Source organism: Saccostrea cucullata, unplaced genomic scaffold (genome assembly GCF_032062105.1).
Source record: "Saccostrea cucullata isolate Sc308-1 unplaced genomic scaffold, CSIRO_AGI_Scuc_v1 ctg244, whole genome shotgun sequence".
In the NCBI taxonomy this organism is placed as follows: Eukaryota; Metazoa; Mollusca; class Bivalvia; order Ostreida; family Ostreidae; genus Saccostrea; species Saccostrea cuccullata.
Window position 1 is genome coordinate 113,116 of NW_026925056.1, and position 71,573 is coordinate 184,688.

Sequence of the window (71,573 nt, forward strand, 5' to 3'; positions counted from 1 at the left end):
ATTAGGTATGTTAGATTACAAAAAAAAAAAAAAGGATGGAGAAAAGAAGAGAGAAGAAAAAAAATCTAAAATACTTCCATATAGAGGTCCATGGCTGTTGGTGTTGCTGTTAATAGTTCTCCTTCTGAACTGCCTCAGCATCTCTAAATCCTGTCAAATGAAAATCAAGAGGTCAAAGCAAATATCAAAAGGCAAACAAAGGATTACACAAGGATGCAAAAATCTGAATCTTACCATGTGTTCTGCATGTTTATCATTGCAGTGGAATGGAAGAAGGACTCTTTTCTCAACAGGATCCCGGTCAGCCTAACCTTCCTCCTGTAAACAAAGATAAAACAGAGATATCAGAAGATGAACACATTAATTTGTATAAAAGGAGAAGCTTTACTTAGGAATAAAAATCAGTTTGTGTTGTTTATGGCCAATGTTGGTTGCTGTATACAGCTTGGACAAGGACACTTTTTCTTCTTTTCAACATATTTTGTCCTCCTGGGTTGTTCCTCTTCCAAGCCCCTGAAAATATACAACTGACACAGGATTAGTAAAAACCCAAAACAAAGACACATATCACAGAAATTCAAGTAAAATGAATCATTACAATTTTTTTTAAAAAATGACATATAAATCAGGAAGAGGAACATTGGGAAGAGGGTAGGGGGATTATTAGTTATGTTAGATTACAGAAAATGTTGGAAGAAAGAGAGTAGAAAATAAAAAACACTGCCATATAGAGGTCCATTGCTGTTGATGTGGCTGTTAGTAATGTTCCTTCTGAACTGCCTCAGCATCTCTGAATCCTGTCAAATGAAAATCAAGAGGTCAAATCCTGATAGAGCAGATATCAAACGGCAAACAATGGATCACAAAAGACTGCAAAAATCTTAATCTTACCATGTGTTCTGCATGTTTATCATTGCAGTGGAATGAAAAAAGGACTCTCTTTTCAACAAGATCCTGATCAGCGTCACCTTCCTCCTGTAAACAAAGACAAACTGACACAATATTAGTAAAAAAAAAAAAGATACAAATCACAGAAATTCACTTAAAATGAATCATTACAAAAATTTACAACCAATGACAGATAAATCAGGAAGAGGAACATTGGAAAGAGGGTAGGGGATTATTAGGTATGTTAGATTACAAAAAAAGATGGAGAAAAGGAGAGAGAAGAAAAAATCATAAATACTTCCATACAGAGGTCCATGGCTGTTGGTGTGGCTGTTAGTAAGCTCTTCCTGAACTGCCTCAGCATCTCTAAATCCTGTCAAATGAAAATCAAAAGGTCAAAGCCTGATAGTGCAAATATCAAACGGCAAACAAAGGATTACACAAGACTGCAAAAATCTGAATATTACCATGTGTTCTGCATGTTTACCATTGCAGTGGAATGGAAGAAGGACTCTTTTCTCAACAGGATAATTGTCAGCCTAACCTTCCACCCAGGGGCGTAGCCAGAGTACTTTTGATGTGGACGTCTGAAAAGGCGGGGTTGGGGGAGTTGGGGGAGTTGGGGGCCGCCTTAAGGGCCAAATAGGTCCTGGACGAAGCCCTGGTGGGGACCCATGCAGGGGACGAAGCCCCCGAAAGCTGGTGAATTTTCGACGATTCCGATGTGCATATTTGAGCCTTCTGATAGCATTTTTCTTTCATTTTTTCAGTTTGTTACGCAGCCACAATTGAGGTCTGTTCTTTTCTTGTACAAAATGCGGACAAACACTCAAAATGAAAAAGGAAATGTCCAATAGGGTTGTTTGACGAACCCACTAAAACAATTCTAGACCTTTGAAGCTCGACAAAATACGTATGGTTGCATACGGTAGTTGGTTAGAGTGGTTGACTGGTTTAGACAGATCACGCAATTGACTGATAGTCAGGCTTACATTAATGTTAAAAATACATCTCTAAAGATTGAAAATAACAAAGACAGAAGAATTCTTTTCAACTCATTTTCTTAATTGCAGATTACATATGTATATTGTATACATTTTAAAATGAATGTTCAAAAATATTCACAATTCGGGTATTTAACTTTTGCAACAATAATAAAAACATGTATAAATACTGTTGGTTTTAAGGTACTTTTACTTATATTTTTTAAAGGTTAAACTGAATTTTACCAATTTTTTTTCAATTTTTGATGTTCATAAATAAGGCTGAATTATGATTTTTGAAGTCTCGCATGAATCCGATAGGATAATTATTTTTTTTTAGGGGGGGGGGGTATCGTTACAGAAGTTAAGCATTACGGTTGGAAGTTCATTTCCAGTAATAGAAATTGAAATTCTTGGCATTAAATAAAATCATCGTTTGTTTTAAGGGAGCTCGAGCCGACTTGGGTTTCATTGTGTGAAATACTCAGCAATATTCGACAGTATTATATCGTTAATTCTTAATTGTTTCTTAGTATTTTTTTTTATTTTAAAAAATTATTTTCTAATATTTTGCAAAAATGATGAGTACGCTTACAATATTCTCTTTCTCTCTTTCTTTATGTTCTTTCTTTCTTTTCTTTTCTTTCTTTTTTCCTTTTTTTTCTTTTCTTTTCTTTTTTTTTTGAAAATGATGTGGACGTTTGTGCGTACAAACGTACGCCTGGCTACGCGCCTGCCACCTGTAAACAAAGATAAAACAGAGATATCAAAAGATGAACACATTAGTTTGTATAAAAGGAGAAGCTTTAGAAATGAAACTTGTCGGCGTAAATCGAACGCTTGGATCTGTAGCTCTTTGCTTTATCTGCCCGGATTTTCTCAAGCAGAGAGCTACAGTTCTGCAGCTAGTTATACCGGGGTATGTTAAATCTGTTCTAACTATTACTATAGCAACCGACTTTTGTATTTCTGGTGTCATTAAATTGGTGATTTTGGTAAAATGCATGCCAGATAGGTTTTTAAATAATTATAGATAATATTGTATCTATGCATTGTTTTACAAGATTTCAAGAATAAAAGAAAAGATAAAGAAGAAACAAAAGTAATAAAGCCATGGTTTTGATATTGTGACATGTCAAATATTTACTGGTTGACTACATTTAGGCCTATGTTCTTGCAAGTTTAATGTTTTAAAGCACCTTATACAATAATTAAAAAACTGTTATTCATATCTACATTTAGAGGAAGAAACGTTTAAAGGGGTGGGTTTTGATCAGTGTGACTTTCAGCGGCGGATCCAAGAATTTCATAACGGGGTGTGTGTGTGGGGGGGGGGGGAGGGTTTACAAGGTAGAGGTCTGATTATATGTTAGTAAAAACAAAATTTCAACGACAAAAATTAAAACGGGGGGGGGGGGGGGTGGCACGCCCGAATTTATAACAGGTGAAAGGGAAAAATATGCTATATATTATTATTGTTCTTCCCTCGAGTAATCCATGCATTTGTTCGAATAGATTTGATCTTTCGCCATTACATAAATTATAAATTATATTATAATTGTTCTTCCCTCGAGTAATTCATGCATTTGTTCGAATAGATTTGATCTTTGTTCTTTTTAGCAAATAGGGGTAATAAAGTTCCTCATTTCTCTCTGCCGAAATATTGACAAATCAGTTTTAAGCAATTAACAATCAATCAATTATTCTTCATTTCTCTGATAAAGGAGCAATCCTAGAAAATCAAAGATGGTACATGTAAATGGATCAAACGCACATTGGAGATGAAATTTATGAATATAATTTTTTTCTTTACTGACTCCATTGATACGTTGTTTCAGAAAAAAAATATTTGTTGGGAAAAAGTAGAAATTAGTAGCAGACGAATTAATATCGGTGCGTACAAATAAGTAATTTGTTCGAATTAATGAGGTTTCATTCGGACGAGTGAGTATAAATGGAAATGGATGACAGGACGCCTCGATGCTGTATAAATTTTTTATACGTTCTATCCTACACATGCAGACTATCACTATATGATTAAAGATATTTTAAATCTTTGCAAATACCTATTCTTTTTAACCCCCCTAAAAAAAGAACATTACGTTAAATCAAAAAAAAAAAAATAAATAAATAAAAAGCAAAAATACAAATAAAACTCTATACCTTTCAATAATACTAAAAGATGCTCTGGATAACATATTGAAACTAGTGCTAATTGTAACGGGGACCGTTACAGATGTTCCCCAAACGCTCCCCAACTCTCTTTTTGTGCCATATTACCTGTAAGCTTCATTAAAAAAGACAAACTCTATGTTTTTGAGACTTTAACATTTACCTGGAAGTGTATGAAGTTCATTCAAATTTTAGCATTGCATGCGTGCGCATGCGAATGCCTGTGCGTAATGATCATATCATTTTGTCCAATCCATATATTTTAATAAACTAAAAATTAAAGTATTTAATCCAAAAGTAATAAAAATACGCTCATTCAAGTGTATTTTTGATTTTGTTCATTTCACGTGCACGCACGTGCATACATGAGCACGGTGACCATACCTTCTTGTAGAAGATCATTACATCTATCTATGTTCTAAATCCCACCCCATATGGTTGAAAACCAAGGGCGTTATACCTGTTAAAAGTTTCAGCCAATTAGATTGCAGCGCACGTACACGCACGTGCGCATGTGCATGATGACCATACCTTTCTTGTAGTAGTCCATTATATATATCTATGTTCCAAATCCCATCCTGTTTGGTTGGAAACCAAGGGAGTTATAGCTGTTTAAAGTTTCAGCCAATCAGATTGCAGCGCACGTACATGCACGTGTATCCATGTGCATGGTGACCATACATTCTTGTAGTAGTTCATAATATCTATCTATATTTCAAATCCCATCGTCTTTGGTTGAAATCCAAATGAGTTATAGCTATTTAAAGTTTAAGCCAATCCGATTGCAGCGCACGTGCATGCACGTGTTTTCATGATAATTGCTATATATCATATTGTAGGATATCCTAATGCATGGCTATAATCAAAATTTCAAAACATTTCGTCAAAAGACAAAAAAGATATTGAGATTTTTGTTTCAGCCAATCAGAGTGCAGCGCACGTGCATGCGCGTGAGATCTTGCTATTTTGACCATGTCATATTGTCTATACTTCTAATGTATCCTTATATTATGAGTTCTAAAGCATTTCATCAAAAATTAAAAAAGTTACATCTATGTCAATGTAATCGGTCATTTATCATGTTGCACGTGCGCGCTCTTGCAAGCACGTGCGCGCAAAATGACCTTCGTTCCGCAAATCTACATTACATGTCTACTGACCCTAAAAACATTTCACCTTAGTCTGATGTGTAGTTTACAAGATCACTCGCGGACAAAATTTTCCCAGGAAGAAAAATAAGAATAACTAGTGCTAATTGTAACGGGGACCGTTACAGATGTTCCCCAAACGCTCCCCAACTCCCTTTTGGTGCCATATTCCCTGTAAGCTTCATTAAATAAGACAACCTCTATGCATCTGAGATTTTAACAACATTAACAAAGAAGTGTACAAAAATCATTTAAAATTAAGCATTGCACGCGTGCACATGTGAATGCATTTGCGTCATGACCATATCATCTTGTCTACACAATCTATATTTTTAATATACTGAATATCAAAGTATTTAATCCAAAATTATTTTAAAAAATACGCTCATTCAAGTGTATGTTTGATTTTACTCATTTCACGTGCACGCACGTGCATACATGAGCATGGTGACCATACCTTCTTGTAGAAGTTCATTACATCTATCTATGTTCTAAATTCCACCCCGTTTGGGTGAAAACTAAGGGAGTTATAGCTGTTTAAAGTTTCAGCCAATCAGATTGCAGCACATGTACACGCACTTGTATGCATGTGCATGGTGACCATACCTACTTGTAGAAGTTCATTATATCTATCTATGTTCCAAATTCCATCCTGTTTGGTTGAAAACCTAGGGAGTTATAGCTGTTTAAAGTTTCAGCCAATCAGATTGCAGCACACGTGCATGCACGTGTTTTCATGATAATTGCTTTATTTCATGTTATAGGATATCCTAATGCATGGCTATGTTCAAAATTTCAAAGGATTTCGTCAAAAAACAAGAAAGAAATTGAGACTTTAGTTGCAGCCAATCAGAGCGAAGTGCACGTGCATGCGCGTGAGATCTTGCTATTTTCACCATGTCGTCATGTCTATACTACTAATATATCCTCACATTATGAGTTTCAAAGCATTTCATTTAAAAATAGAACAGTTGTGGCTATATATATTAAATTGGTCATTTCACGTGTTGCACGTGCACGCTCTTGCAAGCACGTGCGCGCAAAATGACCTTGATTCCGCAAATCTACATAACATGTCTACTAACCCTAAAAAGGTTTTACCTACATCGGACGAACAGTTTACGAGATCATTCCCGGACAAAAAAGTTCCAGGAAGAAGAAGAAAAATAATAATAATAATAATAATAATAAGAAACAGAGTAAAAACAATATGTTCCCCAACTTCGTTTGGGGAACATAACTAGTGCTAATTGTAACGGGAACCGTTACAGATGTTCCCCAAACGCTCCCCAACTCCCTTTTGGTGCCACATTCCCTGTAAGCTTCATTAAATAAGACAAACTCTATGCATTTGAGGCTTTAACAACATTTACCCAGAAAGTACCAAGTTAATTCAAATTTTAGAATTCCACGCGTGCGCATGTGAATGCATGTGCGTAAAGACCATATCATCTTGTCTATACAATCTATATATTTTAATATACTAAATATTAAAGTATTTAATCCAAAAGTATAAAAAAAAAAAAATACGCTCATTAAACTGTTTTTTTGATTTTACTCATTTCACGTAGAAGCACGTGCATATATGAGCATGATGGCATACCTTCTTGTAGAGGTCCACTACATCTATCTATGTTCTAATTCCCACCCCGTTTGGTTGAAAACCAAGGGAGTTATAGCTGTTTAAAGTTTCAGCCAATCAGATTGCAGTGCACGTACACGCACGTGTATGCATGTGCATGATGACTATACCATCTTGTAGAAGTCCATTATATCTATCTATGTTCCAAATCCCATCCTGTTTGGTTGAAAACCTAGGGAGTTAAAGCTATTTAAAGCATAAGCCAATCAGATTGCAGCGCATGTGCATGCACGCGTTTTCATGATAATTGCTATACATCTTATTGTAGGATATCCTAATACATGCCTATGTTTAAAATTTCAAAGGATTTCGTCAAAAAACAAGAAAGATATTGAGACTTTAGTTTCAGCCAATCAGAGCGAAGCGCACGTGCATGCGCGTGAGATCTTACTTTTTTGACCATGTCATTTTGTTTATGCTTCTAATATATACTTATAATATGAGTTTCAAAGCATTTCATCAGTAATTTAAATAGTTACGTCTGTATCAATTATATTGGACATTTCTCGTGTTGCACGTGCGAGCTCTTGCAAGCACATGTGCATGCACATGCTTTCAAGATAAATCGTATAATACAGGCTGTAGATCTCCCTAATATATGACTATGTTCAAAATTGCAAATGATTTTATCACAAAACAAAACAGATATTGAGACTTTAGTTTCAGCCAATCAGAGCGAAGCGCACGTGCATGCGCGTGCGATCTTGCTATTTTGACCATGTCATCTTATGCTTACTACTTGTTTATCCTTACATTATAAGTTTCAAAACATTTCGTTATAAAATAGAAAAGTTACGGTTATATTCATATTATATTGGTCATTTTAAGTTTTGCACGTGCGCGCTCTTGCAAGCACGTGCGCGCAAAATGACCTTGATTCCGCAAATCTACATAACTTGCCTACTTACCCTAAAAAGGTTTCACCTAAGTCGGATGTGTAGTTTACAAGATCACTCGCGGACAAAATTTTCCCAGGAAGAAAAATAATAAGAACTAGTGCTAATTGTAACGGGAACCGTTACAGATGTTCCCCAAACGCTCCCCAACTCCCTTTTGGTGCCATATTCCATTTAAGCCTTATTAAATAAGACAACATCTGTGCATTTTTGCCTTTAACAGCGTTTTCCCAGAGGGATACCAATTATATTCAAATTTTAAAATTGCAGGCGTGCGCATGTGAATGCACGTGCGCAATGATCATATCATCTTGTCTACAATTTTCTATATATTTAAATATAGTCCAAAAGTATTAAAAATCACTCATTCAAGTGTATTTTTAATTTCACTCGTTCCAAATGCACGCACGGGCATGCACGTGCATGATGACCATACCTTCTTGTAGGAGGCTCTTTTATCTATCTTTATTCTAAATCCCATCCTGTTTGGTTGAAAACCAAGGGAATTATAGCCATTTCAAGTTTCGGCCAATCAGATTGCAGCACACGTGCATGCGCGTGATTTCATGATTTTTTTCTTAATCATATTGTAGGATATCCCAATGTATGAATATGTTTTAAATTTCAAAGCATTTCGTCAAAAAACAAACGAGATATAGCCATTTAAAGTTTCAGCCAATCAGGTTGCAGCACACGTGCATGCGCGTGATTTGTTGAAATTTTTTGTATATCATATTGCAGGATATCCTAATGAAAAACTATGTTTTAAATTCCAAAGCATTTCGTCAAAAAACAAAGGAGATATAGCCACTTAAAGTTTCAGCCAATCAGATTGCAGCGCACGTGCATGCGCGTGATTTCATGAAATTTTTTCCATACTATATAGTAGGATGTGTTAATTCATGACAAAGTTTAAAATTTCAAAGCATTTCGTCTAAAAACAAAAGAGAAATTGAGATTTTTGTTTCAGCCAATCAGAGCAAGGCGCACGTGCATGCGCGTGAGTTCGTGCTAATTTGACAGTGTCATATTATTAACACTTTTATTATATCCTTAAGTAATGAGTTTCAAAGCATTTCATCAAAAAATGTAAAAGTTATAGCCATATTAAGTATATCAGTCATTTCACTCACTTCACGCGCACGCACGTGCAGGCGTATGCGCGCAAAATGACCTTCGTTCCGCACACCTACACTACACACCTATTAACCCTAAAAAGGTTTTAGCTCAGTTGGGTGAACAGTTTCTGAGAACACTCGCGGACAAAAAAGTACCGGAGAACAAATAAGAAAAAAAATAATAATAATAAGAAACAGAGTAAAAACAATATGTTCCCAAACTCCGTTTGGGGAACATAATAAGAATAATAATAACTAGTGCTAATTGTAACGGGGACCGTTACAGATGTTCCCCAAACGCTCCCCAACTCCCTTTTGGTGCCATATTCCATGTAAGCTTCATTAAATAGGACAAACTCTATGCATTTGAGACTTTAACAACGTTAAACCAGAAGTATACCAAGTTCATTCAAATTTAATCATTGCAAGCGTGCGCATGTGAATGCATGAGCGTAATGACCAAATCATCTTGTCTACACAATGTATATATATTGTGTATTTTTTATTTTACTCTTTTCACGTGCACACACGTGCATACATGAGCATGGTGACCATACTTTCTTGTTGAAGTCCATTACATCTATCTATGTTCCAAATCCCATCCTGTTTGGTTGAAAACCAAGCGAGTTATATCTATTTAAAGTTTCAGCCAATCAGATTGCAGCGCACGTGCATGCACTTGTTTTAATGATAATTGCTATATATCATGTTGTAGGACATCCTAATGCATGGCTATGTTCAAAATTTCAAAGGATTTCGTTAAAAAACAAGAAAGATATAGAGACTTTAGTTTCAGCCAATCAGAGCGAAGCGCACATGCATGCGCGTGAGATCTTGCTTTTTTGATCATGTCATCTTGTTTACGCTATGAATATATCCTTACATTATAAATTTCAAAAGATTTCATCAAAAAATAGAAACGTTACGGCTATATCCATTATATTGGTCATTTCACGTGTTGCACGTGCGCGCTCTTGCAAGCACGTGCGCGCAAAATGGCATGTTGACAATGTCATCTTATCTACATTTATCATATGTCTATATATTCTAAATATCAAAGCATTTCATCAAAAAATGTAAAAGTTACGGCAATTTCAAGTATATTGGTCATTTCACGTGTTGCACGTGCGCGCTCTTGCAAGCACGTGCGCGCAAAATGACCTTCGTTCCGCAAATCTACATAACATGCCTACTTACCCTAAAAAGGTTTCCCCTTAATCGGATGTGTACTTTACAAGATCATTCGCGGACAAAATTTTCCCGAGAAGAAAAATAATACTAATCAGAAACAGAGTAAAAACAATCTGTTCCCCAACTTCGTTTGGGGAACATAATAAGAAACAGAGTAAAAACAATATGTTCCCCAACTTCGTTTGGGGAACATAATAATAATAAAAAACAGAGTAAAAACAATATGTTCCCCAACTTCGTTTGGGGAACATAATGAAGTTAAGCCTTCACACAAGTACTATCATATCATAATTTACTTCGCCATGATTAAAGCATACTTTAAATGTTGGTGGGGGTAACTTGAAAGTTTTTTGGCAAAGTAACAGTTGAAAATTAGTAGAATAGTAGATTATTTTAAGCTTATTTTTAGTCCCTCCTTATAGAAAAATACAAGCTAATTCAGAGAATTCGTGTCCCCCGCTTAGGGAAAAAGTCGGCTTCCCCTGACTGAATTTGTAGAATTATTAAATGTATACATGTATACTGAAGCAAATAAAATACATGTATGTCAATATGCATATAAAGATTTGATTGCTTATTCTTTATTATGTGTGTAGAAGATTTTTTTATATGGAATATTTATCACACTGTAATGATGATTTTATAACCTCATAAATTTTTCATTTCACATGCTGAATACTATCATTTAGTAAAAAAAAAAAAAAAGTATTTAAAAAAGAAAGAAAGGATCGACCGAGATTCGATCCCGAGACCTCTCACATTTGAAGCAAGAGACATAACCACTAGACCACGTAATCGCTTTACAGGGGGTAAAGTATATGCAGAACTGAAGTCACATACATGTATATATTCATGTTTTCATGTTCGATATTCTCAAAATTTTACACAATCCATGGTGTTTGATTTATTTAGCCTTTATTAAACAGTTCTAATAGATGTAATAAGAACATAAAGTCCGCCAAGAACCTGTTTTATACGTAATAACTCTCCTCATGCCCCTGCGCTAAAAATTGCGACATGTAATACTATAAATACTAATAAATCAAACGGGGCGGGGCACCTTGAGAGGGGCGAGAGACGTCCTAGGGAGTTTTGGTATAAAATTACATTGCATAAGCTCAAAATCTTCTTTAAATATCGCCCGGAAATGATAGTGTTACACACAGACAGAATGTATAAATTTACGACCTTGAACTTTGACCTTTTGACCTCAAAATCAATAGGGGTCTTCATTAGGCCACAGGGAGTTGTTATGTAAAATTTCATTGCAATAGCTCAAATGGTTCTAGAGATATCGTGTGGAAACGAAAGTGTTTTAACAGACAGAATTTGCTTATTTATGACCTTGACCTTTGACCTTTTGACCTCAAAATCAATAGGGGTCTTCTTTAGTCCATAGGGAGTTGCTATGCTAAATTTCATTGCAAAAGCTCAAAGGGTTCTCGAGATATCGTGTGGAAACGAAAGCGTTACAGACAGACAGAAAGACGGACGGACGGACGGACGGACGGACAAACCCAAATCATATCCCCCACTTTTCAAGCGGGGGACAAAAAGTAGGGTAGGTTTTTTTGTTGCTTTTTTTTGATAATCGACTTCCTCCTAAATATGTTAGGGGGTGGGGTGGGTATAAGACCTAAAAATATGCTCTGTAAAGTTATGGGCTAGTGTAAAATACACATTCTAATGCAAAAACTATATATGTAGACATAACCTTTTCATTTTTTTTAAAATCTTCTTTATACTGTATCATAATATGAAAAGTTAATTGAAGACCATTTCTTTTTATGTCCCAGTAATCGAAGATTCGGGGGTATATAGTTTTATCGTGTCCGTCTGTATGTCTGTCTGTCTCTTTGTCCGCAAAACTTAAACCTTGACCATTACTTTTCATTTATTGTAGCTATGACTTTCATATTTAATATGTGTATTCCTTGTGACAAGACCTTACTTTGGGTACCTTCAAATTTGACCTTTTGACCTTTACCTTGGAGTTTGTCCCATTTTACACAAAAATGCCAAATTTTTACTTTGGCCATAACTTTAACGGTAGATATTAGTACTCCCATACTTCACATATGTATTTTTTTTGGCATGACCTTTCATTGGATACTATAAACTTTGACCTTTTGACCTTAACCTTGGAGATTTCCGTACTTATGAAAAAAAAAACTTTCACCTTGGCCATAACTTTTGAACGGTAAGGGCTAGGGTTTTCATACTTCACATATGTAATCCTTGTTATATTAAACCTTTCTTAAGAAACCATCAACTTTGACCCTTTGACCTTTGAGTTTTACCTACCTTTCAAAAACTTATCCATAGCCATTACTTTTGAACAAGTGGTGCTAGGGCTTTCTTATTTTGCAATTGTATTTCTTGTGAGAAGACCCTACTTTGGGTACCAATATATTTAAATTGCATTTTAGAAAATTTTAATCTTCGCTATGTTGCCATACAGGGGCATAGCTGTTTCACAAACACATCTTTTTATATATAAGAGGAGTTGCGGATAAGAGATGGATACCCCAAAGCGTAAAGACGGACGGACGGACATCCCGATCACTATATACCCTCCCGCTTTTCAAGCGGAGGATATAATAATATCTAATACTGCTGAATTTTTCTGTCAGTACGATGATTTTCACCATCGAAAAACAATGTTTACCTAACCCTTTAGGCTCGATAATTCTTTTACTGATCCTTTAGATTCTGAATCATCGCATTGACCTTAAAATATAGCTATGATTGTATAATGTTATGAGACCAACATATCATCAATTTATTCCCAATTAGCTCTGGTGAGCATTTTGGCCAATATGCTTCTTTTTCTATTTTTTTGCCCCCTAAAAATTTCAGCTTTAATCCACAGGGAGTCATTTTTCTACGGGGGTCATTTTTCTTCGGGTGGGTTCTGCAAATTTTTAGGGTGGTGGCACTTTTTCTACGGGCAAAAGGGTCATTTTTCGATGTCGAATATTGACTGGGGGTCATTTTTCGCTGTCGAAAAATGACCCCCGGTCATTATTCGATGGGGGTCATTATTCGTCTTTACACCTGCCCTGGATCCGCCTTTGGCCCTGGATCCATCCTATTTTTTGGAAAAGAATAGCAAATAAATCCTGAATATATAGGAGATAGCTCCAAATCCTACTAAAACAAGATTTTCTGATTTTTTGACTTGTCAGATATTTACTTGACCACATTTAGGCTTATTTGATGAGCCTCCTCCCCTCCCCCACTCCTTTGAACTTTGTGAGTGGGCCTTTGCCAGGCTTTAGGCGCTATTAATAATTTCAAATGAAAAACTTGAGCTATAAATGCGAATATAAATTTATTTTATGTTTCCAGAGCGGGCGTAAGCAATCTTTGTAAATCTCAATACATTTTCAAACCAGAAATATAAATTAATACTACGAAATGTGAACTGTAAGTCCGTTATGTGGGCTCGGTTTGCAATGACGGTCTAAATTGGCGAGTGAGACTAATAGACAAGGTACCTACTTTGTATGTCATATATGGTATATAACTATGATCATAATTTAAATGCAGTTCATGTGTTGCAGTGAATCTAGCTCACTGTATGTACATATTTACAAATTTGTAAGGAGGGATATTTATGTTAGGGAGGGAAACTGTAATTGTCACCCCCTTAGTTTGAGAGTGTTCCTCTCTGGCATCTACACGGCGGGTGTGACCGGTAGTCAGGGGCTGTTCCCTCCTCCATGAGGCCATGGCACCTGATCCCACCTCCGAAGTTTTGCAAGTCCCTGTTTGCTCTGCTCCTATTTTGTATTATAATATATATTTCTGATCTTGAATCCTTATCTCCATATGTTAAATTTTAGGGGGGGGGGGGGGGGACAAGATTTCCGTTTGAATCATATTCCTAAAGTGTAAGTTTACATGACATTTTTACAGGAACATCTCATACGTGTAACCAGTGAAATCTTCTGTTTTGCTAATTCTAGTGAAAATAATACTTGATCTTTGATTATTTTGTAGGACTCTCGATGAAGAAAATTAATAGGGTTGTGAATATTTTAAAATTTTACAATTAATGAACCAGTTAACAAAATTATGACCAAGGGAATTACTCAGAACAATAATAATAATGTATGTCTTCTTTTGGCAGTCCTCCCCTTCTTACATTGCTTCCTGTTGGTCTGCATTGAATACCGGCGCCTATAGGAATTTAGGGTTTTATGTCTTTCTTGCGACCATCAAAACCCAAATCTTCCCCCCCCCTTTTAATCATATCTATTATGTTTAAAATCTAAAGTAAACGATATCTTAGGTATTTAATAAGTTAGCCCCCTTTTAAAAACACCTCCTGAACCCTGGCTATATTACTAGAATATTCAGGAAGTCACGTTATCATGTTATTGGGTTCTCCAGGAAGTTTGGCTAAAAATAATAGGAAATTCAGGAAATGTGGGTACGTAGGAATTCTCCAAGAATTTAGCTACATATAAACAAAGGAAGCTTAACTTTAAGACAGAATTCGGGTCGGATAGAATAATAATAGAAAACGTGAATGTACGTGTATTATTTTATGCCCCCGTAATCGAAGATTCGGGAATATATAGTTTTTGTCTTGTTAGTCCGTCTGTTTGTCTGTCCGCAAAATCTTGTACATTGCTCATAAATTAAGGTTTTGTCACAAGGAATACACATGTGAGATATGAAACCTTAGCCCCCACCCACTCAAAAGTTAGGACAAGGTTAAAGTTTTCACAGACAGACAAACAGACAGATAGATAGACAGCTAGACAGACGGACGGACATGGCAAAAACTATTTACCCTCGAATCTTCGATTACAAAAGCATAAAAATACGCCATGTTATTATGAGAAGTATGATGCATTTGTTTATTACTAAACAATGATAGGAATGTGAACTTAGTGCTATAATATTAATGTTACTGTGAAAAGGGTTATTTTCTGTTTAAGAAAATATATTTTGTTCTTTGAAACCACCTTTTTTTTATTCGCCCACCTGAGAGTTGGGAGAAAAAGGCGGGATTAGATAATTTTATAAAAAAAAAATAAAAAAAAAAACACACACACAATAAATTTTGAATGAGAAAATATTTTAAACCCCTCTCTTCATCGAGAAAATTTTCTCCATACTTAGATAATATACAGTATACAGGGAAATTTTCGTCCTCCGTTATATTGATGAAAAACAGGTAATTCAACCAAAGGAGAGATACGTTCAATGATTTATAAAAACAACATATGATTCCAATGTAAACATGGATGTTACTCTGAAGTCTTAAAATCATAATATCTAACAGAAACACCAACAAGGACCAAAATTTGTATCACATCTCATATCAACTGTCAACCACCGATGTGAGTTGTGATACAGATTTACCAAGAATTATTGTCTGTAGATATCGCAATAGTGCCAATGCCCAGCACTTGGTCTCGTATATCGAGAGTAACTTACCTTTTACCATTGTTTTTTTTTTTGGTTTCAACAAGAATATATATAAAACCCTTGTAATATTCATTCGATAAAGGGTACAATTAAAATGAAAGATTTAAAACTGTATTTACAACTTTTAAATGTATTTATTTAGAAAAAAAATAATCAACAAAAATAACATTTGGCGGACGCGTTTTAGCAAGAGTTTAAACACAAACACAGTGTGAGGCGGGGCAATATCCCATCCGACAGTTCGTCTCACACCACTGCTGCATACCCGGGGTCTTCTTCCAGACCGTAGTGGGTCCACACTTCTTTTTGCGGCTCATTCCCCCGGGAACAGGACGAGCACCGCTGCCATTAGAAGCAGCAGTTGTAGAGGAAGGCGGCGTAGGTTTTGTTGTCGTTGCTTTTGGTTTTTGTGTCGTTGTTGTCGTCGTTGAAGTTGTGGTAGTCGTTGGTTTTGTCGTTGTGGCTTTTGTTGTAGTTGTGGTTTTAGTTGTCGTTGTCGGAGTTGTGGTGCTTTTCGTTGTCGTTGTTGGTTGTTTCGTCGTCGTTGTTGTTGTAGGTTGTTTTGTCGTTGTTGTTGTTGTCGGTCGTTTTGTCGTTGTGGTTTTTGCGCTTGTAGCAGCATTCACTGGGTTCCCGCTCTTGCTTTCTATTGCTATATCGGAACAGCCATAAAATTCCTCCTGAGATCCACACCCTATGCATCCTTTTCCCGTTGGATCAACACCCCAACTGTTTCCTTTAATCAAAATTATTTTTATTTTAAAACAGCATAATTTTTCTCAGTTGCATATATGCACTTTTATGAAAAAATCGATATCTGCTTAAATCATCATTTAACATTCAGGCATTTTGTAGAATCAAGTTGTGATAACAAATTAACATCAATCTCTATGAAAAAGAAATTTTTCAGTGTCGTTTCGATTTTCATGACGCGTCGACGTCTTGGTGCAACATTTTTTAAAGATAAAGTATTAGATACTAACAAAAAACTTTGATAACAGAAACCGATAGGCAAATGTTAATTGAAAATCAACTTTTAAATACTTGATGTATAGGATTATAAGCATATTTTAATTAACCTGTGTGGTATTTCCATTGTAAGATGCACTGAGTACACGTCAGACCGGGTGGTAGCCGTAACTGAGCATGGTGCATGCCAACAGCCGTAGATATGTGCATCCTTCAATAAAAACACAGAAGTAGAAATTAATCACAGAATATTTTGCATGAATCAAGCTTTTCTTGGAGAATAAAATAGATCAATATAAACAAAAAATTATAAATAAATATATAAATATATAAATGATAAACCCCAAAAAGTACATAAAAAGAAAATATTAAATCTCGGATGATGCATTTTTATTTTAAAAAATAGGTAAAGAAGAGAACTCATAAATATAACATCAAACATGTTTGCAAGGAACTGGATTTAGTTGTGTATTGGTCTAAATCTATACACTGCCTATACATGTACAAAAATTCTAGTATTTCAATTCTCTATGTATTATGCAGGAAAAGAAGAAAACACTTGCTGTGGCCTTCAACTCGACCTTCAGATATATCGACGACGTATTATCAAAGAACAATGGTATTTTCCATTACTACGTCGATACGATATATCCAGGAGAGCTTGAGATAAAAGATATCACACATCTGTTTCATACTTGGATATTTTACTTGAAAAAAGACGTTAATGGTAAGCTAACAACCAAGTTATATGATAAAAGAGACGACTTTAACTTTTCTATCGTCAACTTCCCTTACTTATGCAGCAATATACCTTCATCACCTACATACGGAGTGTATATATCTCAGTTGATTCGACACGCAAGAGCATGCTCTACGTATGAACAATTTCTAAAACGAGGTAAAATATTGACAAGCAAGTTGATGAAACAACAATATTAGCAGTCTCATTTAAAGGCATCATTTTTCGTAAGTTCTATGGTCGATACAATAACCTTGTCAGCAAATACAATTTATCATTGAGTCAAATGCTGACTGACGTTTTTCATACCAATTGTTAGTCCATTTTTATACACTGAATTGACAACGGATTTTCCCGTTACTCAGTATTTCACAATCATGACAATGAGCACACGGCGGGTGTGACCGGTCAGCAGGGGATGCTCACTCCTCCATGGCACCTGATCCCACCTATGATGTTTCGGAGGTCCGTGTTTGCTCTGCTCCTATTTTGTACATATTGTTTTATGGACTTTGATATTGAATACTGTTCGTTATCTCCATATCTTTATTTTAATTCCTTATTTAATTTAGAACAGGAAGAAGTACCACCGAACAGATATCTAATCTACGAATAATCTGCAAGAAGTACCAACAACACCAGCTAGACCTTTATCATATGTAGCATGCTGCCTTATGGACTACCATGAGGAAATACAACATCAATGCCAACCTTGTTCGAGTGATCGAAGAGTTATACAACAAGGCCACTAGTCCAATTCACTTGAATAATAGCATTGGTGACTGGTTCCACACAACAGTAGGAGTACGCCACGGCTGCCTGCTTTCTCCCACCCTCTTTAACCCCTTAAAAGGATTATGGAAGATGCTCTCGATGATCACAAAGGCACAGTCTCCATCGGAGGAAGAGCCGTCACAAATCTGCCATGTTCGTTGCTGACATAGATGACCTTGCAGGGAAAGAGACTGAGCTAACCAACTTGGTGAATCGCCTTGACCTAGCAGTCTCTGCATATGGCATGGATATCAGTCCAGAAAAAATTAAGCTGAAGACCAACAACGCTCAAGGCATCACCTCAAAAGTCATGGTCAGCGGAACATGTCTGGAAACAGTGAAGACACTTAAGTACCTCGGATCCATCATATCAGATGGATAAGATTCCAAACCAGAAATTATAGCAAGGATTGCACAAACAACTGCAGCATTAGCGAAATTAAAAACCATTTAAAGAGACAGAAATATCACTCCAGCTAATGTGTTCCCTTAGCAAATCAGTCTTCCTGTATACCTGTGAAACATGGACTCTCTCTGCATAGCTCGCGAAGAGGATTGTGAGCACCGAGATGAGATTTATAGGAAAATAGTAGGCATCCAATACACTGACAGTGTGACCAATGAAGATGTCCACAGGACAAAGACAACCTCCTGATCTCCTCACTGTCAAGGGACAATGTAAGTATGACCACATTTCAAACTCAAGTGGCCTTGCAGACACAATCCTGCAAGGGGCAGTTAAAGGTGGTGAAGATAGGGAAGACAAAAGAATAGGTACAGATAGCATTCTTGAGTGGACTGGACTGAGCCTTGCAGAATCCCAGAGAGTGACAGAAAACAGAGAATTATGGATGGCAGTGGTGGATAAGTCTTTGAAGGTGCCCCATCGACATCCATGGATGCTAGGTGAAAGTGATGTATTTTAATGAACAAGAAAAAAATTATATTTTTACCTTGTTGAATTATTGGCAAACATTAGCAGATTTTTATCGAAGCAAGTCTGTGTTGCAATTTTTTTAACGTCGTTATTTGGACAAAGACGGAACTCAAACCACCCCTTATGGTTTGCTGTAATATCTACGTGAACGTCAATTAGCTGCCCCTCAGTATAGTGTCTCGTTATGATACCGGAAGCATACTTTCCCCCTGCCTCGTGATCACGTGGCTGCGGTGCATTGTAGGGGTCGCCACAAATCCCACACTTTCCACCGTTCAGCATCTGTACCTGATTTAAAACAAAATATATATAAATAAAGACGAACTTAAATCAATTGTTTTCAAAAATAAAGAATCATTTATATTGTAAAATATTGAATCATTGTGGAAAATTTTAGCATTCGATTTGCAAAATATTTTGTTTAAGAATAATAGCACTGTGATAAACTGCCAAAAAAGTGACGTATTAGCAATTCTTTGTTTAAACGGCGACCTTGAGTAATCCTGTATTCTGTAATAGTATAAGAGTATCTAAATTTGACAAATATTTACCGATACCTCATCAGAATCAAGCTAATATTTCGCCTAATAATAATATGCAATCGCAACATTTTCAAACAGTTAGATGTTGGGAACCTGTCGGGATTTTACGAGTGGTAAGGTTATGAAGAAGAACCTAATGCTTGCAGCTTTCTCAAATTTTCTGACCCAAATTCGCGTAATTTAGGGGGGTGGTGGTGAAGTCCGATGTTACAACAAAGTAAATAATATGAAAAAGTTTCCAACTTCTATTAAAAATGTTCTCTTTTCCCAATAAAACTATATGGTAGCTAAATAAATTATTATAGAATATAATTTCAAAAAGCATTGAATAGATTTTAAAAAAAAAACAGCATCAATACTTGTAAATTAGACGAATTTTTAAATTAAAACGCAACCCGGAAATCAAAGTCAACTTTTAAAATTGTTAACTTTTTTGTAAAGTTTGACTCTCCCTCTCTCTCTCTTTTTGACACATGGAATTGACACACTTCCATGTTTGGTCAAATAATGGGTGAATTTGGTGCAACAGACGCGAGGATTAATGCCAAAACATGGAAAAACAGAATCATTTCCTGGCCAGTTTCCCCCCTAGGCATCAGTCGGTTGTTACGACACCGTACCTAAATAAAATAGCGTTTACAATATTCACTGTGTTTGCAGAACATGATATGAATCATGTGTGTTGCCCAAATATTTGGTCCGAGAACAAGACTTCGATTAAGAACAAACTTATGCGCGCGATGCACTGGTGCAAACTTCTTTGCATGGTACGCTGTGGGTACTTGATTGGGTCAAAACAAACCTGCATAAACTTGAAGACACGCCTTAAATAATCCTAATCTTGACAAAAAAAAAACAAACATAAACAATATAGACTAAAAAGGTTTTTTTTTTAAAATAAAACAAAAAATTTGAAGTGTACACTTGAACTTGGGTTCGTTGCCGGAGCCTGACAATTGATATCAGGGTTTTATCTCGGTATAGTTCGACAAAGCCTTAAAAACTAGAATTATCTTGTATGAAAGAAAAATTGAAATTTCTATATACTGCGTATAACTCTTTTTTCATTTAAAAAAATATACAAATTATTTAGTTTGACTGTTAAATTTTTTGCAAGCTTTAACGGTTAATATTATCAATTTTTTTTAAAGATATCTTTAAAAAAAAACATTTGTAAGCGCTCAGTTACATTTATTTCTTTTTCACGTTTTTTTCTCCTCCAGAACCTTGATTAATACATTCTAGTATAATGTAAATTCTGGTTGCATCATCTGTTTATTACGTCACGTTCATAGTCCCATAGAGTCCTGTGATCAAAGATTACTCGTATTTTCGATTTTGTACATGTTTCAGTAAATCATTTAGTTTTAATGCTTATTGAATATAATCTCCTTATATTTCTCAGCAACTGAGGCACACTATCTCCAGGCGACATGTGAAAACTTAAGTCAAGACAGTTTTCACAATTTTATTTAATTTAATTTAAAGAGACGGTAGAAAAAATGGCTTAAAACTTATTTTAATAACATGTCAAATATCAGTAAAGAAATTTAATTATTTAGCCTCTTTATAAAATACACCCAGAGAGGATGTTTTTGATTATGTTAACCAAGAAAAACAAGGTTAACATATTTGAAGAGGTATAAATAAAATAAAAGTTAAACTCATTTTCGTTAAATATTCTACTTTTTTTCAAACCAAAATAAACCATAAATAAATCTTTATTTATAATATTTACAACCGTATACTTTATACAATTTCTCTTGGTACGCAATATCACATTTTTCAACAATTAGAATATATTCAAATGGCATGATGGGTTAATTATGAATTTTAAATTTAAAAAAATTTCTTTATTTTCTTCTCGTCTTTCTGTCACAGGAGTTTGCTAACATGTATGTTGCAATTTGAAGTTGCATGCATTGATTTTCAAAATGGAGAAGAAATGTGTTAAAAAAGAGAGAAAAAAAAATTCAAATTAAAAATAAAAGAGCAGACCAAATGTATATGAACTCATCATGAGAACATGGAGCCGTTAAAATTGCCCTGATCAGTTGCAATAATTCTATGCAATATCTTTACTTAAATAATCTATTTTACAAAATATATAATTGGAATTTAATTGTTTTTAAGTGAGATTTCACCCAAATGTATTAGTTATCATTCTTTCAAATTCTGGACATATTACAATTATTTACTTCAAAATTATTTATCTTGCGTCAATTTATATGTTTAAAAAATTAACGGAGATGACTCTAAGAGTATTTAATTATGTATGATTTTACGAATCCATGGTCAATAATTATTTACCGAAAATCCTCCGCAGAATAAAGCATTGTCGTCGTAGTTATGGTTGGTATGAAACCCCCTTCTCCACATGGTACTTCTTGCCGGGGGCTCCCACAGCCTTCCATGCCCTGAAGCGTAATTCACAATATTTAGACAAAAGTAAACGTAAAGTATCATTAGTCTCGCCATGTTGGAGGACAGTTTCCAGAATCAGCTCTCAAATATTGGTTACGTATTGATATACCCGAAACAAGTCCTTCCGGATTGAAAACACGCCCAAATTCCGATGCATTTCTCAATCTAATAACCAGCACTCAAAATATGTTTAACCCCTTTTTAACGCCTTACCCGTAGATAGCAGTTTAGCCAATCTGAGCTTAACTCTGCATAACAATGAAGTTTGTCAAGTCCAAAATAAATAGATCGATTAGTTTTCTCCGCATGAATTTACAGATTGGAAGTTGGTATTTATTCCTAGTTTTGATAAATTCATACCTATCAGTGTTCTACAAATACGGGACTGATATCTTTTGCAGGATTGATTGTTACGACAAATATCGACACGTCACTCCCAGACCCTGGTGAGCAAACACGAGCTAAGACGAAGATCATATACCAAGAACACATAGACCCATCGGTATTTAATTTCAATAATCCGGCAATAAATTAAAGAGGTCTTACGGTTATCGGACGAAATAAAAACAGATCTGAAGTCTGAAAGGGTGTCATCAAATAAAACCTTCCTTCTAGAGTCCGTTGGGTTTCAAAACAAAATATTTACTGGAATGTCAACAAAGGGGCTTATCTTCATAGACTTTATTAAACAATTAATTCCTGATATGATTAGTTATAAGAGGGTAGGTAAGAATCCAAGGAAACATGTCACCCGCAGACATCCATACTAACCACAGTTTTCTAATATTCAGAAATCAGTATAAAAGAAAGTAAATATTAGGTGGTTGTAAAATGTAATCACGTGTTTTATTTTCAACGTTAAAATGTAATTTTCTTTGTACTTATTACATTTTGTTATTTATGGACATGATTATTTTTCACATTCCCATAAAAGTTAAGGCTAGATAAACCTACGAATACCAGTAATGAACTAGAGGTAGCTTAGGATGTTATTAACAAGCATTCTCTTTTGACTTGTCACATCTTTCGAAGATCGTCTTCTTACAAACTGAGGACATCCTGATGGGTACTTTTTGCGCCCCTTTAAGACTCATTAGAGCATACATTTAAATATTCATATAAAGCAGAATTTATGCAAAAACTTAAACGTGAAAAAATGTCCGTTGCCAATGGGTGGGGTCTTCAATTGGTCGATGCAATGAACTTTTCAGCAAATACAATTTATCCGGCATTGAGTAGGGGGTTCAGGTATAAATTTTCGGTGAAATATTTTCAATTAAATATATTCTAGCACAAACATGGAAACATTAAGAAATATAAAAAACTTTACTTGGTGAAAAAATTCCAAGTAGAACAGAAGTTATGAAACAATCAATGTTGTGAGTACTGCTATTTTATGTAAGGAAATTTCTATACATACGAGCATTAAATGATGGCACATGAAAGAAGAAAAATCCGTTAAATCTAGGTATTTTTTAAGAGATAGAGTCTAATTTTATCTAGAAGTAGGGCAAACTATATATTTTCGGAAAGGTCTATGCAAGCCCTAATTTTCTGTTTTCATGTCAGCTAAAAAATATCCAAGATGGCGGCAAAATATCCAATATGGCCGCCAATAGTAAAAATGGCCGATACAGTCTTATTGAAAGCATACTTTCAAAATCAGGTGAGTTAAGAATAAATAATGAAATTTTATGAATTATTTACAATTTATTACTTTTAAAAGACTTATTAAAATAAGGATCGTAATAAAATATGGTCACTAAAGGTAAGTAAAGAAGAAACTTCAAGAAAGATACCAATAATATGAAAATAGCAAAAAAAAAAAAAAAAAAAAAAAAAACAAGAAAAAGAATTTACTACAATTAATTCACAACTTTATTTTTAAATTTACATAGATCTTTAAATACATATCAAATTTTCGGTTTCAATCAATAATTGTGTATTTTATCCATGCTTCCTGGACAAGTTGAGTGTTAAGTTTCTCTCAGACTTCTGCTACTACCGGCCGCGGGCGGGTACCATAATCATGATATGGAACGATTCTATAGCATTTTCCTGAAGTCTAACTGTATTTACACTCACTGAAAAAAAAATTAACCACAAAGTATTATGTGCACAAACAAATCATAAATATTTTATAGTTATAAGTAAAACAATTAATATATATATTTTCTTTTATCACATTTGAACTTCGGGTTATTCATTTATTATACAGACAGTATATATTTCAGAATTCAGAGGAAATCCAGGCTGCAGAATCAAATTTGTACATTTATATCAGGGATCGTTAACTAGCATATATAGGCCCCTGTATATGTTATGTAGTAGGAAATGACCATAGTTTTCGAATTCATAGACTTTATTCCAATAAGTCTAAACTTATTTAATCTCACATTTTCTATTTCACTTGTGGTTTTACGATACAAAAGTGTGCATGAATTTAAAGGTACTAAGAAACTGTTCAAAAGTTGCGTCGGGTTGAGTCTTTTGAATGAAATCCGGGTGAATTATTTTCTGAAATGATTACAGAACCACAATTTTCTGATAGGAAATTTTCTCAGCTTTCTAATAGTGTATGTTGCATAAAAATATTTTGATTACTTACCGTAGTAAAATTGACCTCTTTCCTTTGAAACGAAAATACATAAACGTCTGCACATTGCATCAAGATGCAACAATAACAATCTTAATCTTCAAAATGTAAGCTTTCCTGTGATATGTCAATGTCGTTAATTTCTTAAAAATCGCCTCCCGGAAAGCCAATCAAAATGACGCTATCATGGTCGCCGAGACAAAATGACAGTGCCATGCATCAAAAGGGAAACCCAGTATCCAATTTTAGCACAACTTCGACCCGGTTAATTTTCAATACAGACTTATTAGAATGACATAACACACACATCATACGAAAGTTCAAACAAAGAAGAAAAAATCGTTATATTTAGTTTCTAGATTAATATGAATAATAATGCAAAAAAGACGTTTATAAACACCGATAAATTGCGTGTAATTAGCACAATTACACAGGTAAGTCGGGTTACCTGAACCCCCTACATTGAGTCAAATGCTGTCTGACGTTTTTCGTACTAATTATTACTAGTCTATTATTTATACACTGAATTGACGACGAATCATAAATATTGATTCGATGTATATGTATACCATTTTAAGGCCTTTAAAAACTTGCTATATTAACTCTTTGTAAGAACTCTGATTCATATTCGAAAAGAAATAGATAATCCTATTATTTATAGATAATTCAAAATTTAATTATACATTCATTTAAATATATATTTAAAAAGTTTAATTATTCATTGTAAAATAAAATACATTTCTTCTTTCTAACTCCCCCTTCTAATTTAATTTGTTTTAATATTGGCTATCTATCTATAGCAATCATCAAGTCGAACTGTTTAAGTACACTGTACTTAGTTTATCTTAGTAACAGATTTTTATTGCTCAGTTTTTATCAGGAAATGAGAACTTAAAGGACATGGATAGTACACCTTTATATTGTTATGGATATTGAAAGATGGACAGATATGAATGTATAGCAATTGTTTATTAGTACTTAGATGAAAGATAGATGGATATAGAAACAACCCCTGATTTATTATCAGAAGATGCTTAGATCTGGAAAAACCGCCTAATTTAATTGTTTAGATTCCTATCTTTACATCAACTTCTTTTGAAGAAGAAAGGAAATTACAGATCATCTACAATATGTACTTTGTCACCTTTATCAGGCGATTATTTTGTTGTCTTAGGAAAAAAATAAACTTGTTAACGTTTTCAATTATTTACTTTGCAAGCTGGGATAAAAGTAAACTCCTTCACTTTAATGTGAAGGAATTGGTTTAAAATTTGATAACTCATTGCTGAATATAAAGGTTGAACGTTTTTTATACCCTCCCCCGCTTGAAAAGCATGGGGTATATAGAAACGGGGTGATTGTTCATCTGTATGTACATCCGTCCGTCCGTCTGTTACGCTTTGGGGTACCTCCTATTTTACTTTTTGATCAGATACATTTTTCGGGTTCCCTATACAATGCAGCAAAACATGGTCACTGCCACTCTATGTTTTGCTATGGAAAACCCAAAGTATGTGTCTGATCTAATAGTAATATAAGAGATTCATAGTGACAATATGTAACAAAGATTCTGTGAAAGTCTCATAAAATTTCATTCATTGGTATAAGAGAAGTTGCGGATAAAAGATGGGTAACCCCCTATGTTTTGCTATGGGAAACCCAAAATATGTGTCTGATGAAAAAATAAAATAAGAGGTTCACAATGGCAATATGTAACAAAGATTCTGTGAAAGTCTCAAAATTTCATTCATTGGTATAAGAAAGGTTGCGGACTGGAGATGGGTAACCCAAAGCGGAACGGTCGGACAGACGGAATACAAACGGAAGAAGACTCCTATCATTTAAATAACCCCTGCTTTTAAAGCGGGGCCTGGGGTATGATGATAAACCTTTTTTGAATAAAGAAACATATGGGGCATTTTTCAGAAATAACATCACATATTCTGTTTGGAAAAAAACATGAACGTGACAAGAATCATTGTAACACGTTCGTCATTATAAGTCATTAAAATGCTTCCTTAAAGAATTCCTAAGACACCTGTTTTTACCCAGCTGTTCGATAACCAGGAACAAACTTGAGAATTAAACAGTCAGATGAGTTGAAATAAATTAGGAATAAGACATACCTACAAGATTATAACATAGTAACACTCGACTTTTCAGAAATGCATGTAGAGGTTTCACAAAACGACAACATGCAATAAAATTAAATAACTTGTATATCAGGAAAGTTTATATGAAAAATCACGGCGTTTCCCTAAAAGTGACTAAGAAGATGAGTGAACAAACTGAAAAAGTTCTGACTTATGGTCTTGGACAAAAAAGCGAACATTTTTATCACATTAGTTAATACTTTTTTAAAAATCTCCAAACTGTTACGCTTTGGGGTACCCGTCTCTTATCCGCAACTCCTCCTATATCTCTGAATAAAATTTAATGAGACTTTCACAGAATGTTTGTTATTGTTACTATTGCCACTGTACACCTCCTTTTTTATTTTTTTCTAATCTGACACATATTTCGGGATTCCCATAGCGAAACATTGACCTGTTATTCTTTCTATGATATTGAAGGGTACCATCTCTTATCTGCAACTCGTCCTATACTACTGAATAAAATTTTATGATACTTTCACAGATTCTTTGTTACATAATGCCATCGTGCAGCTCCTGTTTTACTTTTTGATCGGACACATATTTGGGGTTTCCCATAGCGAAACATTGACCTGTCATTCTTTCTATGATATTGAAGGGTACCATCTCTTATCCGCAACTCCTCCTATACTACTGAATAAATTTTTTGATACTTTCACAGATTCTTTTTTACATAATGCCATCGTGCAGCTCCTGTTTTAATTTTTGATTTGACATTTCGGGTTTCTAAGAGGAAAACATGTATTTTGCTATTATAATCATATGGGAAGCGGGGGGAATCATTACCTCTAGTTTGTTTTTTAACGTCCTACTTGAGAACTTTTCACTCATAGGGAGACGCCACCACTTGCCGTTGGAGAGCTGCAATTTTTGTCGTATACACTTACGGCCATTGAACAGAAGGGATCTTTTACGTACCGGCACCTACTGAGACACGGGACTTCGGTTTATACAATCTCATCTGAAGGTCCAGTCATCACATACCATACAGTTGTATTCGAACCCGTGACGTTAGGATCAACTTCTTACTTCGCGACTCTGAACAGACACTCTAGCCACTGCTTCACGCAGGCAACTAAAAAAATTCCTATATGAACTAGTCGTGTATGAAATCATGATAGTGTAAACACAAAATAGGGTTTAAATGATCATTTTACTCCCGCTTTAAAGTGAGAGGGATATTGTGATCGGGATGTTCGTCTGTCTGTCAGTACTTCCATCCACCTGCCACGCTTTGGTGTACCCATCTCTTATCCACAACTCCTCTTATACCAAACTTCTGTTTAATTATTTTATCAAGTACTTAAGTATTTTAGAATTTTAGTAATTTTAGTAATTCTCTAAGTAGGCTTCCGATCCTTTCCTTTCTGAAGACGGTTACAGATAGTAATGTGATGAGAATCATGATGACGTAATCGGTAAAGGGAACAGTATTCATATTTCATTCATACATCTAAAAGTGAACAAGATTGGACAGAAAATTGTTAAGCTTAATACATAATAAATTAATAATAGTAGCAAAAAAGTAAGAATGTACAAAAGAAGAAAACAATGAAAAAAGTAACAAAGGAAAAATACAGAAAAAATATTCATATGTACAAAGTACTACCGGATAGGAAAAAATCAAAAATATTACAATATCCTAAATATTTTTATATGACAGAGCTTGTACGAGGGTTGTTCGAAAAGTTCGTGGACAACTGTCATATCTTTTTTATTTGACGTCATATGTTATCCAAATTTGGTAGAAATATTTTAACAATAAATCCAAATGATTTGTATTAATTTTTTTCATAATATTACGATTTATTAAAAACTTATCAGGATTTTAAAAATGCAAAAATCTGATCGCGGAGCAGGTCAAAATTTAGTAAGTTACAGACAGTGCTCTAAATAATGTCTATAGTCATATTCTCTGTAAAATGGAGCAAAAACGAAAAAACAACCTAAAAATTCAAATTAAGAATTGGTACATCTATTTATGTTCCAAACTACGGTTTTATATTTTGCTTTGTTGGAAAGAAATCAACGTGGAAATATAGGTAGACCTTATTGAAAACGACGAAAAGATGACGTTTTAGAACGTCACGGAGCAGCGGATAACAATTCAATTTTGTGTTTTACTCGGGAAAAATCCTGAATAAACTTTAAAAACGTTTGAGGAATCAAAAAAATATGTCTCGAACAAATTATGCATGTGTACCATTAGTACAGGCAGTATTTGAGTGACAGAGACTCTGTATCGGATGAGGATGATCTGTGAAGAAACGGTTTAACAGTAAAGATCTTAACAAAACTTTAAAAAGTTGGAACGTCAAGGAAAGATATAGGCGCTTCAGAGTTGCTTATCATGTGAAAACAGAGTTAAGTTATAAAAGAAATTAAAACCTTAACAAAGGAAATTATACAACGAGAGGAAATTCTTAAAAAATAAATGTCAAGTATTAGAAAAAGGATTTAATGAATGGGTACTATATTATACTGTGTGAAATGTATAAAAAAATCAAAATGTGTGCTCCGCGGGCACAAAACATGTTGATTCTAAAATGAAGTAATTTGATTTTTGTTAAATCGAATGAAATGAAACTTCACACATCAACAAAACAAATATTTTTACATATTATGATGTGCTTATTTTAAATTTCTAGTGAGTAATATAAAGATGATTAACATCGTCCCCGAACTTTTCGAACAACCCTCGTATTTATCGTTTTGCTGATTTAATAATTATATGTACAGCTTCAAATATTTGTATATTAATATCAAGTCCATGATTAGGACTACCATTTAACATTAAATCAAATTCAGAGAATTCATCATAATTTTTAATCAGGATACATAATGATAACTATATTAAACAGAAACAATAAAACTGCTCTTTAATTCAAGGCAGCTTCAAAAACTAGAACTGTGTTTAAAAATATGAATTATTTACTGAATAAAAAAAAAATGGTTTTGTTGAAGATGATTCAAATTTTAGTAAAAAAGATAAATGTGATCCCAGTGAAAAAAATATTCATAATAAAATTAGTTAGTGTTATTTGAGATGATGGAAATATTACTAAAATAACTACGGTCTTACCGTAGAACCATCTTTGATAAATAAATTATTTGGCAGGTATGCTAATAACAGAAACAGATTTACAATTCGAATTTTTCACCTTTTCATCCCCTGTTCTGTAAAAGGCTAAATGCACATCAAACAATGATACATGTGCATGCAATTTGCCAATTTCAAACCCAAAGTCTAGTTATTTAGGATATATTTTGCTTTCATTTTCCCATCTTTAATATCAATGTTGAAAAGCTTGACGAGAATTTCTTTCTGCCAGATCCTCACCAGTCTATGGAGCATCATGTGACTTGCTTGCTTGTATGCGACGGACAGCTTAAAACATCCCAAACTCACCGACTGCCTCACTTCCCCAGCTTTGATGGTGGTGCGCACACAGCCAGACACACTGTTTCCGCTGACATTGACATGGCGGAAATGGAAACATACTTTTGTTTTGTTGCTTCCGATTTGAACTTCCTTGCATACTGGTTGTGAACTGTTCACTGAAAAACAATCAAAAACACGAAGAAATGAAACTTCAATGTTTCAGTTCGTAGTCAAGAGCAAAGAGTATCTTTGGTACTTTTCTATCTGCATTACCTGGCACATCTTGTTCTATTGCAGTTTTAGCATCAATTTCTAATTTGGTTGCAAACATTTGCTTCGTTTTGTCGTACTGGAATTTGCTGCAAACTGTGAGCATTCAAAATAAAAAAAAGTGTGTTTTGATTTGTTCCAAATACAACGCACTTAAATCTTAAATGACATTGTATAATTTCCTACAAGACATTAATAACATACCATAATGGTTCGTTTGGAAGGCCCTAAGGGTCACATTTCGACAACAATTGCAAGATCCTCCTGAACACACACAATGTTCTCCGACATCGTAGGGACTTTCAGCGCTGTTGTCTTAGTATAAAGAATATATATATTTAAGGAGGCTAGGGGGTCAACAGATTATTTTTTTTTATCAACCACCAGATATAATTTTTTTTTAGATATGATATCTTGATCTGTCAACTATCATTTGGCAAAGAAAAATTTCAAAAATTTTAGTTTTAAAATTTGATCATTTTATTACATCTTTATATGGAGCCCTTCTTCTAAAGGAGATCAAAAAAGTTTAAAAATGGCCACGACCACCCAGCCTCTTTAAATACATGTACTGCATATTTTCATGAATTCAAAAAGAAACGAAGAAAACATTCTCAAATAAATTTAAGATATGATATAGCCTTGCCACCTACAGTGATATCAGAATTAAAAAGTTGCTTTCCATTTAAAATTTGGTTTTTTCCCCATAAAGTTTCAAAGATGGTAAAGATTACCTATTGCTGAAATACTGTTTTCAGCTTTAGTAAGCACAATAATGAAAATTGCCAAAGTAGCTGCTGCTCCTGCCATTTTCAGCACCAGACTAAAATTTAAAACCAGAGATGATGAGTAATAAATAAAAAATCATGTGATCAATGAAGGAAATTCTAGTATATGATGTAAAATACTTCCAGCTTAACCTTGCTCAGCATTAGCAAAAATTGGATTGAAAAGATATTTAGATATAATTAATATATAATTTTAAAGACTTTTAATTTGTTTGAACGCAGTATAAATAAATAAAATTGAGTCCTTTGTGTCCATTATAATCTTTTAATGTGCTTTTTTTTATGTTAAAAAAAAAGACCTTGACTTTATTCAAATTATTCTGGATCAGGCTTAGGAAATACCTTCAGTTTGATTTATCAGCAACCTTTGTGTCAAATGGTAAAGTTCTAGATCTGCTTTTTCAAATTTCAGAGTTGTTGGTTAAGCGCAATGTAATAATTTTTACCTTATTTAAATTGATTCTGTCGTCAACGTGGCGCAGTGGTTAGAGCGTTTGCTTTAGAATCACGGAGTAAGGATTGTTCCTTACATCGCAAGTTCGAATCCCAATGCAGGACGCAGAGACTTTGTCCTTCGGATGAAACCGTATAAAACGAGGCAAGGAATCTTACTTCCTCTCTAACTAATATATACAGTGTATGTTTAAATTGAATAGTTTTCATTTTTAAGTTGTTTACACTTTTCTTCATTAAGAATTTCCGCTTAAAACCACAATTAGGAAAAAGTATTATTATTGATATTACAAGTACTTATCATCGCGTTCACTTTCCTGTTTACTCTAATTAGAAAAATTTCACGTGATTGTATAATTGTAATTAAAGTGTGCAATTGATTACGAATATGTATATTGTGCATACTTATAGTTATATCAATATCCTGCATCGCCGTACCCTTTAAGTGTTAGAATAATTAATTCCCTTTATACCAAACCTCAAATATCCCTAGTCTTGAAATTTCATTAGTATCATGATCAATATTTGATCTAATGAAACATATGGAGATAACGAACAGTATACAAGATCATAAGTCCATTTAAAACAATACAAAATAGGAGCAGAGCAAACACGGACCTCCAGAACATCAGAGGTTGAATCAGGTGCCATGGAGGAGTGAGAATTCTCCTTTTATTCACGTAGTTACTATTTTGAAATTTTAGAATTATCATTTAAATCATTTCCATCGTTGAACTAAGAAGATGACAAGGTATCATATGAGCTACATGCTGAGAAACAAGCCACTTAAAAGAACTGCGTTTCCCCGATTTTCGGATCTAATTGGTTTGGGGTGGAATGATCGAAAACAAAGGCAGTAAGCACTGAAAACATGTCTAGATTAGCAATCCCCTTCCGACAAGTAGTTGCGTCTCAATATGAGTGAAAAAAAAAAATCGAAAGGAAAACAAAAAACGATAACAATTTCCTGCTTATTGTCAATTTATTCACGACACTATTCTATTCTTTAACTTTTGAATGGGCCCACACCTCGTATCTTAATCTAAATCACAATTGCATTAGTATGTGGATGTGGCTATGTTTATAATATCACAATTTCGATTTGAAATCTTTGCAATAGAAGACTTGTTCTACAAAGAATAAAGAGGGAGATGGGGTGGGAGATAGCTCATTTTTTTCCAATACCTACGATTATCATTATTTATGATAGTCTAAATATAGGCCTAGACTCATTCTCACATTGTTAGCTCCACCTCTCACGGATATTTTTATCATCTTAAAAACCAATCAATGGCATGCAGGTATACAAGACTATTTTTTCTATATACGCCGAGGAGAACAGTAAGGAAAAAAGTAGAAATATTTTTTTGCATCACAAAGTCTTAGATCATTTTCACATTTCATTCATTTTGGCTCCAATGTGACAAGCAATATAATAATTAAATATAAATGCTAGTAAACCAAAGCGAAATTAGGGTAAGATATAAAAGCAACAAAAGCGTCCAAAAAAATCAGGACCTAGTATCGAGTGCAATCCTCCTATGTCTTCGAAATGTCCCGTATACCTGATCAGATCAGCTGGTTAAGACCCTCGACTAGTTTGATCTCACCTCTGAAATAAGTGAAGGTCGTCTTTAAAGCCATTTTCACAGATTTGTGTATTTTTTCTTTAGATCCGTTCTGATTTCAATATTGTGCTCAAAGATCTAAACCTCATCGATCTTTCTTTGATGAACTGACGGCATTTTTAAAGCAACCCATTGTTGCTACACGATGGCAGTGGCATTGATATTGACGCAGCCATGAAATCAAGTAGTGTCCATTTTGATGTCTGAGCTTCCAATGCATACGTATATCATGGATTTCTGGAGAAGAATGGTGTCCCACCAGGGTCTTGGGTTCATCTCTAGGATGTAAACAAACCATCTTAATTTTATGATAAACAAAACATTAAAGCAACTATTGAAAAATTTATATTGCAGACAAAAGAATACTTTTAGGTTCTCCACAAAGATTATCTCCATCAAGCATAAATGTGATGTCAAATGCTTTTTCAGAGTTTTTGAACAACAGTCTAATGCAAACTGCAAATTGTGTGGAATTTGAGTGAATGACAAACTCAGCGTTTCACAGCAGCTGCATTAGTAAAGCTAACGTTGACAACCTTCATCCTCTATTATGTTACCTTCAAGAAAATCCTCAAAGAATTTCGTCATAAAGTTGAGGCAAATTACAAAGTCATTAATAAACACTCTTAAATTTAAGAAAAGAAAACTGTTTTGATGAACAATGCAAAAGGCTCAGTTTATCAAGAAATAGTATATTACTAGTCCGGAAAATAGAAAAGACCATGATAAAATCATGATGCTGTAACCTCCCTTATATTTTCGCGCTGAAATATGCAAGAGCAAGGCAAACAAAAATCAGCTTCATTATAAAATGTATGTTACAAGCTACATGAAAAAAATTTGCCTTTGCAAAAATGGCCCTCAGAAGAAGAACATTATTTTCATGAACAAGATTCCTGAAATGGAAATAAGGAAACTATACAAATGCTCGCAAATTAAAACAAATGATGTCATTTAAGGTAGAAGTACATCCCCTTAAACCAAAAAAAGAGAACATAATAAAAACAGGAAACTCTTATAAAAGTTTTAATGATATAAACTATACATCTGTTGTGTGGAAGTATCGTTCAATCATTCATTAATTGATACTTGAAATACATGTCATGTGTAATCATAATCAAGTTTTCTGAATGACCTGGTACCCAGTACTCTTTAAGTGTTAGCATAATTTTAAAGTTATACTTTTTTGGTATTATAATCCCCCTAACCTTGAAATGAAATACAACGATAATGACAGTATTTAAACTCAAAAGTCCATTCAAACAAAACAAATACGAAGCAGAGCAAAAATCGCTAAAACATCATGTGTGGGATCAAGTGCCATGGAGGAATGAGCATTCCTTGCCGACCGGTCACACCCGCAGTGTGTTCCTTGTCTTGATCGGGAAATAACGGTAAAATCCGCAGACAATTAAGTGTGTAAATAATGGTCTAACATTTAATATGAAAATGCCAGTCAGCTTTACACTTAATCATTTTGTATTTGCTGACAAGGTCTTTGTATCTACCATAGAACTTACGAAATGATGACTTTGAAGGAGACTGTTGAAATTTGTGTTTTTTCAACTTGTTTGTCAGAAACATCGATTTAATAGACATTTTTCATACGTAGAACATGCTATTGTTTTTGTGTATGAAATCAAATGAGAGATATAAAACCCGTATGCAGGTGATAAGAAATTATAATATGAAATTATTTATATATTGCTAAATGAGAAAGGGAAGTTAACAATCGTAAAGTTTAAGTCATCACGTTCATCATAAAGTTTTGTTTGTTAGTTTACCATCAACGGCTTTTTTCGTGTAAAATATTCAGAAAACTTTCTAGTAATATATGAAACAGATGTGTCAGATTCTGTGAAATCTTTAATTCAAGCTCACTGGGATATCGTGTTGAGTCTGTCGACATATAAATTAAAATCACTATTGTTTATTGATAATGTATCGTCGATATCTAAGCGTCAAATTGAAGGCCATAACAATTTTTTTCTTCTCACAATATAAAATTTTGAATAAAGTCTGCTTCATATGAATACAAAATAAGTGTGCTAATAACTAGGCGCAATTGGTACCCATGAGATTTTTAACATATTGTTGGACGACCTGGTCTTCCAAAACCACATAGATGTTGTAATCAGAAACACAAGCCTCTTTTTAAAAAGAATCAACTTCATAGTACTTGTGTGTACATTTCAAACTGTTTATTAAAAATACATTTGCAAATAATCAAAATAATTAAAACGAGTTCCATTTCTATTGAACAAGTACAGTTGTACTTGTCAATGATGTCAAAAAACCATGATTATAATTCATCGTGGGGAATACAATTTCGTTTAATTATTTTGGTAATTTTAAATTTTCAAAAAAGGTTCCTTGGAATTTTTAAGTAATAACATCTTACTTTAACCACTTTTCGAATATTGTTACGCAGTCCTCATGAGGTTTCTTGAAATAATCATTGCAAAAGACAACGTTGTTATCTGCTCTGTCAGCTTAGACCCGTACATATAGATCATATTATCTATCCTATTCTGTTTTAACTTCTGAATTATTGAACTCAGAAGGATAGAGGGGTTTCATATTGCCCCTCAGTCGCTTGCCCGTCAATAGCAATTACTCTATTGGCATATTCCCTGATGCGTGTCAGCAGAGTTATTGCTCTTCATAAGAATAACGTTGTTAATTTCTCAAATATACTTTGTTAGGTAATATTTTTATTTGGTTAAAATATAAAAGTATCCCCAAGCTTTCAAAAGAAAGCGGAAAATGAAAAATATTTTTTTTTTAATTGTCTAACTAATCTATAATCCCACACCAATTGCCATCCATTCTAAACACAACAGATGTATACAAATGTTGGAAAGATGTCTTTTTAAGAATTTTTATTAGTAATTTAAAACGAAAATTATCAACAAAAACTAAGCCTGTAAAATTTATATACATATACACGTGTTCAATGAAATAGAAAACACATTTTAATATTCAATTAAATTGCACGTTTTTATTAGATATACAGTAGTATGAATTATTTTTATGCGCCCGGATCGATAGATCCGGAGCGTATTATATTATTGGTTTTGCTCTATCTGTCAGTTTCTCTATTTATCTGTTTGTCTCTCTGTTGTCAACATTAACCTTTACCATAACTTTTTAACCTTGAGAGATACAGATTTCATATTTGGTATGCATGATCCACTTATTATGCTCTTTCAAATTACACCAAGGTCAATGACCTTGTGACCTTGACTGTGACCTATATGCTATAAATAGCTTTTTCGAACTTTTGCCATAACGTTTGAACTACATATTATATGCATACTTCACTATTTAAGTTCTATCGGTGATCAAGGTCAATGACCTTGTGACCTTGACTTTGACCCTAGTGCTAGAAATAGCTTTTTCGAACTTTGTTGCCGCCGGGAACAAAGTGTTTCAAAAACACATCTTGATCATTTTTGACATATTAAAAACTTTATAACAAAATAATAAATATGAACATATGCAATGAGAAGTGTAATATATTTACAATGTACGAGCATTAAAAGTTCAACTGACTTTCCATATTTCTTTAAAAAAATGATGTGATTATCTTTAAAAAAAGGAAAAAAAGTCATTTCGATCTCACAATGTGATATATCAGTTACATAAAATTCAGCACTTAAATACTTTCCTGGATGAAATTTGTGTAAATGTACTAACCAGACGTATTATTTATGTACATTGATTACATTGAAAAAAAAATCAAGGTTTCATATTTACAGTGTTTTCTAGATCTTCGTCCAAGTTTATCTTTAAATTTGTTTGCAAATGCACTTTTGAAACAATGTATCGCAACATTTTGTCTTGAAATTAAAATTAGTTTCTGATCATGATTTCGCGTTCAAAGATCAAAATTTCAGCATGATTTTTTAGAAAAGCTGTCGGCATTTTGAAGCAGCCGATTTGGAACTTGTGTTCCTGAATGGCGGTGGCAACAAGATTAACGCAGCCTTTGAGTCCAGTGGCGTCCATTTTGATATCCGACAGCTCAATACAGATACTGACCATATGTTTCATGAGGGGTAAACTTGCACAGAGAGGTCTGGGATTCTTTCCTACATTCAACAAATTTAAATATTGAAAACAGATAAATAAACTATCAAACTTTTATGTGTTACGATTTTTTTTTTCCAAATCATTTTCAAAACAAAGTTTATTTTACCTTGAACAGGTTTGTCGAAGATCTCTCTTCCATCAAGCGAAAACTTGACGTGAAAAGCTTGTTCGGTGTTGTTGAACTCCAGCGCAATACAAGCTGCAAACAGTAAGCATAACTTTCTTTAAATCGGTCCATATCAATTCGATATCCAGAGAACTGTATAGTTATCTATCATACCTGTTTTAGAGAACTGAATTCTGGGTAAGCTGAGCGTTTTACAGCAGCTGCACTTGTCCTCCTCACATTTACAGCCGTCTCCCCCGAAGATGTCCTCCACAAAGCTGCCCTCCAGAGGATCGTCAAGGGAGAATTCTATCCCTTGTAAAGAAATAAATGTTGTATAAAAAATCAATCAACTGAGAGGTCATTATGTGTGTAGATGAGCAGAGCCTCACTCTAAAACCCCAGTTGGTATACAAATTTGCAGAAAGACATGCATGAATAAAAAACATTGGATGTCATCAACATAAGCTTTGTTTAAATTTGAGGTAATTAATAACGAATTAAGTTCGTTATTATTTCTTTTCTTGAATTTGTTTTAACGAATTCAAAGAAACTGTTATAACGAATTAAATTCGTTATAAATTCGACCAATTGTTATATTGAATTTAAAAATATTTTTAATAGGTCCTTAATGGACTTTTGTGGTAATCGGTGTTTTCGCAACTTACCAGATGTTTTATCATACAACAAAGCAACAGCAAGAAAAAGAAAGATTAACTTCATCGCAAAATTCTGTAGTTGACCAACCGGGATTGAATGTTTCTCATCGAATGATCCTTTGAATTGAGGAAAGTCTTATTTATGAAATCGTACTTGAAATAAGGAAACCTATAAAATTTATGAAATTTTAATTGTTCAGGAAGGTATTGGTAATTTCACAGTTCATGTCCCTAAATCATGAGAACAGTCATTAGGAAATTCGAAAAGAAAAGTGCCAATGTGATCCTTTCTCACGTATACCCAAAATGCAGCACGAATTTATGACTAGGGACAAAATGAAATCAAACTAATTGGATTGTTACGACTTTAAGAGAGATGCATTAAATGTAAACACTTTAAATACTTCTGTTAATTTTGAAGTCCTTATAACACTTTAGTCTCAAAAACATGTACATGTACGACTAGTACTAAATAAGCTTTAAAGTTTATTGATGTTTTTTTAATGGAGTAGAATTTTTTTTTTTTTAGAAAATAACTTATAAAGAAGATATGTTAAGAGGTATATCAAGAATAAATACGTCAGTTTTATAAAAATTAAAAATGAAAATGATTTTAATATTTCGACGAAAACATCTCACTTGAATTTCGTTAAGAAGGCATTTAAATGCAACAGTCATTGTGCACGAATTTCACCCTTCCTGAGAATGTCGAATATATTGTCGCGCAATCTTAGTTCTTCAATACGTGTCAGCTATGGCAGAGAGAACACCCAAAATAAACTTGACCTCAACTTTCGCGAAAACTGAACTAAAAACGCTATGTCCAGTATATGCAAACATTGTTCTAACTAAGAAATTGTTATATTTAATGCAAAATTCAATTTATACTCAGTATTTAGTAAATTTTATTACTTACGGATTACTTTTCATTTGGTTATTCTGCAAAGCCACTATACTTTTACAGATACTGAAAATTTAAGATAACTCAACTAGGCTTTCATGGAATTTTTAATTTAAGCTGACAGATGTTTACTACCAAGGCATTCAGTTCATGTCCAAGTTTTCAACAATGCAGCCCTACAGTGGGTAATATAGTCAAAGGATATATCAGTTTATGTCTTTATTTTATTTAACCAACTGGTTCTCTCATTGCAATAACGACACATAAAATGTTCTCTACAAATTCAATTTAAAGATTGGGATGACAGAACCGTAGTCCCTTTTCAGCGCACATTTCAAAGCATAAAGTTACTGTATACAGGGAAATTTTCGACCCCGTTTTATTTTCGCCCCTTTCGCCCTAACCTAGGTTGGGCGAATTTAAAAAGGGGCGAATTCAAATGATACAATTTCTTTTAAAAAACTGTGACTTTGCGAATATAAAACGGGGCAAAATTGTGTGCAAGAGTGAAAGGGCGAAAATAAAACGGGGCGAAAATAACCCTGTATACAGTAATGTATTTGTAGAAAACGACTTATGATTTCAAAACACTGTAAAGGGTTTAATAAAAAAAATGTATACTTTTTTTGTTTTTAGTCATTAAATAATATTGTAAGAAACTAGGATATAGTCTAAACACGGTTTTTAGACTAAACTCAGTCAATACTTTTTGGAATATAACCAATGATTGTAGCTACATGTACCATCGAGTACGTGTTATCATTTTTCATAGAGAATATTTGTTGTTTTAAAAAATGTTTCTCGACGAATCAGATTCAACTTTTTTACAGAAAAGCATAATATTGTTCAACAATGACAGCAATTATGGAAGCATTAATTTCTGATCTTAATTTTTCTCTCAAAGACCAAAACTTCAGCACTGTCCATTGTATGAGCGGTCGGCATTTTAAAACAGCCGATGCGAAACTTTTTCTCCACAAAAGCAGACGCAACAAGATTTACACATCCTTGTAGTCCAGTTGTGTCCATCTTGATGTCTGCGAGTTCAATACATACATTGACAAGATGCTTCAGAACAGGAATGTTCACACAGAGTGGTTTTGGATCCTTTCCTAGGGTATTAAAAATATCATCAGAATTATTCATAAAAATATCACCAGGCTTTCCATTTAAAGAAATTTAAAAAAAAATATTATACAACAAAAATTTCTACCTTGAACTTTTCTGTCAAAGATGTTACTCCCATCAAGCGTAAACTTGACGTGAAACGCCTGCTCCGCATTGTTGAACGCCAATCCAATACAAGCTGCAATATTTACATGTAAACACTGGTTTGCTTCAGGAAGATTTCTTTAAAGGAGAAAAAAACTGTTAATATTTATATCAACAATACCTTCCTTGGAGATATGAACCATTGGTAAAGTCAGGGTTTTACAACAGTTGCATTCGTTCATCTCACAGTGGCAACCATCGTCTCCAAGATCGCCCCCCATTGCACTGCCCTCAAGAGGATTATCCAAGAAGAATTCTTTACCTTTTAAAAAGGCAAATTGTAGTTATTTATGAATATTCTACAAATTATTTTGATAAATAATATGCAAAGGATATGGAATGGTACAATAGTATAATATTCTATGCCAATATGAAATCAAACTCTTCATAACTTACCAGATGTTTTGTTAAAAAACACAACAACGAGACAAACGAAGATCAGCTTCATCGTTAAAAGTCGGTTTGCCCAACCGATGTCAATGTTCTCCCTATGGATATATGGTCCTTGACAATAAGGATATTTTATACACTAGTGTATATATCAAAGATACTTGATTGGAAATAAGGAAAATTTCAAAAATCTAGAAAATATTGGATTATTGTTTGAAATGCCAAGGATGATATTAGTGGTGCCTCAATTCATTCCCTCTTGAAACAAATTAATAATTGATATAAAGGAAAGTAAAAATAAATTGGTCAAATGATAGAATATTTAGCATTCTCTACATGATTCAACCATACATTAATGCATATCCAAATTGCAACGTTAGTTATGAAAGCTGAGGACACAATGTCATCAGAATGGAACAGCGTTTTAACTTTATCATAAACCAATTCAATCATAACCTGTGTTGTACAATAAATATTCATTTACAACAAAATTAAAGTGTAAAAGTTATCTAAGCTTTGTGTTTAATTTAACTTTTAAAATTTCGACATTTTCAAAAACACTTTGTTTATCTTGTTCAGTAAAAATCTAAATTTATTGATAAAATCTTGCTTTCGATAAAGTTTTACCATAAGCTTAAACTTTCTCTGATTTTATTCTTCAACAACACGCTAAGAAAAACACTATATATAAAAATGTATTTAATTACCGTTTACTAGGGTTTCTGAGATAAAAGTTTTAGAAAAAAATGTAGGTAGAGTAAATTAAAGTATTTTATCTATGGTCTTCAGATTGTGTTATCTTTATAATTCTCCAATTTGCAATTGTTATTTATGCACTAATTCATCACCTGCATACGGATTTTATGCATCTTAGTTGATTCGATACGCAAATACAAGAGAGAAACGGAATTAAAATGTGAATAAACCTTACCAGTCGTATCAATTTGAAATTATGTTGTTTTTTTTTTTATCAATTTTAGTTGCCATGAAAAAAATAATATAATGTCAGTCTTTTTATAGGATATATTTTGAAAGGAAGGAGTATTATCAGGGAAAACTGACTGCCAAAAAGTAAAAAAAAAAAACACGTTGTTCAGTAAAAGTGTTGGAGGGGGGTCCCTGCATCCCCTCTTACCACCCTCACCCTAAAATATATATTCGCTAATGTTTTTTTTCACATGAAAAAAAAATTCACGGTCGTTTAAATAGCTTTCCAAGACAATTTGTATCAATTTGGAATTTCCCAATCTATTTTTAGATCAATGTAAAGGAAATAAATCCTTGTATTGACCTGGAACGTCACGTGCAGGTCAATACAACGTAGTATTTTTCTAACATAGTTGGATCTCAGCCAATCAGAGAGATAGAAATTATTCAATCATATAATAAAAAATATTATTTAAAAAAAAAATTTCTTTAAAAATTAAAAAAAGAGTAAAAAAGATCTGTTTATGAAACGCTGTCCCTTGTATGACAGCTTTTGGCGAGGATTGGAGTTTCTGAAATGCAACTCAAACTCCAAGGTCAAGGGGTGAAAAGTGTTGTTGCCCAGAGAAAGGACTTGTTCTTAATGATATATATCAATACCTGTGGAATATGAAAGCCCAAACACTAACCCTGAAAACCCAAGATTAAAGTTTTTCAAATGTGGTTAAAACTTCAAGGTCAACTTAAATTGTTAAATTTAAGGTACTCATGGAAATACTCGTGTGTCTGTCCAAAAGTCACGGACAAGGCAAAAGTGTTTTTAAAAAGAGGTCAAACTCCTAGTTCAAAGATCAAATTGAATACACCTGTGAAATATGATGGCTCTAGTTCTTATTGATCAAAAGTTATATCCAAGGTAAAATTTTTCTAAAAGGGGATCAAGCTCACGAGTCAAGGTAAAAATATTTATACCCGTAAAAGGCTTTAGCACAATGAATATGTGAAGAAAAAACACCTGAAATCAACCGTTCAAAAATTTTAGCCGAGGTTTAAGAAGTGTAAATTCTTGCAAAATTCAGCAAAACTCTGAGGTCAGGATCAAGAAGTCAAAAATTTCGTACGTGAGGAAGGTCTTGTCACAATGAATACACATATGAAATATGAAAGCTATAGCTCAATCAATTAAAAATTATGGACAATGTTAACGATTTTGCGGACGTATTTCATGGTCATTGTATCGATCATAGAACTTACGAATGATGAATGATTTATTCAAACGAGACTGCTGAAATTCTTGTTTCATAATAGCAAAATGCTTACTGACATTTCCATACTATTTCTTAGACTATTATTTAAAAATTGATTAATCGACTAGTTTTCTGTTTTTACGATCATATCGAGGAACACACATGGGATACTTACTTTTCCATAGCACCTGATTCTATTTCCGCTATTTAAGAGGTCCATGTATAGTCTGCTCCCAATTTGTATTGTTTACATGAACTTTTGAGCTCAATTACTATAATTCGTTATCCATGTTTTTCTTACAAAACTTCAAAGAGGCTAGATAGAAATTGACATACATGAAATGAAAATTGTTGCATTTAAAATTTAAAGCGATATGGGCTGCAATGATGTCAAATTTTTCTGTTGCAAAATTGACATTAGCTATTTCAAGGACAAAGAACAGATCCTTAATAAACTTCTGTTGTTCATATTTGTAATAGATGAACTATTTACAAGGTTTTTATGATGCAAATTTACAATATTGTCGTCCGTCCATATTTTTTTCTTAAATAATACTAAATATTTGATTATGCATAGGTCTCTCTTTTGAAACAGTTTAATACTTCATTTTATTCTAATTGATCAAAATGGTTTAAAATTTTTTTTATCATTATGAGACATTTTAATAGGAGAATAAAATTATCAAAAATGCATTTTGAATTTTTAAAGCTTCATTTTCCAGCTTTTTGTAATTACATTATGAAAATGATTTTAAAAGTTATCTTTCCTGGCCCATTACCATACATCCCTTAGTGATTTTAGAACTGATATTATTATTATATATTTCTAAAATTCCAATTACCAGAAAGCTTAGGAAATTTATACCATACGTTTGTAGAGACATAGATTACAAAAAGGTTCTTAACTCTTACACTGATGACGAGAAGCTTACAGAAAGTAGGACACAAAGACGGTATAGGAAAGCTTATGTGGAACGTGACAAAAAAGTCAACACCACAATTAGAACTAGTTTTTATGCCCCTGTAAAAAAAGTTTCGGGGTGTATAGTTTTGTCCTTCCGTCCATCCAGCTGTCTCTTAGGTCAAAAAGCCTGATCCTCAATTTATTGTGGAAAAGGATTGTATTAAGTGTTTAAAACTTGTTAATGATGTGGGTAGAGGGCTTTCTAACTAATTATTACACATTTCCACCTTTGATTTAGTTTAAATATTCCTAACAGGAAATATGATTTATCGATTATCTCTGGATGCAGAATTGAGGTACCACAAAAAGGAAGTTTACTAGATTCGACTTGAAACATGTTCATATCTGGTTATCCCGCTTGGTACTTCCGCGCAGTATAGACTTTGATACCTTAGGCACTGGCATAAAATCACACCAAATAAGGAAGAAAATGCAGTTTTATTGGGGAAAAAATACAATAAAATATTTTCTACAGTTTGTTCAGATATGGTTATCTTTATAGACAGTTAAAGAAAAGGAATTGTTCTTTAAAAAATCACGATCTCTTTGTGGACATCTTTTTTGAAAGAAAAACATTCAGTGAGTATTTTTTGGAAACAGAACAAAGCAGGTGGTAAAGAACTTGATATTTTGAAGTTTAATCTTCCCAGTCTCTTTTAATAACCAATTTTTTCCTTTATTTTCGATTGTTTCCCCAGAATAAGAGTTTTCTGTCCATAGAATAAGGCATCTTGAAGCAGCCGAGGTCTACGTTGACTGTCTGCATCATAGTGACAGCCAAGTTCAGGCAGCCGCTGATCTCTGAAGGTTCGCTCTTAATATTGGCGATTTCTGCACAAACCTTGATGCTATGGCCTTGTACAGTCACGTCTTTACATGCTTTGGGATTCTCAACTATACCAAAACAAAAATTGATTTTAATAAAAAGAAAATGTTTCCATTTTGAACAACAGTCGGTCAGTACACGAAAGAGATAACTCGATCATTTTATCTTGCACAATCGTACTACTAACTCCACAATAAATATGCTTAACAGTGTCAAAATTGGTATGTTGTCATACAATTGTACGTTCACAATACCTGTTACTTGCAGGTTCATTAACGGTGCTTTGTCCGCACTGAGATCGATGGAAAATTCCTTTGACTGAGAGGTGAATTTTATATCACCACAGACTAAAATTATAACAATAATTCAACATTAGAATTTTGGATTGATATATTCAAACAAATAAGACTGAAAACTTGGCTCGAAGAATTTAAGTAAAAAGAAGAAAAGATCACAAGAACTCATTTTTTTTTTATTTTACAAGTCCATTTCCTTAATATTCTAAACTTCAACGATTGTGATCATTAAAATTATTTCTGAAGAGAGGTATGAATGGATTTTAATGTATTCAAATACTCACCTGTGGACTGCCATGTTACAGCCTTGCAACAAGAGCATGAATTTTGTGTACAAGTACACCCATCACCAACAAAGTTACCCTCCAGCAAATCTTTTAAAAGACGTCCTTCCTTTACGAAATCAACTTGACCTAAAATAAAATATAAAAAATGGAAATTAACAAATTCAAAAAATTAAAGTGGCTGTCATCTCATTTTTTCTTACAAGTGTAATATAAATAAAATGTAGCTTGAAAAAAGTAATTTCAATGTAAATATAGCTTACTAGTTTATTGATGAACTTGCGTAAGTTTATATGATTGGTAGATGTATAAACACAAAACGACATGAAAAGATTATTTACTTAACTTACATATTCTTTTAAGAATTTGAGAAGAACACCTAACGTCCTTCATAGAACATATTTTGACAAATTCTGTTTAACACTTTTTACCATGTTCATACTAAGTAGATAAATTCTCAGGAAATTTTGTCTTTTTTTGTAAAAAAAAATATAGCCTAATTTTTTTGAATATTGATTAAAAATCTTACCAACTGCTTTTATTTGTCCAGCATAGCATAGAAACGCAAGGGCAAGCAACACGATTACTTTCATTTTCCTTGTCTACAAAGATTGGCGAAGGCAACTGATATGTGGGCAGGTAGTTATGGTCTCTTCTTATATCTGTATGATTAGCATCAACGTGGATGGTGATTTTGCTTCTACAGGAAATAATTCAAGCTTTTTAAATTTAATTTGCTAAGAAACAAACCAATCCAGTCCTTAAACAGAACCACGTGTTTAAAACTCTTAGATGGTATCAGATGTAAAATAAGCATAAACTTAATAGTCGCGTGAAACTTTTCTCGTATATATTTATTTTGAAATTGTCGAATTTCAGCTCAAAGGCTTTCATTAAAATGAATTTCATGAGTAAGAAAGGAAATGTTTTAGCTATTGTAGTTTTGTTTAAAAGTGAAAGCTTAAAGGAGATAAGATGTTTTGTGAAACACTGATATAACAGCTTCCCAGCAGGCACACAACATTGAAAAAACTTTGAATCAACGTTGTTTTTCTATATTGATTCAACATTGATTTTATGTTAGATTTTGAAAATTTGTATCAACGTTGAAGTCTTATCATTGAATCAACATTGATAATCAACGTTGATTATATATTATATTATTTATTTTGGAAAGGGGGTGTCATATAGTAATAATATACTTACTTAAAATTTCAACCATTTTATTGCACGGTTGCTAAGATGCCTTCATAATTGTTGAAGGGATAGCGACCCTCTGATAAGACAGATAAATTTCAAAGTACAAAATAGTAATACTACCCACAGTTTTCTTAATCAGGTACCTGAGACTTCTGAGTAGTCAGTTTGATGAGATTAAACATATGATGGAAACATTACTTTCTATTTCTTTTGCAAATTTCTTTGTAATTGTTTTATTATATTTAACAATAAAACATTTAAATCCAACATCATACACCTTATAAATTGAATAAGTTGTATCTTTTAAGTACCATTTTAAAAATATTTTAATATTTCAAGTACTTATAATACAGTATTTTAATTAGAATGACTTTTTTTTACATGAAGAAATATTTAGAAGAAAGATAACTCCTCATCACAAATATATTTTTTCTTACAATTGCAACCACATACAACATTGTGATTTTCTGACTTGAAACAGTCCACTTTGAACATGATTTAAATAGGTATAATAGTAAGTATTATTTTCATATGTACCTCATTATCTATCTAATTATCTATCAGCGTAAAATAGGATTGGCCCGCTCATCAGCGTAGATCCGACGTTGAATCAATGTTGGCAATTCAACTCAATTTGAATTCAATGTTGATTCAACGTTGAATCAATATTGTATCTGGATTTATCAACGTCTAAACCCAACTTTAACTAGTATTCAACGTTTAAACAACGTTGTGTGCCTGCTGGGTTATGACTGCCCTCATATGACAGCTTAGGACAACGGTTGAGATTTCTTAAATGCAAATCAAACTTCGAGTGGTCAAATTTTTCGGTACCAAGAGAAAGATCTTTTCACAAGAAATATACCTGTGATAGGACCGTTCTCTATAAGGCCGTTTTGCGGCCTACAATGACTTCAAATTTCCAAATAGTATTTTTTCTCATAAAAATTGCATGAATCAGTAGACTAATGTTCCAATTTAATGGTAAATATTGATTGGGTAATAATACAATAGTATTTGTTATGGTACTAGGGTCTCAAAGTAAGCACTATCGGTTCGTATTAGCATTAGAGTAATGGGAAAACTCAAGAGGGTTGCTGTATTATAGAACTCCTGTGCATGTCTTAACCACCTTTAACCAACATCAAAAGTTGCATGTAAAGTTCTTGTAAATCAAAACACTGACTACCAAATTATGAACTTGGTTAAGGGTGGTTATTACATCTAAATAAAAACTTTTCGCTTCATTTTGAAGATATTTGCAAGAAAAGCAAATACTCACAATAAAGGGTATCAGCTTATGTAGATTATTTCTCTTTATAAACTTTTGGTTAGAGTACAATTTTCTGTTGATTTGTTAAGAATTTATATAAGCCATGCATGTTGACTCAAAAATGTCAAATTTCTACTTTAAAAAATCAAAGGACTGAAAAGACTTGGAGTCATGAAACTAAACATGGAGAAGTCTCATTGAAATATCGCTAAAACAATAAAGAAAAACTGTTTTTACATGTATAGGCTTTAAGGCGTGAATATTGTATTTAGCATAATTATTAATATGATAATGATAGTTTAGTTTATCTATATATGCTAGCTACGTCTTTGTATTTCCTTATGAGTATTGCATATATTCTTTGTATTTCTTTTTCAGTACTGCATATTTGTTCTAGAAATGATAAAAGCTATCTTTGGTGTAGCGGGAAAATGCATTTCCCATTTGTGTTATAGATTTATTTTCTATGGGTTTACATGTAACTTTCATAGATAGGGAGTTTCTGATGTGATGGTTTTATAAATTCTCGCCTCGAACTTTTAAAAGAACACTTTTCCGTACGAATGGCATAGGAGTCCATATATTTTGTTAACTGGGTCTTCATGTGAGGACTCAATCTATTCATCACACTTCTTTGACAACATCAATACATTATAAGTTACTAGCATAGCAGCCCTGTCTTAGAAAATAAACTAGCAAGAAGGACAGGGGTTTCTTTATGTTATATGTACATATACTTGATAATTAAATGTTGCTGTACCCCATTTTAGGATTTTTCACCCAGATAGAGAGATCATCCACTGAAAGTCAAATGTCACAATTTTGAGTTATGCATAGTGCATTAATGACGAACGCCTAACGTGAGATGGGACCTCTTTTTAGAAATAATATCCAAACGACCCACGGCATGCTAAAGACCCAGTATACGAATTGTCACTACCCGTGTTAAACCATAGTTTTTGATGCTGCACTAGGAAAGAGACTGAATTTAACCTTCAAGTTTCAAGAGTGCAAAAGGAGCATCAAACCCTTTGGACCCTATGGATATACTTAATATTCGTATATGCATAATGGAAAGAACTGTTAAAAATCTACTCCATTTTATGTAGTGCCTTTAGAAATATATATCAACTTTTATACATGTGTAAACATATAGCTTATATGGCATTTTTAATTATACCGTATAACAGGTAATTTTTACTGCTGTAAATTTTTACGAATTTTGGTTAAAAAAAAGGGTGATTTAAACTTTTACGCGTTAATCTTTTACGAATTGAACATGTCCGTAAAAAATAAAATCGTCAAATGTAAAATTCCAGATCAGTAATTGTAAGCACTTTGAGTTGTAAGCACTTAACGTACAAATAATGTGTCCGATGTGAGAGAAAAAGAGAGAAAGAAAGACATTACGAGACATTTTAATGGCAGAATAAAATTATCAAAAGTGCATTTTAAATTTTTTAAGCTCAATTTTGCAGCTTTTCGTAATTACATTATGAAAATGATTTTAAAAGTTATCTTTCCTTGCCCATTACCATACATCCCTTAGTGATTTTAGAACTGATATCATTATATATTTTTACAATTCCAATTACCAGAAAGCTTAGGGAAATTTATAACATATGTTTGTAGAGACATAGATTACAAAAGGTTCTTAACTCTTGCAATGATGTTGAGAAGCTTACAGAAAGTAGGACACAAAGACGATATAGGAAAGCGTATGTGGAACGTGACAAAAAGGTCAACACCACAATTAAAAAACTAGTTTTTATGCACCTGTAAAAGAAAGTTTGGGGTGTATAGTTTTGTCCTTCCGTCTGTCTGTCTATTTGTCTCTCTGTTTTTGTTTGCAAAAACTTTAACCTTGTCCATAACTTTTGAGTGGTTGGGGATATTGCTTTCATATTTCAGAGGTGTATTACCTTTGAGAAGACCTTTCTTTAGATACCTACAATAGTGACTTTTGATCCGTGACCTTGGAATTTGTCCTACCGTAAAAAAAAACTTTTAAATTTGACCACTTTTGAATGGTTAGTACTAGGGCTTTAATATAACACAGGTGTATTCTTTGTGACACGACCCAACTTTGGATACCAACAATTTTGACCTTTTGACATTGAATTCGTAGGTTATCTTGAATTTGAGAAAATTCAACCCTCGCCATAAGCTGCTATAAGGAGCCATCGGGGTTTCACAAACATATCTTGTTGTAGGATTCATGTTTTTATCTGTACTGTGTATGTGTCTAGACAAAACAAAAAAGTGATTCGTAGACAAAAGAGAATTTCAAGAATTGTGCATTGCAGGAAAGGAAAGAAATCACTAAAACAATTTTGAAAAGGTTACAGGATGCGTATTATATCAACCAAGAGCTAGTAGTAAATTAAGTTTTACAAATTATCATTTATGAATTTTGTTTGAGATAGTGAAATAAAATTCAAAATTAGTTAAAAAATCACTTGTAAAATATATTTGTTCCCATATTACACAATATCATGTTGTAACAATGTAACTGACTTATTTTGTGCTAAAAAAAAAAGCAGGCATGTTTTTAAAATGTGCAAATTTGTAAAAGTGCAAAATGAAAGTAACGATACTGCATGATTTTTTCTATTCAAAGTAACTTACTTTATCTTATTATCAGTTTGTTTTTAGGTATTTAATATATATCTCAATAGTTGCACACATTAAAGAAGTGACGAAGGAAAAAAAACTTCATGGATGAGTGAGCATTCCTGGACGGCCGGTTACAACCGCCCTGTGCTCCTTGTCACCTGCTTCTTGTACGCCAAAATCCGCAGACAAGATAGGTTGTAATTGCTAACAAGATCACTGTATCGACCGTAAAACATGCGAAATGATGATTTTGAAAGAGATAGTTTATATTCTTACTTCAACAACTTGTTTATCAATAGCTTGCATTGTTTTAGAGCCTGGTCGTGCATATGGAATCAACAGAGACCTGAGATACACTCCACAAGCAGTTGATAAGGTATTTTGCTACAGTGTTTATAACTAAGGAAAGTTTATGATTGAAAAATTAAAGTCGTCGTGTTCATCATACAAGGTTGTTTGTTGTTATGTTATATTTAACATCGTTTCGTTGCTTAATAAAAATCAAATAAACGAATATAAAACAGTCTTGTCATACTTTCTGGTATCTTCTATTTCAAGCAGGTGTAAAGACGAATAATGACCCCCATCGAATAATGACCGGGGGGTCATTTTTCAACGACAAAAAATGACCCCCACCCGTAGAAAAAAATCATTTTTTGTAGAAAAAGGGTCCTAGGGGGTCATTATTTTATGTTAGTCCTATAAAATAATGACCCCCATTGAAAAATGACCCCCTTTAAAGTGATACAAAATATACACTCTTTGATATCTTTTTTACAGCGAAACTTATATTTACATTTTCTGTAACCAGAAAAATACAAAAAGTCGTATGAAATAATTAAGAGATTCACGTTGTCTTTCAATGCTAAAATTGTGTTTGAAAAGAGATTCTTTATTTGTCAAGTAAATAAAATTTCTTTTTAATATTCCTCCTTATAATGTTTGCTTAAAGAATGATATTCCACTTGTTTTTAGAAATCAAACCATGCAAAAATCAGGTATAAATACTCTTTAATAAGAAAATTAAATTTTCCGTCATTTCAACTTTTAGTTTGTTTAAGTTTGGCAAATCCTATTTGACAATGAAAGAGGAGGGAATTTTTATCCCCCCCCCCAAAAAAAAGAACATTACGTAAAATCAAAACAAAAAACTAATAATAATAAATGAAAAGCAAAAATATAAATAAAACTCTATACCTTTCAATAATTCTGAAAGAGGCTCTAGAAGAAATATTGAAATGAAGTTAAGCCTTCACACAAGTACTATCATATCATAATTTACTTCGCCATAATTAAAGCATACTAGTACTTTAAATGTTGGAAGGGGTATACTTGAAAGTATTGTGGCAAAGTAACAGTTAAAAATTAGTAGAATAGTAGATTATTTTAAGATTATTTTTAATTCCTTCTTATAGAAAAATAAAGGTATGGTGTTTTTTTTTTTTTGTTTTTGTTCAATATCGACTTCCTCCTAAGTAAGAAAGGGGGTGGGGTAAGTATAAGACCTAAAAATATGCTCTGTAAAGCTATGGGCTAGTGTAAAATACAGTCATTCTAATGCAAAAACTATACATGTAGACATAAACATTGATTTAGCACATAGTATTCATTACATTTCTTTTAACGTAGAGCCTACTTCGTATGACATCATAACTGGTAAATGTGTTAAACCTGTGCTAACCCATTAAGACGTCATAATTAATTCAATACCACTTTTTCCCGTACTTGACAGCTTCAATAAAAATGGTAGAAAATACTGCATTTTGAAATTCACAGAATTCAATCATACCAACATAATCTTAATTCAATTCATATATTTTTTGGTTTATAATGCTTAATGGCAATATATTTCTGGAATAAGAGAAAATATGTAGGCACCTTTTATTCACTAGATCTAGACCTGAAGTTGATAAACCCAAGACTATATAGTGTAATGAAATTACAATGTACATACAACTTTCGTAATAATTTGAATGGTATGTAACAATTTTGAAGGAATGCATAAATCGTAAGAAATCTTTAGTTGCCAGCTATATAGTGTAATATCTTGATGAAATGTGTCTAAGTCAAAGATGTACGTGTTGTAGATCGTTTGATCGTGTGTACATTTTTGTGATATCTATATGAAATGATGTGCATTCCTTCTAACAATTATTTGTTACCTATTCATATTCTTGGTGTTTTATTGCAATTTTTCTATTAAATATGATCTTTTTCAAGTAAAAGTACAATTTCTGATAAATATTTAATCTGAAAGTAACCCCAAACAGTCATTTAATTATTAAATCCCGTGTAAGTGCAAAAAGGTCAAGAATATGAGTATCGGTAAATAGCCTATCTTTCATTAGTTAGAGGGGAAAGGTATATATTTTAATCATTTTTTGTAATCATTTGGCTATGTTCTTTATCATATTGAAGAATGAAAACATTGTGACAAAGACTTCTAAAAAATATTTACAAATATAGGGTGCATAATTGACTAAAAATAATAGAGTTCATTTGACTATTTTTTTTTTAATGGTGGACTTATCTTTTATGTTAATTGAATAAAAAAGAAATTATTCTTGATAAAATATTGTTTAATATTATTCAGTTTAAAAAGTTTATAAACGACGATGTTTGAAGAAGTATTTTTGTGATTTTTCATATTCCTTTTATGACAAGTACCCCTAAAAATATTTGAAAATGTGAAGTCACAGTATGTAAATACCATACCAAGTTTCACAGCCTGTTCTAGATTAAAAAACAAGGAAACATATCATGATATCTTAACTGATTGATAAGCAAGTACTAATTTATCATTTTGAAAAGTTTGAAAATCCTGTGACAAAGACTTTTCCGACATAGGTTCTACTTTAATTCTTGTTTTACTCCACCCTTTTACTCAGTTCTGAGTATATTTTTCAGAGAATTTAATATGAAAATCAGAACAAACATTTTCATCGTTGTAACGTCTTTTTTATAATGTATATTAATATGAAAAGTTAATTGAAGACCATTTCTTTTTATGTCCCCGTAATCGAAGATTCGGGGGTATATAGTTTTATCGTGTCCGTCTGTATGTCCGTCTGTCTATCTGGCGGTTTGTTTGTCCGCAAAAACCTTAACCTTTACCATAACTTTTCATTTATTGGAGCTATGACTTTCATATTTAATATGTATATTCCTTGAGACAAGACCTTACTTTGAGTACCACCAAATTTGACCTTTTGACCTTTACCTTGGAGTTTGTCCCCTTTTTACACAAAAATGCCAAATTTTTACTTTGGCCATAATTTTAAACGGTAGATACTAGTACTCTCATACTTCAAATATGTAGTTTTTTGCCATTAACTTTCATTGGATACTAAAAACCTTGACCTTTTGACCTTGACCTTGGAGTTTTCCGTACTTATGAATTTTTTTACCTTGGCCATAACTTTTGAACGGTAAGGGCTAGGGTATTCATACTTCACATATGTTATCCTTGTTACATTAAACATTTTCTTAAGAAATCATCAACTTTGACCTTTGAGTTTGACCTACCTTTCAAAAACTTATCCTCAGCCATTACTTTTGAACAAGTGGTGCTAGGGCTTTCTTATTTTGCAGTTGTATTTCTTGTGAGAAGACCCTACTTTGTAACAATATATTTAAATTGCATTTAAGAAAAGTTTAATCTTCGCTATGTTGCCATACAGGGGATAGCTGTTTCACAAACACATCTTTTTATAGATGAGGATTTGCGGATAAGAGATGGATATCTAAAAGCGTAACAGACGGACGGACGGACATCCCGATCACTATATACCCTCCCGCTTTTCAAGCGGAGGATATAATAATATATAATACAACAACTGATTTTTTCTGTCAGTTCGATGATTTCCACCATCAAAAAACAATGTTTACCTAACCCTTAAGGCTTGATAAATCTTTTACTCCTTTAGATTCTGAATCGTTGCATTTACCTTAAAATATAGCTATAATTGTATAATGTTATGAGATCAGCATATCATCAGTTTATTCCCAATAAGCTCAGGTGAGCATTTTGGCCAATATGCTTCTTTATCCATTTTTTTTTGCCCCCTAAAAATTTTAGCTTTAATCTACAGGGGGTCATTTTTCTACGGGGGTCATTTTTCTTCACGTGGGTTCTGCAAATTTTTAGTGAAGTGACACTTTTTCTACGGGCAAAAGGGTCATTTTTCTACGTCGAATAATGACCGGGGGTCATAGCTTTCGCTGTCGAAAAATGACCCCCGGTCATTATTCGATGGGGGTCATTATTCGCCTTTACACCGGCTTGGATATATCGAGTCGACATAACTGGATGAACGTAACTATTGTAAATAGATTAAATGTCATCAATATATCGAAATGTTGAGTTGAAGGGCGCATCAAGTGTTTTAGTCTTCTCATGCTGAAGTTTGTTTTGAAATAAATTCATCTTTATGTGGATAGCAATAGCTAGATCTTGGGTCTGCTAATAACAGGGCGCAATTGGTACCCAGGGAATGGGTGAAGATTGTTGGATTACCTGATCTCCAAAAACTACTATGAAATTGTACAACAAAAACTCAAGCACATTTTTAAGATCGACTTTAGAATATTTGTGTGTGTAATCAGAATGTTTTTAGCAAAATAATTTTGCAAATGTTAAGTACATTTTAAATTTAAAAGTTCCATAATTTTGAAAAAGCAGCTGTCTTTCAGGTCAAAAAGCCTCATCCTCAATTTATCGTGGAAAAGGATTGTATTAAGTGTTTAAAACTTATTAATTATGTGGGTAGAGTGTTTTAATCTAAATAACATTTTGCATTTCCACCTATGATTTATCTAAAATATTCCTAACAGAAAATATAAACGATAAGTTTATATTTCCTATTAGGAATATTTTTTTGCTTGTCAAGAAATTTCTGGGTTGGATTTTTTTTTTGGACCGGGGTGGAAAAAAAAATTCTGGATCCGCGCCTGTTATCGAACATCGCAGGATGCAGAACTGAGGTACAACAAAGAGGAAGTTAAGTATATTCGACTTGAAACTTTTTTTTATATCTGGTTATCCCATCCCATACTTCCTGCTGAATAGACTTTGATACCTTAGGTACCAGTTGGCATAAAATCACACCAAATAAGGAAGAAAAAAGCAGTTTTAATGGGAAAAACTTTACAATGACTTAAATTCTACAAGGTAATAAAGGTTGTTCAGAAATGTTACCTGAATAGACAGTTAAAGAAAATGAGCTGCTCTTAAAAAAACAGGATATCAATTTGGACAATTTTTTGAACGAAAAACATTTAATGAGCATTTTTGAAAACAGATGGCAAAGAACTCTTGTATATATGGAGGTTGAACCTTCCTAGCTTTGTTTTAATAATTGGTTTTCCTCCTTTATTTTCGATTGTTTCCCCAGAACAAAAGTTTCCTGTCCGCAGTATAAGGCATCTTGAAGCAGCCTAGGTCTACGTTGACTGTCTGCATCATAGTGACTGCCAGATTAAGGCAGCCGCTGATCTCTGCGGGCTCTGTCTTGATATTGGCGATTTCTGCACAAACCTTGATGCTATGACCTTGTACAGTCACGTCTTTACATGCTTTGGGATTCTCAACTAAACCAAAACAAAAACTGATTTTATATAAAAGATGTTTATATTTCGGACAGCAGTCGGTCAGTACACGAAAGAGATAACTCGATCATTATATCCTGCTCAATCTTACCACTTACTCCACAATAAATATGCTTAACAGTGTCAGAAATTGATATGTCATACGTTTACAATACCTGTTACTTGCAGGCTCATTAACGGGGCTTTGTCCGCACTGAGATCGATGGAAAATTCCTTTGACTGAGAGGTGAATTTCATATCACCACAGACTAAAATTAAACCAATAATTCAACATTAAGATTTTTGATAGATATATTCCAACAAATAAGACTGAAAACTTGGCCCGGAGAATTTGAATTTAAAAAAAAGAAAAGAGGAAACTAATATTTTTTTTTACAAACCCATTTCCTTAATATTCTAAACATCAACGATTGTGATCAATAATTTTTCCTAAAGAGAGGTATAAATGGATTTTAATGTATCCAAATACTCACCTGTTTTTGTCATAGACTGCCATGTTACAGCCTTGCAACAAGAGCATGAATTTTGTGTACAAGTACACCCATCACCAACAAAGTTACCCTCTAGCAAATCTTTTAAAAGACGTCCTTCCTTTACGAGATCAACTTGACCTAAAATAAAATATAAAAAAAAGGAAATTAACAAATTCAAAAGATTAAAGTGGCTGTCATCTCATTTTTTCTTACAAGTGTAATATAAATAAAATGTAGCTTGAAAAAAGTAATTTCAATGTAAATATAGCTTACTAGTTTATTGAGGAACTTTCGTAAATTTATCTGACTGGTGGATGTATAAACATAAAACGATAGGAAATGATTATTAACTCAACTTACATATTCTTTTAAGAATTTGATAAGAACACCTAACGTCCTTCATGGAACATATTTTGACAAATTCTGTTTTACACTTTTTATGATGTTGATACTAAGTAGATAAATTCCCAGGGAATTGTTTTGTCTTTTTTTTTTGGTAAAAAAATAAAGCCTAATTTTTTTTTTAGAATATTGATTTTAAATCTTACCAACTGCTTTAATTTGTCCAGCATAGCACAGAAACGCAAAGGCAAGCAACACGATTACTTTCATTTTCCTTGTCTACAAAGATTGGCGAAGGCAACTGATATGTGGGCAAGTAATGGTCTCTTTTATATCTGCATGATTAGCATCAACGTGGTTGATGATTTTGCTTCTAAAGGAAATAATTCAAGCTTTTTAAATTTAATTAGCTAAGAAACAAACCAATCCAGTCCTTAAACAGAACCACGTGACACGTTTAAAACTTTTAGATCGTACCAGATGTAAAATAAGCATAAACTTAAGAGTCGCGTGAAACTTTTATTATATATTTATCTTGAAATTGTCGAACCTCAGCCCAAAGGCTTTCATTGGGATGAATTTCATGGGTAAGAGAGGAAATGTTTTAGCTATTGTAGTATTGTTTAAAAGTGAAAGCATAAAAGAGATAAGATGTTTTGTGAAACACTGATATGACTGCTTATGACTGCCCTCATATGACAGCTTAGGGCAACGGTTGAGATTTCTTAAATGCAAATCAAACTTCAAGTGGTTAAATTTTTCGGTACCAAGAAAAAAAAAGATCTTTTCACAAGGAAAATACCTGTGAAATTTGAACCCCCTAAGCACTAATTGTTCAAAAGTTATGACCATGGTTAGAGTTTTTTTTAAACAAAGTGATTCAAACTTAGGGTTACGCTAAGAAATACCAATTAAAAGGTACTGTATCAATAAATATACTCAGGTAAAATTTGAAAGCTCGAGCACCAAACCTTCTAAAAATTATGGTTATGGCTAAAGTCTGGTATTATTTTGTAAAAGTGGGTCAAACTCCAAGGCCAGGAGGTCCAATTCGGTGCTACCCGAAGAGAGCCTTGTCACAAGGAATACGCCTGTGAAATATGAAAGTCAAAGTTCCACGCAGTTAAAATTTATGGGCAAGATAAAGGTTTTTGCGGACAAACAGACAGATAAACAGACGGACGGGCGGACAGGATAAACTCTCTATACATCCGAATCTTTGATTACGGGGACATAACACAGAACATTTTAGTAGAACTACATGTTTTACAACCGTTTTAGAAACGAATGTCATGCTCTGTTCTGTGTTTTACAAGAGGACTTGAAAATCAAAACTAAAAACAAAACAAAAACAAACAAAAATCATTAAAATGTCCATTTTAGTTATTTTCCATAACCCTTAAAAGACCACTTAGATTTGGTTATTATATTATAATTTTAAACAACAGACTGATATACTTTATTTTATGTACTAATGTACTATTTACTATAAGACTCATATGGCAAGCCAAATTCACAAAAATGAGATAAACCTAGTTTCACAATTGATAAACTAGGTTATCGACTGTAAACTATAGTTTACAAACCGTAAACTATAGTTAACGATTCGTTAAGTATAGTTTTCATCTGTAAAACTATATTTAACGGTCGTTAACTATAGTTTACGAATGCTAATCTAAGTTTATCTGTCTGAATAAAGCGTTAACAATAGATTTTGTTGATAAACATAGATTCACGTCTGTAAACTATAGTTTACAATCGTAAACTATAGTTAAGAATTGTTAATCATAGTTTCACAAATCGTACAACTATATTTATCAGATCGTTAACTATAGTTAACGGTTTGTAAACTATAGTTTACAAATCGTGAAACTGTATTTATCAGATAATCTATGTTTTGCAATCGCAAATGATTGTTTTCGATGTTAAGTATAGTTTACGGTTGTGAAACATAGATTTTCGCGTTAACTATGGTTTACAGATGTAAAATATAGATTAACGTTGTTAACTATAGTTTACAGTCCGTAAACTATGGTTTACAACCGATAAACCTAAGTTATCGATTGTGAAACTATGTTTTGCTCATTTTTGTGGATTTGGCGTGCCATAGACTCATATTCTAGAGCTTAATTTTGGATGAAAGAAATAAATATCTTTGAAATTAAAAACAAAACATTTCTTTTTTAATCTTATAAAATATTTTTCTTTTGAGTAAAAAAAAATGAAGTTGCGATTAAATGCCTAACAACAAAATGTCTCCATCTAAAACGTAGTGTTTTATTGGGAAAAATGCACTCGTAGACAGATATATAGTTTCATACAAAAAGCATTTTATTTTCAATATTGCATAGTGACTACGTTATAAACATTTTAGTCAACTTGATTCAGTCTGCTTTATGACGCTGTCTCAACTCTCAAGCTTGATAATTTAGACTGTGTGACATAGATAAAATAACCGAGAGAAAAATTAGAAGAGATGAAAGTCTCTATCCCCTCTCTTCTTAATATTTAGAGTCCTCTTCCATGATCTCTCGCATGAGGACCTCATACAATTCATTTTCTTGATTCTGTATGTGCTTCGTCATAAATCGAAAGTAGTTTAGCAAAGGGCTGCCCACTTCATTGGATTTCATCAGTTCTTTTTTCCAAGGAGCTCCTTCGAATTCGATTTCGTCATCAGCAACAGGAATTTTGAAGCATCCAAGGTCAAGCTTGATGACTTTGACAAAAGCAATTTTGAGGGTTATTCTTGAGCATCCAGAGAGCCCATCCCCTCCAGCATGCAGGTTGTACAGCTGGATGCAAAGTTTGCCAACCTTTCCCAGGAATGGCACTTTCAAACAAACAGGTGGTGGGTTTTTAACTAAATGAAAAAAATTAAAAACTATAAACGGTTACCATTGTTATTAAGTAATTTCTTTTTTATTTTTGAAATGAATAAGTACATTTGTATTTAAATTTTATGACCAATACTTAATTTTTTAATTTCCTTTTGCGAGATTAAACTATTGTCTACATGTCTGAAATTAATTATTTCCGATTGTTAAGCAAAAATATCACCAACAGGAAATTGAAGGTTAGGACGTACTTCTCTCGATACACAATCCATGTTAAACAAATAAGGAAGTAACCGGTACATGTATATAATGATGAATAACAAACTTTCCCACCTGAGACTTCCTTGCTGTAAACGACTTTTCCACCCCATGTCACCGTCAAAAGCACTCCTATGTTTTTCTTTAGATACTTCACTTTGATACACACTGCAAATATAATGTATTTAACGTAAGCAAGTATGCCTTGAATTTCCAACAGTGACACACTCACCTGCGAACCAGGAGACTTTATTTTATTTTATTACAAATAAATGTATTGTTATATCTCTGTTCAGTCTTTAGAAATAAAACAGACTAAATAAAAAAAGGAATGCGCATCTATTTAAGGTAAGTCACTCCCGAAATTTGTTAAATCAAGGAGTTTTTGAGAAGTATATTTTGGATAAGTACTCATAAAGTATAACTCAAAATCGCAAAGAAAATAGGGAGTCAGTGTGCATCCCACTGATCTACGGTACATTTAAGTTGACCTTTTTTCACTTAAATTTCATCTCTTTGGTTAATTACTTTAACCCTTATTATATTTGATCAGATGTAAGCATGGCAATAAATATAATCTTATTTTACGTAAAATAGTTTGAATAATATTTAACATTAAACAAATCTTGCAAATTAATGCGCGTAAATTATTGTGTGACCTTTATGTACTAAAAATTAACATATTTGGGGTATTAAAAAACTTAATAGGCAATAAAAAATTTTCTTATATCAAACTTTTTACGACTTAAGTGCTGATCAGTCACAAGTATCGAGTTGTTTAAAATAATGAAAGAAAAAGGTGGGGTCAGTGATGTTAATTTTGAAATATTGGTCAAAATATGTGATTTTCAGGCAAAAAATGGTGTAAATTTTATCTTGACTTCTTTAATATATTTTCATTTTTTGGAAAAGTTTGTTGAGGGAAGGTGTAAAACTTAGTCTAAAAATATAAATTAAGACCTATATTAAATATTTTTAACAATATCAAAACGGAAAATATTCTCTGAGAAAAAGTATGTGAGGCTAAATTTCCATTACATTAAATTTTATAAATGTGCAGATTTGCAGAATTTTCTGCTTAATATCCTTCCACCAAAAGAAATAGTCCCTCATAAATCTTGCCTTTTGAAGATTTTTGAGCAGTTTTTTCATTTAATGTCAAAAGATTTACATTGTTGAATTTAAATATGTTATAAAAATTGAATTTTAATACGTAGTTTTGGAGTAAAAGCTTCTGCGTGAACTTTTCTAAAAAGCTGAGGAGTGACTTACCTTAAGGAGAAACTACTTTTAAAGGATGATATATTTTTCTCAAGGAGTTAATGCTGTCATTTATCATTCTGCTCCCAGTAATTAAAGGTACAATTAAATATTGTGTTAAACAATCGATTTGTTCATTTTTAAAATATTTTTTATTCACTTGCATATGTACTCGTTTTAATGTTTGTTACAATGCCGAGACATCACCTTCCTTCCTCTCGTGTAGGACGGACACCGTCTGACAACATCCACACGTGGTGCCGGAACACTTACAGCTACCCTTTACAGAGTCATGTATGAACCTCAGGGCCTCGTCCTCCGGTGCCTGCTCAAGTTCTGTGGTGAATGCCTCCCCTTAGAATGTATGAAATATTGAGCGTTTATGAAGGGTAAAATCTATTCTGAATTTATATAATTTTTATACATTTTTTTTATGTCAAAAATTCAGACTATCGTGTTATAAAGAAAATAAAGAGTCAATATATTACGAGTAATGTACCTGTCAGCAACTTCCTGCATGTAAATAAGGTACCCCCTGAAAGCTACATAAAGGGACCCCTGAATTGTGTTCATATATAAGGAAAGGCTAGAATCATATCTTTTTTACTCTAAAGGAGCCCACTTAAAACAATCACAATGCACAACAAAGAAATATTTCCCACAACATAATGCTCAAATGCTCGAATTGACTAAAATTCAGGATCAGTTAAGAAATCTACAAAGAAGGTGCAGAAGACATAGAAAAAGTGTGTGTGTGTGTTGTTTTTTTTTTGGTGTTTTTTTTTTGTGTTTTTTTTTTTTAAATTTAAATAAATATTAATTATTCTTAATTATTTTAAATAACGTACCTGTTCCGCCAATGATCTGGAAAAGCAAAATCCATGAGGAAACCACACAGGCAATACCCAGGGCCCTAGACATTTTGAACAGGAAGCTTATATTTTGTGATTGTGAATTATCAAGGACGATCTTCTCGTTTTCCCATTGTTAATCCGAACGCATGTACCTTATATATGCCGGACTTACATCCTGGTATTGTGGTGTCCTAAAAAAAGACTACTTTCGATTTATGACCAATGACTTATCAAATATTTTCTGAAAATTGTGAATATTCGTTTTTGAGGATATTGATCGATATCAATTAAATACTTTTTATTGTAGATAAGGAGACTTACACATAAAAATAATAAAATATCTCCGACCACTTATTCTAGAGTTTTAAAAAATGGTTTATCGTGTGTATTGTCCATTACATGTTAGGGGACAGCTTATATACCTCATGGTCTATTGGAAACCCAATTATCTAAAGCTATATATATCAAAGACATTTGGAATTTTTGCATAACAAACAATGTAAAATTTTCAATGGTTTTCAAATGCTTATTGCTTTTAATTCAGGATGAGTTTGTGAAACACTGATGCCCCCGTATGGCAGCTTGTGACAAGTGTTGAACTTCCTCAAATTAAATTCAAACTCCAATGTCAAGGTAAAAAAGTCAAAATTTTTGGTTTCAAAGGCAAGGTCTTGTCATAAAGAATAATCCTGTGAAATATGAAAGGCATAGTACTAACTGTTCAAAAGGTTATGGCTAAGGTTAAAGTTTTTAAGTGGTTCTAACTCTAAGGCCGAGGTCAAAAGGTCAAAAATATTTATATCCATGGAAAGGTCTTGTCACAGTGAATACACATGTCAAATATGAAAGCACTAACACCAACTGTTCAAAAGTTATGGCAAAGATTAAGTTTGTTAAATTTGGGTAAAAGTGGGTCAAACACCAAGGTCAAGAGCTCAAATTTGATGGTACCCACAGAAAGGTCTTGTCACACCTATTAAATGTGAAAACCATAGCCCCACCCACTTAAAAGTAATAGGCAAGGTTAAAGTTTTTGCGAACAAACAGACAGGCGGACGGACAAGACCAAAATATAAAAAATTTCCCCGAATCTTCCATTATCCAGGCATAAAAAGTTGCCATACACATAGCAAAGAGTTTCTTTAGAATTACTTTAGGGATTCAAAATTTGAATATGCATTTTTATGCCCCCGTAATTGAAGATTTGAGGGGTAAAAATTTTGTCATTACGCCCGGCTTTCTGTTTGTCCGTAAAACTTAAACATTGCCCATAATTTTTGATTGGTTGAAGCTACATGTATGACTCCCATATTTTAAGTGTATTCCTTGTAACATAGACTTTCTTTCGGTACCAATACATTTGACCTCTTGATCTTGGAGTTTGACCAAATGTGCAAGAATTTAACCAACAAAATTAACAAACGCAGAGGAGTAAACACTACTCTTAAAGGACCTATCGATTATCCACTTTATGATTGTCAAATTACCGCATAATCTAAAGTTCAAGTGTTTACACTTTATTTACATGTAATTTTATGAAAACAAGATGACGAATTTTTCATGTATGATTCACATTTAACTCCATAAGAAGAAGAAGGGGCAAAAATGTTATTTGTTAAATTCTTTTTATACACATTTACATATGGGTTTGACGGCCGTAGAAGAACCACTAACAATGTGACATTTTGTAAATTAAAACGGATTTTGTAATGAAGCCAACACTTATAAAATTTCTATTGTATGTCTATTTTAATTTATTAATTGAATTTAAAATCAGTGAGTTTTAGAAGTCATTAACTAATTCCACTAGTTTTACAGATAATGAGCAGTTCGGCAGCTTAAAAAATCACACAGCAAATATAGTTTTGCACAAAGCAACGGTTGCAATCAAAACTGTAAATAATGTCTAGTCTATATGATATTTAATGTATCCTTATAATATTTTTCAATTAAAAATAAAATATTACCCTTTCCTTATAGATTAGCATCCACAGAACTATTTTGCTTCGCATCATTCTGTTTCGATTATTCTGTCATCTTATGATCAAACAAAATAGTTTGCAAAGACGGGGCACAGTATGTAGTACCAATTCTTTCAGATACTAAGAAATCATGTTATATACAGCTATTGTTCATGAGAAACCCAACCTGGGAGAACTTGTCGTTAGGTTCAGAGTGTCTTGAAATAGAATATGACTGCAGATGGCCATTGGTAGAGGCCTGTTCAACAGAGCGAACGTACGCGAACACTCGCCAAAATTTCTTATACCTTCAATAGAAATTTTCCCGAGTGTTTGCTCTGTTGAACAGGTCTAAGGTATGAACATGTAAGTTAATGTGTTCCATTTATCTTGAAAAAAAAGTTAAAATTAACATTATCTGTAATACCTACTGGTCTGAAAATGTTATTTTACGACAATAATTAAGAAAAAACGCTGAAACGATCTCACTTTTTCGATTTTGTAAGCAATGCAAGACGCTGAAGAATGACACATGAATCGCTTATATGTTTGTAGACGTCCATGGATATTATACTACAAACTGATGACAGAACATCTAAAGAAACATACTAGCAATCTCAATATTGCTACATGTATTTTTCACCAAAACAATTATCTGTGCCGAAATTTAATCTGCACCGATATATATTTATACTGCAATATGGCATTTTAGAGGTATTGGGCATCGAAAAAATAAACTTTGTAATTAGGACCGAAACCAACCTAAATGGTCAATTTTTTTTTTGAAATTTCACTATTTGGTGACTTTTTACAATAACTTTCATCTACTTGACTGAATAAGAAATCTCTAGGGCAGAAATACAAAAAATATTGGAAAAAATGTGCCAATAAGGTCCTATAGTAAAATTTGACAACTTTTGAGATGGTCCCCAAAGAAATTGGGGTGGTTAACATTCGATTTTTTAGTATTAAAACAATAAATATAACAGTAGAAACCATTTAACGAAAATAAATTTATTAAAATCCCTAAGGTAAAGTAATTAGACGCGGTCTCTAAAAAAGAATCCATGAAATTGAAAGTGTGACGAACGGACAGACAGAAAGTCGGGAGACAGGGGAAGAAAGTGAATGAAGAAGTGAAATCAGACTTGATTATGTACATATACATGCCACAACCATGCAGATAGGTTTGTAAAGATCTAGAGTAATATGATATTACTAATATCATTCTTACTCTTCCCTTGTCAATCTTGCAGCAATATTTCTTGTATTCCAAAAAAAAAAAAAAAAAAAAAAAAAAAAAAAAAAAAAAATCTGCATTTATTCCATCTTCAAAAAGTTGTCCTCTCCCGACAGACTGGCTTAAAATGACCCGACACTACACTTTTTTTTTTACACGTACGATGCTATCATGCTATTATCAAAAAATATTTTATGATACAATCATTTAAGTTTATCTGATATATCATATTTCTTTTGCAAACTGAACAAGGCAGGTGGTAAAAATCATATTAAATATACGTTGATCATTAAATGGTTCTTATTCTTCGTTTTTAATTCCAATTGTTTCCCCAAAACAGAAGCTTCTTTTCAGCAAAATAGGGCATCCTGAAGCAACCAAGACGAAAGTTGATTTTCTGTAGCATAAATAATGTCAATTTCAGGCACCCACTGATGTCAGTTGACTCAATCTTGATTTCGGCCACTTCTAAACAAACTCGGATGTACGCGGACAGGTCTTTACATGCTTTTGGATTCTGAACTAAACAAAAAAAAAAGCAAAACAAAACAAAACTAGTGCTAATTGTAACGGGGACCGTTACAGATGTTCCCCAAACGCTCCCCAACTCCCTTTTGGTGCCATATTCCCTGTAAGCTTCATTAAATAAGACAACCTCTATGCATCTGAGATTTTAACAACATTTACAAAGAAGTGTACAAAAATCATTTAAACTTTAGCATTGCACGCGTGCACATGTGAATGCATATGCGTCATGACCATATCATATTGTCTACACGATCTATATATTTTAATATGCTAAATATCAAAGTATTTAATCCAAAAGTATAAAAGAAAAATTCGCTCATTCAAGTGTATGTTTGATTTTTCTCATTTCACGTGCACGCACGTGCATACATGAGCATGGTGACCATACCTTCTTGTAGAAGTCCATTACATCTATCTATGTTCCAAATCCCATCCTGTTTGGTTGAAAACCAAGGGAGTTATAGCTGTTTAAAGTTTCAGCCAATCAGATTGCAGCACATGTACACGCACGTGTATGCATGTGCATGGTGACCATACCTACTTGTAGAAGTCCATTATATCTTTCTATGTTCCAAATCCCATCCTGTTTGGTTGAAAACCAAGGGAGTTATAGCTGTTTAAAGTTTCAGCCAATCAGATTGCAGCGCACGTGCATGCACGTGTTTTCATGATAATTGCTTTATTTCATGTTGTAGGATATCCTGATGCATGGCTATGTTCAAAATTTCAAAGGATTTCGTCAAAAAACAAGAAAGATATTGAGACTTTAGTTGCAGCCAATCAGAGCGAAGTGCACGTGCATGCGCGTGAGATCTTGCTATTTTCACCATGTCGTCATGTCTATACTACTAATATATCCTCACATTATGAGTTTCAAAGCATTTCATTTAAAAATAGAACAGTTGTGGCTATATCTATTATATTGGTCATTTCACGTATTGCACGTGCACGCTCTTGCAAGCACGTGTGCGCAAAATGACCTTGATTCCGCAAATCTACATAACATGTCTACTAACCCTAAAAAGGTTTTACCTACATCGGACGAACAGTTTACAAGATCATTCCCGGACAAAAAAGTTCCAGGAAGAAGAAGAAAAATAATAATAACTAGTGCTAATTGTAACGGGAACCGTTACAGATGTTCCCCAAACGCTCCCCAACTCCCTTTTTTTGCCATTTTTCCTGTAAGTTTCATTAAAGAAGGCAATTATGCATTTAAAGCGTAAACAACGTTTTCCCAAAAGTATACCAAGTATTTAGAATTTAAGCAATGCAGGCGTGCGCATGTGATTGCATGAGCGTAATGACGATATCATCTTGTCTACACTATCTTACTCATTTGCACGTGTACGCACGTGCATGAAGACCATACCTTCTTGTAGGAGTCCATTATGTCTGTCTATGTTCTTAATTCCATCCTGTTTGGTTGAAAAACAAGGGAGTTATAGCCATTTAAAGTTTAAGCCAATCAGATTGCAGCGCACGTGCATGCGCGTATTTTCACGACAATTATTATATATCATATTGTAGGACATCTTAAAGTATGCTTATGTTTTGAATTTCAAAGCATTTTGTAAAAAAACAGAAAAGATATTGAGATTTTTGTTTCAGCCAATCAGAGCAAAGCACACGTGCACGCACTTGCATGCATGTGAATGGTGACCATGCCATCCTGCAGGAGTCCTTTACAGTACAGGCAACGCGGATCCCGTATTAGACCGCGTCCCCTCCGCGGTGTATTAATCCTTTCCGCGTTACACCGTCGCGGGTTTTGATCGCGTTGCTACCAGAGACCGTGTTTACACCGCGGCGGGGCCAGCTGCCGTTATTCTTCAGCTAAGATGTTCTTACCTGTAAAGTTTTGTCGATTTTTAATCGTGTCGAGATGAGGGGAGGGGGGGGGGGGGGGTTACGAGCACATTGATATTATAGATTTCTACCATTACATGGATTCTTTAAAGATTCATTTTTTAAGTTTCATCAAATTGTTTAATAAAAAACATCTTTTTTTTTCTTTTTTTTTTTTGTACCAATAGTCACTCAAAATTAATTAATTCTCAAACACGCCTGTTAACAGTAATACATGTACAGTATAGGATGAAATAAAGTCGAATAATTTATAGAATATATTAACTTAAAGTTTATTTTCAAAATCAATAAATCCACCCCAAATGATCTTCAAATTGCTAAAAAGGTATAATTAAAATTTAAAGAATGCCATGAAATCGCTTCCCTTTATATGCACTGGTGTAATGCGGTGTTCACAATTAGCCCGTGCAGTTGCAGTTACATATAGCTATGTGTTTATTTATCTGTGAGATTATATCAGTCATTTGGTTTCATTTAGATAACTACCGTTACTTCTGTATACATATCTGTTATAAATAATAACATGAAAAACGATGATTAGATAGTGATAAATTACAATTAAATTTTAACAAAACACGCGTAAGTGTAGGAATACCGTTGTTCCATTATTATGCGCTACACTGTAAGACTATGAACTAAATATCGACGATTTTTATTTGGTTTTTTTTTTGGTGGGGGGGGGGGTTATTGTTAATAAAATAATCACAGGTCATTTTATTCAGAATATCAATAATATCATAGCTAGTATTTGAATGTATTTCTATTTTCTGCTCTTTTCGAAAAATACTAAAATCATGTCAATGAACATATTAACAAATTTCAGATTTCTCCGGTTCAAATAAAACACAAACACAAATATGGGCCCTTAAAATATTTGAACACACAACACAGAAATTAACTTATTTTAATCAGCAAGTTGCCAAGCTTCAAGTTTTCAGATGTCTGTGTTACCGTTCGGTTTTCCTCAGGTAAGTTTGGTGTGGAGTGGAGCTTCCTCGAAGCGGATGAGAAGCCCCGAGGGAACGACGCTGTCTAGTGTACATACTACCTATATACACAGGATGTTACCTGAGTGTATTACCTGTATGCGTTTTCCTACGACATTGTAAAACGAAGCCGTTTTTTTTTTCATGTGTAGCTCATGGATTGAAATGCATGAAATAAAGAATTCAATGTTTTTGTTGCAGACAGAATCCTTTTTAATTTTTTTGTTTCAAATAAATATTTTCAATAATTCGACAATTTTAATATACTGTGTTTTTCTTACTCAAATTTTATAACAAAAATACTTCTTTTTTTACCACCAGAATCTGTCGTCGTAATCTGGCGACAAGAAGGGAAGTAATTCAAATTACATGTCATGTACATATGCTAAACGAAAGAAGAAAGTGGATCATAAACAAGTCTCTCGATAAATAACAATAAAACTAAGACAAAATCCACAAATGGTCAATAAACTGATAAATCAGAGGTAGTTTTATTCGCTAGACTTAAGAAATTGATACTGATCAAAAAGGAGGAAAAACGATCATGCACGTGCCTTAATATTGTGATATTTTTCTTCTCTCTCTCTCTCTCTCTCTACTAACTGGTACAGATATAAACAGACACGAAATAACATAGCAATGGATCATTATTTGATTTAATTAATATCAAATACTTCATTAATTTGTTTTAAAAGTTGTTTTTTTTTACTTTTATTCTTTTTATACACTCCGTTTAAAAAAAGCAACAATAATTTGACACAAGTTCCAAGGCTAATATCGCATCTGAAAATGATATCGATGAAATAATAATGAAACAATGAATCAAATGTGTTGTTGAATGGCTAGACAACGATGTGCACATCCAGCGAGCGTTACCCAAGGTATACTCTAAGACAGGTGTGAAACCCCCAGGGCATGTCGTTTCCTGCTCAGGCACTGCTAATCCCTATACACAGGAAATGATCGCGGCTAATACTTAATACACAAAGAAACAGAATTTGTCAAAGAAAACAAAAATATATGAATTTTTGCATTGAATATTTATTAATATAAACTATAATTTCGTCTGTGAAGTTTATCATTACACCTGCACATCCTATCTTATCTATTGAACACGAAAATCGAGAAATATTAAAATTAAAAAGAAAGACATCGTTTTAAAAAGTAATACATGTTAATGAAGGTGAAAAACGATATTTTTTCTTGATCTCCTGTATAAAGTTCACGTGCTCAAAGTTAACTCTCGCCATCGAATGCTTTTCGGTCATTTGACAATTTGAGAAAAATGCCTGCACATTTATATAAAAGAGGGAAATAAATTAAAGAAAAGTTTTTTAATTTGGGAACAGAACATAAACGACGAGAAATAAAGAAGAAAAGAATTTTTTTCTTCATATCTTGGATAAAGAAAATTTAAGTTCACGTGCCCACTACATGTAACTGCAAATGCTCGTCATCGCATGTTTTCCGGTAATTTGACACTTTAAGAAAAAGCCTGTACATTTCATATACAATAAATCGAAATTAATTAATAAACAATATGAAGATGTACATTTTTTAAAAGATGTACATCTTTTTTTTTTTTTCCAAATGAATGCTGAAAATCGTTTATCGAAACTTAAACAGTCTGAGTTCAACATTTATAACAGTTTGCATATAATATGAAGATTTAAAAAAAAAAAAACTAATTAAAATTTCTAGTATTTAATTTTGTTTCTTGATAGATTCTTAATAACACAAAATAATTAACCATTGCAAAGACGTAACAATTTAATAAAATTTTCTATTCAATTTCAAATATTGATATGTAATTTTAGAAACAAAAATAAACTTATTTTTTCTTAGTTTAAATTCTATTCATAGCAAAATTAATTAATAAACACATGGTTTTTTTTTGTTACAGGGAAAATTCGCAAATTACAATTCGGGGAGATAACTCCCGTTTGTTTACGATACTAATTGTCAGTAATTGATCGATGATTTAACCGCGGCGGGGACAGGTAAGTGATGAATTTCCCGCCGAGGGAACGCGGTTTACCTGTCTACCTGGCCAAATACCGCATTGTGATTATACCGCGGCGGGGACGCGGGAAATACGGGATCCGCGTTGCCTGTACTGTATGTCTATCTATGTTGTAAATCCCATGCTGTTTGGTTGAAAACCAAGGGAGTTATACTCATTTAAAGTTTCAGCCAATCAGATTGCAGCGCACGCGCATGCCCGTGATTTCATGAAAAATTTTATATATTATATTGTAGTACATCTTAATGCATGTCTTCGTTATAAATTTCAAAGCATTTCATCATAAAACAAAAAAGATATTGAGATTTCTGTTTCAGCCAATCAGAGCAAAGCGCACGTGCATTCGCGTGAGTTCATGCAAATTTGACCATGTCATCTTATCTACACAACTTATATATCTTTATATAATGAGTTTCAAAAAATTTTATCAAAAAATATTAAAGTTACAACCATATTAAATATATCAGTCATTTTACTCATTGCACGCGCCCGCACGTGCATGCGAATACGCGCAGAATGACCTTCGTTCGGCACATCTACACAACATGCCTACTAACCCTAAAAAGGTTTTAACTTAGTTTGGTGAACAGTTTCTGAGAACACTTCCGGACAAAAAAGTACCGGAGAAGAAATAAGAAGAAAAAAGAATAATAATAATAATAATAATAAGAAACAGAGTAAAAACAATATGTTCCCCAACTTCGTTTGGGGAACATAATAATAATAAGAAACAGAGTAAAAACAATATGTTCCCCAACTTCGTTTGGGGAACATAATTATTTTCGATGGTAATCTTGTTTCAATCTCAAGCTATAGTCAGAACACGGGCTAGTTTGGAGGAGTAACACATGATTTTAACGTAAGTGTGAATTACACACCAGTGATTTAAAAAACCTAGAAGACCTATTTAATTTTGCAGGTGGTTGTTTATTATTGAACCTTTCCAAATTAAATAACCAATCTCTTTTTACAAATAAGAAAATGGGTTTCTTTAAGTTGCAAGAAAAATGCAATTTTAGCTTTACTTATGAAATTAAGTCCCCCTTTCAGCCAATTGCAATTGATATAAAACACTAAGATACGTTTAATAAAATGACATTTAACCCTTTAACGGCCGCCGTTTTTGAGGTTTATACAAGAA

The 71,573-nt window shown here is 33.2% G+C and overlaps 8 protein-coding genes across 8 annotated transcripts in view; all 8 read right to left on the reverse strand.

Annotated features, from left to right (window-relative positions):
- Positions 1–15,644: 15,644 nt before the first annotated feature.
- LOC134267943 (uncharacterized) lies at positions 15,645–22,233 on the reverse strand. Its single transcript, XM_062750152.1, has 4 exons — positions 21,755–22,233; positions 18,919–19,190; positions 16,563–16,663; positions 15,645–16,219 (listed from the first exon to the last, which is right to left on the reverse strand). The coding sequence occupies exons 1-4, from the start codon at positions 21,920–21,922 to the stop codon at positions 15,678–15,680; spliced, it is 1,083 nt and encodes a 360-aa protein (XP_062606136.1). The 5' UTR covers positions 21,923–22,233; the 3' UTR covers positions 15,645–15,677.
- Positions 22,234–28,045: 5,812 nt separating this feature from the next.
- Positions 28,046–31,675, reverse strand: LOC134267956 (uncharacterized). Its single transcript, XM_062750167.1, has 6 exons — positions 31,504–31,675; positions 31,004–31,092; positions 30,474–30,584; positions 30,273–30,365; positions 29,314–30,175; positions 28,046–28,282 (listed from the first exon to the last, which is right to left on the reverse strand). The coding sequence occupies exons 2-5, from the start codon at positions 31,077–31,079 to the stop codon at positions 29,865–29,867; spliced, it is 591 nt and encodes a 196-aa protein (XP_062606151.1). The 5' UTR covers positions 31,080–31,092; positions 31,504–31,675; the 3' UTR covers positions 28,046–28,282; positions 29,314–29,864.
- A 4,328-nt stretch (positions 31,676–36,003) lies between these two features.
- LOC134267957 (uncharacterized) lies at positions 36,004–38,164 on the reverse strand. Its single transcript, XM_062750168.1, has 4 exons — positions 38,008–38,164; positions 37,514–37,654; positions 37,340–37,432; positions 36,004–37,232 (listed from the first exon to the last, which is right to left on the reverse strand). The coding sequence occupies exons 1-4, from the start codon at positions 38,060–38,062 to the stop codon at positions 36,994–36,996; spliced, it is 528 nt and encodes a 175-aa protein (XP_062606152.1). The 5' UTR covers positions 38,063–38,164; the 3' UTR covers positions 36,004–36,993.
- Positions 38,165–38,988: 824 nt separating this feature from the next.
- On the reverse strand, positions 38,989–40,662 carry LOC134267958 (uncharacterized). Its single transcript, XM_062750169.1, has 4 exons — positions 40,568–40,662; positions 40,293–40,433; positions 40,113–40,205; positions 38,989–40,011 (listed from the first exon to the last, which is right to left on the reverse strand). Exons 1-4 carry the CDS (start codon positions 40,617–40,619, stop codon positions 39,773–39,775), a joined length of 525 nt encoding a protein of 174 aa, XP_062606153.1. The 5' UTR covers positions 40,620–40,662; the 3' UTR covers positions 38,989–39,772.
- Positions 40,663–44,118: 3,456 nt separating this feature from the next.
- Positions 44,119–45,823, reverse strand: LOC134267960 (uncharacterized). Its single transcript, XM_062750171.1, has 4 exons — positions 45,635–45,823; positions 45,106–45,234; positions 44,780–44,872; positions 44,119–44,593 (listed from the first exon to the last, which is right to left on the reverse strand). The coding sequence occupies exons 1-4, from the start codon at positions 45,696–45,698 to the stop codon at positions 44,376–44,378; spliced, it is 504 nt and encodes a 167-aa protein (XP_062606155.1). The 5' UTR covers positions 45,699–45,823; the 3' UTR covers positions 44,119–44,375.
- A 9,482-nt stretch (positions 45,824–55,305) lies between these two features.
- LOC134267959 (uncharacterized) lies at positions 55,306–57,369 on the reverse strand. The gene is made up of 4 exons (XM_062750170.1): positions 56,823–57,369; positions 56,275–56,412; positions 55,957–56,049; positions 55,306–55,783 (listed from the first exon to the last, which is right to left on the reverse strand). The coding sequence occupies exons 1-4, from the start codon at positions 56,884–56,886 to the stop codon at positions 55,566–55,568; spliced, it is 513 nt and encodes a 170-aa protein (XP_062606154.1). The 5' UTR covers positions 56,887–57,369; the 3' UTR covers positions 55,306–55,565.
- A 1,555-nt stretch (positions 57,370–58,924) lies between these two features.
- LOC134267963 (uncharacterized) lies at positions 58,925–61,978 on the reverse strand. Its single transcript, XM_062750172.1, has 4 exons — positions 61,820–61,978; positions 61,179–61,325; positions 59,787–59,879; positions 58,925–59,479 (listed from the first exon to the last, which is right to left on the reverse strand). Exons 1-4 carry the CDS (start codon positions 61,890–61,892, stop codon positions 59,118–59,120), a joined length of 675 nt encoding a protein of 224 aa, XP_062606156.1. The 5' UTR covers positions 61,893–61,978; the 3' UTR covers positions 58,925–59,117.
- Positions 61,979–65,105: 3,127 nt separating this feature from the next.
- Positions 65,106–71,573, reverse strand: part of LOC134267946 (uncharacterized) — a 14,333-nt gene continuing 7,865 nt past the window's right edge. The window contains exon 4 of the mRNA XM_062750153.1: positions 65,106–65,548. Within this exon, the coding sequence (XP_062606137.1) occupies positions 65,340–65,548 (209 nt within the window). The 3' untranslated portion in view covers positions 65,106–65,339. The remainder of the gene's footprint in view (positions 65,549–71,573) is intronic.

Bases quoted from the DNA above. Each gene is read 5' to 3' on its own strand.
- LOC134267963 (XM_062750172.1), bottom strand. From the start codon at position 61,892: ATGTCTAGGGCCCTGGGTATTGCCTGTGTGGTTTCCTCATGGATTTTG. The intron at 61,326-61,819 runs GTACGTTATTTA...ATACATTCTAAG, and splicing joins CCAGATCATTGGCGGAACAG to GGGAGGCATTCACCACAGAA. The intron at 59,880-61,178 runs GTGATGTCTCGG...TTATATTTGCAG, and splicing joins CCTACACGAGAGGAAGGAAG to TGTGTATCAAAGTGAAGTAT.
- LOC134267957 (XM_062750168.1), bottom strand. From the start codon at position 38,062: ATGAAGTTAATCTTTCTTTTTCTTGCTGTTGCTTTGTTGTATGATAAA. The intron at 37,655-38,007 runs GTAAGTTGCGAA...TTTCTTTACAAG, and splicing joins GTTGTATGATAAAACATCTG to GGATAGAATTCTCCCTTGAC. The intron at 37,433-37,513 runs GTATGATAGATA...TACTGTTTGCAG, and splicing joins AATTCAGTTCTCTAAAACAG to CTTGTATTGCGCTGGAGTTC.
- LOC134267943 (XM_062750152.1), bottom strand. From the start codon at position 21,922: ATGGCGAGACTAATGATACTTTACGTTTACTTTTGTCTAAATATTGTG. The intron at 19,191-21,754 runs GTAAATAATTAT...GTTTTAAATCAG, and splicing joins TATTCTGCGGAGGATTTTCG to GTACAGATGCTGAACGGTGG. The intron at 16,664-18,918 runs GTAAAAATATAA...TTTTTATTGAAG, and splicing joins TTTGCCAATAATTCAACAAG to GATGCACATATCTACGGCTG.
- LOC134267956 (XM_062750167.1), bottom strand. From the start codon at position 31,079: ATGGCAGGAGCAGCAGCTACTTTGGCAATTTTCATTATTGTGCTTACT. The intron at 30,366-30,473 runs GTATGTTATTAA...GAATGCTCACAG, and splicing joins CTTCCAAACGAACCATTATG to TTTGCAGCAAATTCCAGTAC. The intron at 30,176-30,272 runs GTAATGCAGATA...ATTGTTTTTCAG, and splicing joins AATAGAACAAGATGTGCCAG to TGAACAGTTCACAACCAGTA.
- LOC134267959 (XM_062750170.1), bottom strand. From the start codon at position 56,886: ATGAAAGTAATCGTGTTGCTTGCCTTTGCGTTTCTGTGCTATGCTGGA. The intron at 56,413-56,822 runs GTAAGATTTAAA...ATTTTATTTTAG, and splicing joins TGGACAAATTAAAGCAGTTG to GTCAAGTTGATCTCGTAAAG. The intron at 55,784-55,956 runs GTATTGTAAACG...GTTTTGGTTTAG, and splicing joins AATGAGCCTGCAAGTAACAG to TTGAGAATCCCAAAGCATGT.
- LOC134267958 (XM_062750169.1), bottom strand. From the start codon at position 40,619: ATGAAGCTGATCTTCGTTTGTCTCGTTGTTGTGTTTTTTAACAAAACA. The intron at 40,434-40,567 runs GTAAGTTATGAA...CCTTTTTAAAAG, and splicing joins GTTTTTTAACAAAACATCTG to GTAAAGAATTCTTCTTGGAT. The intron at 40,206-40,292 runs GTATTGTTGATA...TAAATATTGCAG, and splicing joins GGTTCATATCTCCAAGGAAG to CTTGTATTGGATTGGCGTTC.
- LOC134267960 (XM_062750171.1), bottom strand. From the start codon at position 45,698: ATGAAAGTAATCGTGTTGCTTGCCCTTGCGTTTCTATGCTATGCTGGA. The intron at 45,235-45,634 runs GTAAGATTTTTA...ATTTTATTTTAG, and splicing joins TGGACAAATAAAAGCAGTTG to GTCAAGTTGATTTCGTAAAG. The intron at 44,594-44,779 runs GTATTGTGAACG...GTTTTGGTATAG, and splicing joins AATGAACCTGCAAGTAACAG to TTGAGAATCCCAAAGCATGT.